Source organism: Rhinichthys klamathensis, unplaced genomic scaffold (assembly GCF_029890125.1).
Source record: "Rhinichthys klamathensis goyatoka isolate OS25496 unplaced genomic scaffold, OSU_Roscu_1.1 h1tg000591l_1, whole genome shotgun sequence".
Classification (NCBI taxonomy): Eukaryota; Metazoa; Chordata; class Actinopteri; order Cypriniformes; family Leuciscidae; genus Rhinichthys; species Rhinichthys klamathensis.
Window position 1 is genome coordinate 876,209 of NW_026607048.1, and position 72,089 is coordinate 948,297.

Sequence of the window (72,089 nt, forward strand, 5' to 3'; positions counted from 1 at the left end):
AGTTTACAGTGAAGAACAATAAACGCAACAAGTATTAAAAATTACAGAAATATAAAGAATAGTTAAAGAAAACACTTTAACACCATAGCTCACAACAAAAAACAACTAGACGGTAACTAAAAACAGGAGAATGAAAAGAAAGAAAGAGGGCATTACACTCTTTGAATTTCGGGAGAACGCTGCGTTACCAGATGTTACGTAAAGCACGATGTCGTTACTGATTGGTTGACATTTCTGTTCGTCGCATATTCTTCAATTTCATTGGATAATGTCGTTTGGCAGGATCTTTTGGGCGGGGTTACCATTTCAAAATTTCAGCGGGTGTGAACGAGTTGTTGACGGACGCTCCATGAAATTGAAATTTTATCGCTAAAGTTTAAACAGTTAAACAATTTAAGTACGTTTTTCAACAGGCTTTGGGCTTTCGACCATTCATATCGGTCATGTCTTTCTCAAGAGCTCCATTAAAGAGATTTAACGAGAATGTTGGTAAGTTTCATACGTCTGTTCCATTATTCTACGAATCGATGTGAATGAAGTTGAATGCAGTTAACTTATGTGCTTTAAACAGTTGAATTATTAATACATGTGATTTTAATGAAAGTACCTGATTAGTTCTCACTTTCATGCTCAGCTTTATAATTTAATACCGTTTTCTTTGTTAAGCGTCTGTTTTCTTGCGGCTGCGATCGATCTATTTTGCCAGACTATCAACACAAAGTTTATTTATCAATTGCACTACGGTAACTTTACGGTAACTTTTTGATCTTTGGTATTTTGTATCCTTAGGTTGTGCTCCTCCACCTGGTACATATGAGGTGAAGTCTGGTGAGCTGAAGGGAGCTGTTTCATTTCATAAAGCAGAGCGCTTCAGAACTGCTTCCAAAAGTGAGAGCAGTTTTTCTTGAACCATAACATTTTCCATTCTGAACCTTAAAGGGATAGTTCACCCAAAAAGGAAAATTCTGTCATCATTGACTCACCCTCATGTCGTTTCAAACCTGTAAGACTTTTGATCATCTTCGGAACACAAATGAAGATCTTTTTGATGAAATCTTTCTGTCCCTCCATAGACAACTAACTTAGGCCTATGCAACTACCACTTTGACGCTTCAAAAAGTTCATAAAGAGATCGTAAAACTAATCTATATGAATAGTCAAAAAAATTCTGAAGATACACGATCGCTTTATATGACTAACAGGTTGAATTTAGGCTTTTATCACATATAAACATTCATTAACTCACACATCAGTTGTGGTAAACGGAACCATGTTCAAGCATGTTCGCTTGACGTGCAAGAATCAATGAGGTTCATTCTCGTGTGTTACGCAGCACGCTTGAGCTTCCGCAAGAGGTTTGTTCTTGCTTGTCAAGCAGGTTCGGTTGAGATTCTTTTTGTTTGCTGATCAATGTTTGTAATAAAAGCCTAAATTGAATCTGTTCATCATATTATAAAGCGATCGAGTCTCTTCAGATAATTTGCACTAAACCGCTTAATTCATATGGATTAGTTTTACGATCTCTTTATGAACTTTTTGAAGCATCAAAAGTGGTAGTTGCAATGCTGTCAAAGGAGGGACAGAAATCTCTCATATTTCATCAAAGATGTTCATTTGTGTTCCAAAGATGATCGAAAGTGAAAATGAGTCTGAGTAATTAATGACAGAATTTTCGATTTTGGGTGAACTATCCCTTTAATAATAAGAAACATTGATAAATTTATTTAAACTTTTATTTTATTTTATGCTGATCAGCAGAGGCACCCCTGCCATCCCCTTCAAAAGAAGTACCCATGTCTCCAGTTCGGAGGACCATGTCTGTTGATGGTTTGGTAAGATCTGAATTTGTAATTATTTGCTAGTGGTCAACCATACTGAAGTATTACTTTAATAAAGATGTACACCTTCTATTCCATGCTCTTTTTTTATTTATATACAGAACAAAAAGGATTTTATCCATATAATGAAAGTCGCTAGTCCAAAACAACATGCACACACTTGACATTCATTGCATGGACAAATATACTGAGACATTTCTCAAAATATAATTTCTGTTTCACAGAAGAAAGTCATACAGGTTAAGAAAGAATACAGGTTGGAAACTAGTAAATGAAGACATCATTTTTTTTTTTTGTCTGAACTATCCTTTTTAAAATTACTGTATTGTAATGTAACTATTGTTCCTGTGTTTGACTTATTAGACTTATTGTTTTGTACTTTGGAAAATACTTCTTTTTTTTTCTTTGTGGAAACTTTTAGTATAACATGGAGGTAAAAAATGATTATGTATTTGCAGGATAATGTTGGTCATTATCGCAAAACAAACCCCTACTCATTTTAAACAAAACATTAAAAAAAAATTGACGTGTTTAGATTAGATAATTGATTTAATTAAAAAAAGTCACCCTCAAGTTGTTCCAAACCTGTATGAATTTCTTTCTTCTGCTGAACACAAAAGAAGATATTTTGAAGAATGTGGGTAACCAAACAATTGATGGGCCTCATTGACTTCCATGGTATTTTATTTTTTTCTCCATACTAAGGAAGTCAATGGGGCCCATCAACTGTCTGGTTATCCACATTCTTCAAAGTATCATCTTTTGTGTTCAGCAGAAGAAATAAATTCATACAGGGTTGGAACAACTTAAGGCTGACACATTATTTGAAGACTTTTTAAATATCTTAAAAATGTAAAACTTTGATTTGGGTGAGCTAATAGGGTCAGTTCCCTTTTTAGTTCCCACCAAAGTGTCTAAAAACAGACAATTTGTCATTCAATTGAATATCTACCTGTATATCAGTCAATAGTATTTGCTGTGCTGTTTTGCTATTTGCTTTTTTTTCTCATATAGGCATTAAGTTCCAAAAAGGACAAAAATAGTTTCACACTTGAGATGAAACATCAGAGACTTCTGGAGAAAGAGGTAGATTTCAAAATGTTTTGAACATTTCCTGGATGGCCATTTGTTGCTTTGAGGCCTGATCAATTTCTTTGGCCTTTTCTCCTAACCTTGACTGTCACTTCTAATGCTGGAGTATAGATCCGATCTTTGGTGCAGCAGAGAGGAGAGCAGGACCGCAGGCTGCTGACCCTGGAGGAAGAGCTGAAGAAGTTGGAGTCTAAATTGCTCGTGGCTGTCAGAGAGAAGACTGGCCTTGCTGCCAATGTGGCTTCTCTCGAGAGGCAGCTTGCAGAGTTAAAGAAAGTTAATGAGTTCCTGAAGACCAAGGTGACTAGTCTTTTTTTACCAGGGTGTTTTGCAATCTCCGTTTCTTAAGTGTTGTTTTGTAGACTGCTTCAAGTTTACTGAGGAATGTCTTGGCACTTTAATTTTCGCAGGTCTCTGCGGATACCACCAAGAAGAAGATCAATTCTCTTTCCATGGAGCTCATTGAGGCCAAAAATAAACTGGATGCCAAAGACAAGGTAAGTTCCCTCAAGTCACTTTATGGAGAGGAGTTTGTGTAACTTCAAGTTGCTCAGTGTAATTGTGGGCTTGTGCTTTTTGAACAGGAGCTGAGCTTCCTACAGATCAGCTCAGAGGGGAAAGTAAAGGTCTTGGAAACGGATCTGGAGACTGCCAGAACAACTTTTAGAGTTCTTCAGGAAAGGAACCAGGATCTTGGTGAGGATTAATAATGGATATTTGATAATGGATATTTTTAGATCAGTCGCATTTTATAGAATCTATCTGACAGATATTCAGTGCGTCTAAGCAGAAGTCATACCATGTTCAAAACAGAATACTAACATATCTACTATTTACAGCATCTACTATTCAAATAAAGTGAAACGATATTATTTCAGTGTTTCCAACAGTATTCTGCATGACCTCATCACATTGCTTTTTTAAATTAGCGAGTGGTGGTTAGTTATCGTAAAAATTAAAATCATGCAAAATAACTACTGGTAATTCCATGTAAAAATGTCAACATTAAAGAGTTGAAGATGGTAAAAGGTCGTAGTTAATATTTACTTTTCGTCAATCACACTTGCAGATGGAAGTGTTAGGGAATTTACAGTTAAAGACCAGGGACCAGATATGATTAATTAAAGCAGTGGTCACCAACCTTTTCAAGCCTAAGATCACATCCCAAGTCCAAATGTAAACCAAGATCTACCACTTGCAGAAAATTATGAAAAACAAGCCACAATGTAGTTCTACTTTGACATTCTTTGTTGCCTGTTAGTCACTAGCAAAATATTTATTTAACTATACAAATAGTATATAACTATACAAACTGTCAACTATAATTCAACATTTTCAACAGTAATATAACATTGTTAAGTATATATCCACAGGCTTATTACTCATATATAAACAAAATAATCATTCAATTACAGGCCTAAGCCAATAATGTACTGTTTCATTTTCCCTTTTAAAACATAGGCTATTTCAAATCAAAATGGTAAGTGCAACTAGCATACAAAATATTATGACAACAGTCATCCTTCAATTCTTCAAAAATATTTTCACACAAATTACAGACCTACTATTCATTACCTCAATAATCAATCAATTACAGGCCTAAAACAGTCATGTACAGCACTGATTCTCTTTCCCTTTTCCAACAACATAAAACACAGATCTCCTTTTAACAATAGCCAATACAGGTTTTTTCCTGGCTCAAAATGAGGCGGAGGTGGTAAAATCGTAACACTGGGGGTCCAGTGTTAAAAATGTGTACATTTTAAAGATAAATTCATTAATCTGGTGCACTTTGAGTCACTCGAATCTGTTGTTAAAAATAAAAAATAATCCACCCGCCAACCACCCATATTCTTTGATTTAGATATCTGCATCTGATCATCACATTACAATTATTCAATTAAGCATGATAATATGGTAACATATCACACAATTAACATTTATTTAAATTAAAAGTTCTTCTTTTGGCAAAATTACATTTCCTTTATAGCCTAAACAGAGGCTTTAGCCTACTACCTTTAAACTTAAATGGTCAATGTTTCATTTTTGAAAACACTCTTATCGGAATAATTTTTTGTACCTTTATAAAGGGCATTTTCCCCCTAATTTTATTTAATGTACTGGTATGCTCTAAATTTCATTTCAAATTCTTACATTTTATCAATACATTCAATTAAAATAATAAGACAAGGCTGTTACCAATCAAATTAAATAATTTACATTGAAAAATTATAACTGTGTTAAATGAGATTATGAGATTGTTTTGAATATTTTTTGAATATACAAATAAGGAATGTTGAAAAGAAATTAAAGAATGATACTTTGAAACTAAACCGCCAGTAGGAGGCGGCAGGCGGCCGTCTTAATGAGCGAGTCATTGAGTCATTCATTCAAACGATTCGTTCAAACGGCTGATTGATTCAGAATGAGGCGGTTTAATAATGGGTAACGTTAATTGAATCTTTGACTCGAGCGATTAGGTCAAAACGCTGAATCATTCAGTAATGAATCATGGATGAGTGTTGCTGTGAGATGCGCTGGTTCTGTTGTTTGGAACTATTTTCGCTGCTGAAACAGAACAAAAACAGTAATTGCGTCTAAAAATGTAAGTAACTTAATTTTAACTATTTGTTTATTGAACTGTTATGAAATCAATATCTTGGTTTCAATCGTGCTTGCATTCAGGAAAACAGCACTCTGGTCGTGTAGTCTATAACGTTATATTGTTTCTTAACTATAAATTTGACGGAGGCGACCGCCTCATAATTGTCTATGCAGGGAAACCCCTGCAGATTTCAAACTAGCAATAGCCTACTCCCTCACCGTTGTGCCATCGTTTCGTTAGCTTGCGTATCATTAGCTTGAAGAGCTTGATGTGAGCGTAGTGTGAAGTGGCTGAGCTGGTTAAAGCCTGAAGCCTTGTTTATACTCGACGCGTCCGCATGAGGCAAAAATGACGTCATTGTAACGGCGCGCGCGCCTCCGCATCCCCTAGACACCATTTACTACACACAGTAGGCTCACACATGGTGCATTTTTAATTAATAAATAATAATGAATACAAATATTGGTGTTTTTTCTCTGATTTTGAAAACTCTTCGCGATCGACTTAAAATGCTTCCAAGATCGACGGGTTGGTGACTCCTGAATTAAAGCAACACTAAGTAAGAATTTTTACCTTAAAATAATGTTTTCAAAATCGTTTCAGTGGTTCATCAAGTCGTGACATGGTGAAATGCACTTATGCCACCGCTTTGCGGTCCTTTATCTGATATATCCGTGCTATGTAAGATTGCCAGATCGGGTCGCGTTTCTGTAGACCTAAGAAAACTACAAATTTGACTTGCTTTACGGCAAGCATTACAATTGCCGATAGGTGGAGCGTACTCGACAGTAGACTACAACTACACTTTCATAAAATCATGCATCATACTCTACCTTGTCTGTGGCCATTGTTGATTCCAAAGCCGGTGCTGGATAAACAGAGCATGTGCGTGCGTGTGCGACAGGAGGATGCGGTAGGCTAAATTATTTATGACAGCGGTAATGGACAATTCCGCTTCCAACCTGTAGGGAAAAGTTGCTTGGTGTTGCTTTAAGACCTGGAGTAAGAAGTGCAGTCAATTGAAGATTTTTTTTTACTGAAGATAGTTTGCCATTTCATCAGGCAGATGTCAGCTTCAAGACTCACAAGGAGTTCGTTGGCCGCCCCGTTTACAGTTACAAAGATCACAGCAATTATACCCTTCACCAAGGTCTAAGCTACGTCCTTGCTTCAGGTTGAATGATTCTGATTGGCTAAGAAATGGATAAACATAGTAAATTTCCACATGGACTGATAGACTAAAGCATATCTCCATCGATTAGGCAGCTGACACTCGGACCCTGAAGTTAGGCACATGACCTTCCAGGTCGCAGATTTGGCTTGCTGGGCGCCAGCCTGTCCCGAACAACAAGTCAGTCAATCCTCAATAATGCCAGTTATTCCTTAACCTGTAACCAAGAAGACTAACACACACACCGACACACGCTTCTTCAAGGTTGGATTGGCCAGGCTCTAACTATAAACAGGAGAGTCTTCTCAAAACATCAAGATACCATGTTCTTTCTCTCAATGAGGACACTTTAATGTAAATGGAAAGTAAGGCTTTAACACATGTTGAAGACCTTTCTCAAACACAAAACAAGTCCATATTTAATTTCTGGAAGCTGGGCTAAATGAGCAAGCACTGCTACTGCATTCCTGACATGGGCCAGACCCTTCAGTCACCTCTCAAATATTTCATACATATGTTTAACTTAAAGAATGCATGAAAGAACATTTTCGATAATCACACTGGTAACTTCTATAACAAAGTAAAATCTCATAAGCCTACAGAAGTCATTCAACTTATGGGATATTTAGAAGGAAAAATATTGATTAATATCTTGATTATAATCATATATATATATATATATATATAAGTAGCAGTGGAACAGGAATGTATCAGTGTTTTGTTTTCACAAAAATATTAAGCACCACAACTGCAGCCTTAGACTTTTCAAAAACATTAAACATTTTACTGACCCCAAACTTTTTTACATTTGTGTTATTTTGTTTAGAAGTAAAATGGTACAGTGAGGCATGTAACCATACAGTGGCATTTTAGAAGCTTCTGACTTGTAAACCAGTAAAGTGGTTTAGAAACTATTTATTGGTTCAAATGACTCATTAAAGTTTAGTTTCAAATCAGATATCATAAGTGACTAGAAGCTAACATTTTTGCTTCTTACTAAACCTTGTGTTTTAGAGGATCTTCATCAGGAAACAAGAGCCCAGAATGAGCAGATTGAGAATGAAATGGATAAATTGCACAGTAAGTTTGCAAGCTAAGAAAAAACAGTTTGATTTATGATGTCTTTTGGGTTGGCTACATCTGACTTTTTAAGAAAAAAACAGTTTGATTTATGATGTCTTTTGGGTTGGCTACATCTGACTTTTTTTCTATCTTCTTCAAATGAAGACATAATCCAGGAGCTGAGGGAGGAGATAAAAGCCCTGCAGAGTTACTTGGATTCTGCAAATGAAGAGATTCAGGTATTGGTTTTGGTCAACAGAATTTGACTCTTAAGCCAGTTGACATTTACTCACCGCTTAGGTTGAATCATCAGTCTTTGAAGTGGTGCTTGGTTTGAGATAAGGTGTCTGTCTCAAAGGATTTGCGGATTAAGCTCCAGGACAAATCCACCATGGAGCGCCGTGTCTCTGATGCTCAAGACAACCTCAGGTTAGAACTCTGTGCATTTTCATTTTGTTGCTGTTGTTATGGTATCAGTGTTCACTTCTTCATTTGTCTCTACGCGGCCTGTGCAGTGAAGTGGAACAGAAGTTGGAGAAATGTACCGGTGAGCTGCAGGACTGTCAGGAGGTGCTGAAAGTTAAGGAAGAGGAGCTGCGGATTTCTCAGCAGGAGCTGCAGGACTCCCAGAAGGCTCTAGAAGAGAAGGAAAGTGAGCTGGAGCGCCACTTGCAGGATCTACAGGCCTCGCAGACCTCGCTGAAAGAGCTAGAGGAGCAGATGCAGCGAGGAGTTCAGGATCTTGAGGAGTCCCGGAGCGTGATTCGCCAGCAGGAGCAGGAACTGGCCCGAGTGAAGGAGATCTTGAGGAGGACAGAGGTAGAGCTGGATCAGCGTGTGGCGCTCATGGGCGAGAGATGCTTGGTGCTGGAGGATGAAAGAGGTGAATGAGCTTTAAAACTTAACTTGAGTATTTATGAAATGTGCATTATAAATAAGCACATTGTGGGATGAATTTGATCACCCCTCTTAGGATTATTTGTTTGTGATTGTGTGCAGCCAGGACACAGGAGGAGGGTCTGCGACGGGTTCAAGAGCTCAAGGCAGAGATCAATGCATTGGAGGAGAGCAGGCAGACTGAGACAGAGGCATATGAAAAGCTGAAGGAGGAGCATTCTGCACTTACCAAACAACTGGAGGAGGAGAAGGTAATTAAGAGAATGTGTAGGTGGTTTACACCAGTATTAGCTTTCGCTTTGGGTACCATTCATTTCAATGGCAGTTGCTCGATTGGCACAGGAAGTGCGTGATTTTAAAATCTTTGCTCATGGGTACTTGGTTCTGGACTCTGTTGTTTATGAGTCAATTCTCATTCTTGAGCTTTAAATGTCATGTGTCTAATCATTCTAAAAATGAAAGCTTCCAAAACTGAAAATTGTCATTTATTCATCCTCAAGTCAGTCAAACCCATAAGACTTTGATCAATGCACATGCATTAAAGGGTTAGTTCACCCAAAAATGAAAATTCTGTCAGTAATTACTCACCCTCATGTTGTTCCAACCCCGTAAGACCTTCGTTCATCATCGGAACACGAATTAAGATATTTTTGATTAAATCTGAGAGCTGAATCACTCCTCCATACTAGTCCATAGGCTTCTTCAGGGATTGAACTTGCCGGCCTCGAAAAGTTATTAAAGACATCATTAAAATAGTCCAAGTGACTACAGTGGCTCAATCTTAAGTTTATGAAGCGACGAGAATACTTTTTGTGCGCAAAAAAAAACAAAAATAACGACTTTATTTCAACTATTCATTTCCTTCTCTGTGGGCCTCGAGTTTTCGAGACCGGCAAGTTCAATCCCTGAAGAAGCCTATGGACTAGTATGGAGGAGTGATCCAGCTCTCAGATTTAATCAAAAATATCTTAATTCGTGTTCCGAAGATGAACAAAGGTCTTACGGGGTTGGAACAACATGAGGGTGAGTAAATACTGACAGAATTTTCATTTTTGGGTGAACTAACCCTTTAAGCCTTTATCAAATATGTGACCCGATATGGCGAAATGAGTCGGAAGTCGCAACGTTCTATTTTAAGATATGGGCCGATTATGTGGAAAAACAATGAAATAATAGATTATTTTTTTTGTTGCTAATTTCAAAGAACAGACATTCAAAAATAATCTCCCAAAGTTTCGTAGTCCAGATAATTGAGTAAAGGTATTTAAATTACTATTAAAGTTTACAAAGTTTTACTAAATTCGCTGGCAATGAACATTGCTTTTCTCAACTCCTCTCGTCACCTCTGAGCATTTCCCGGGTATCCCCTGAAACGTCACTATCTCTGCTCTTTAAATGGTGTTACACGTTGTATAGAACCAATCAAAAAGCTTAGAAATGTACACAAATGCTGATCATTTGTCGATGGGAAGCCGTTTCGACTGACCGGCACGCGATTGGTCCAGCCACCCTCCTGTCAGACTCTCAGCGAGCGCTCTGTGTAATAAACAAGCTAGCAGATCTCCTCAGAAAGATTAAATATTAATTTGAGAAATTTCGCTGTCAAAAGCGAGCAAAGTTGCCAAAGCGTCATCAAGCCCCCTGGCCAATTGCACACTGAGTCCGCGTTTTTTTAGTGTGTGTTTTTTCGTATTGATTCGGTGGCTCCGAATTGTCAAAACACCATTCAAACTGCTTGCTACGGATGCGAAAAACTTACGATTGTTTTTATATAACGGATGAAAGTTTCGTAGTGTGCAAGCGTGATTGACATAACGTGATTGACAAATGTGAATGAGTGTAGCTATTTATCTGCAAGGAGAATCCATTAATGTGTTTGATTAACCCAATATTTGTTGGTATCTCCGTTATGAATTTGTTACGCTGTTATTGTCAACTAGCCTACACTAAGATATTGCATAGACTAGCATTATTTGATCTCTGTTTCCTTGTCTCTCTGCCTCTCACTTTCTCTCACACACACACACACACACACACACACACACACACACACACACACACACACACACTCTCTCTCTCTCAAGCAAAAATGTAGCACCTCTGTTCTCTTTCTGATTTTAGTACATTTTTGTAAAAGGTAGGCCTACTGTTAAATTATTTATTCAAATAAAAACTTTAAAATAATTTGAGCTTCAGCCTGGTTTAATAGCATTTATATATTAATGTGTTTGGTCAAATTAAGCTGTAAAATAAATAGTTTATCCCTTTAAACGTAATGGATTTTGAAAGATATCAACAAAAAACGGGCAAAAAACTTTAAAAGCGATTTTCTCAAGTTTTCAATTGGAAAAAGAGGGCAGACGACCATAATTCAAATGTGTATATCTTTACAACCAAGGTATGACTTTGACTAGGATATCAATTGAAAGCTTATGGTCTCCTCTTTCCATTAATACCAAAATCTCAATTTTTAAATTTAGGTCACTGTGACTCATTTTGCTGGATCAGGTCACATATGGTAAACGGAGTGTGAGAACCAATGAGGTTAATTCTCACACATCAAGCGTGGTACAGTTGAGCTTCTGTTTACCACTTTTGATGAGCTTTGTGTTAGGTCTGCACGATATTGGAAAAAACTGACATTGCAATATTTTGTTTGTCTGTTTTATATATATATATATTATATTATATTATTATCAGTATTGCACGGTGCACCGATACGTCAAAAGTATCGCGTTTCTCGGAAATTAAAAACGTCACGATTCCTAAATTTATTAGTATCGATACTTCTAAGAATGACCGCGTTCCAGATTTGTAAGAGACGCATTTCATGTTGGTGTGTGCAACGCACGCTTCCAGTGCCTCCCTATGGACCTGTGTTTTTTAATCTAAATAAAGGGCTAGTAGGATTGTAAAATGTTTCGATGTGATTGATAATTAAATTTCAGGGCTCCAATTTCGGCGCGGGGATTGCGGGTATTGCGCATAATTCTAATAATTCCCACAGGTCTCCCATTTATAATGCAGGAAATTCCCGCAATCGTAATCCACACAGATTATAAAATCAAATCATTCTTTTAACAACTATCTGCCAGGCGCAATTTCACAAACAGCGTGAGTGTTCAGCGTGCCGCGTCTTCTATCTCTCCTCTCAAAATGTGTTGTGCAAGGCAAGCATCAAGCGCTGCGGCGATAATACACACTCGCGTTTAGGAGTCGGGACATGACGGAATATTCACTTGCACAATCGGGCCAGCAGTGCATCGTGACTGAAGTTTACCATTTGCACGTCTTTTTAAGTCTTACCAGTTTAAACATTCAAGCGATTTTAAACTAATCAGTGCTCGCACGCTCTCTGAGATGATTTTCTATGCGCACATTCATAGAAAATCCGCCTCAAAAACAGCTGGCCAGTAACAAAAGTTATTTTTCGCGGATTATATTGCTTTAACACGCAAAATTGTGTCAATTTCGGTCTTCGTGAGTATACTCTAGTCTAAACATAGTCGGTTTTGTCTTTTAATAAGCATAAAACGCATGCCAGTAGGCTATAATGAACACAGGATCCGTGCACTAGCTCATTAATTTAGTTGTCAAAACAACAAAATATAGCTTTAAGTTAAAGGAATCAGGATTAATAGCCTATATATATTTAATTTATTCAGGACTAAAATACTACCCAGTGTTATTTTCCATTTGATTACTTTATTCAGTTTCTGTAGGCCTATATGAAGTTAGACCCATTGAAAAACTTTTCTCTTTATTTGTCTTTATTTGTATCTTTATTCTATTGTATTTATTTGTGCTACTTTTTTCAATTTAATTAAACAGTTTAAATCAAGCTTCCTTGTGTTGTGTAAACTCTTAACAACAATATTACCCCATTGTAAAAATGCAATGAGCGCAAACATTTAGGCAAGATAAATGTAGGCCTAATTTTTGTTTGGAAAAAATGCCCCCCCCCCCCCGCCCTTCTCCCCCTCAAAAAAAAAATCCCCCCCATGAGAATCATCTAAGGGGGGATTTCCCCCCCATTTTCCAAAACGAAATTCAGGCCCTGAATTAAATTAAATATTTAATAATCAAATATAACGACTAATACAACGTGTCACCAATGCCGCCTCAGATGCGCTTGTCAGAATGTGTGACTTGTGGACACGTGCTCTTCCTGGAACAACGCACTTAAAACGGCAACTAAACCCAATGAATTCACACCGATTTAATAAAATAGTGTTCTCATGTTATGTAATATGACAGTCCCAAATTAATCCTCGTTATTAGTCGTGCATTCTGCTTGAGTGGCGCGCGCTGAATGAATAACTTAACCGTTGAGCACTTTGCTAGCACGTTATTTAACTCAAAGAAACGCATCCTATGAGATTAATCAGATATATACAAAATAAACATAATATTACAAATAATATCTGCACAAAATGACGTGAATGCACAATTGAACTTGAACTAAGTTACGTGCCATTCAGAATGACTCATGTTGTGGACGCGCTCTTCCTGGAACAACGCGACACGGCAACTAAACCCAAATAATTCACAATGTTTTATTACAATATTGTTCTCTTTATAATGTTATATAATATGACAGTCCCAATAGTCGTTATTAGTCGTGCATTGCCATTTGAGCTGCGCGCGCTAAAGATCACGCTGCGTCAATTCTTAACCAAATGCAATGACTAGGAAAACGGTTTACTAACATGCCATTTTGTGATTTATTGTGGTACTTCGAGAGGAAAAAATCAATCGTGAATAAAAGTGTGATGTGATTTATACCAGCATGAGTTGGACAATTAAGTGAAGAGTGCAACTTAATAGACTTGACTAGGTTGTACTGTGTCATCTCTCAATCAGGAAGTCAAAGTCTCCTTGATCGTCTTTGTGGATTAGGCTAATGTCTCTAAAGCTCCTCTAATGTGTGTTGCTGCAGACTCACAGCGGCTCCCTGGCTAGCATGCTTGAGCACCTGAGAAATGAGACTGAGGCAGAGAGGAGGCAGCTTGGCGAGGAGCTGGAGGATGCGCTCGAGGAGCTGTCAGAGCTGGAGAAGCAGGAGCAATGCAGTGAGAAGGCCATCCAGCATCTCACACAGAAGATCCAGACGCTGGAGCAGGAGCTGAAGAACAATTGTGCTGAGTTGGAAAAGTGAGAACTTCTTCTAATGGAGTTGAGATGAATCGCATCTCTGGTAAAAACTGACCAGTGTTGTTGTCTCCTTTGGCAGAAAGTGTGCTGAGATGCAGGCTTTAGAAGAGGGTCATGTGACTGCAATCAAAAAACTAGAAGAGGATCACAACACCTGTCTTGCCAAGCTGGGAGATGTTACTACTGACTTTGAGAGGTATTACTTTAAATACCTTTTCATTTATTTAAAGTCACCATGAAATCAAAATGAATTATTCTTATTTATTTTATTTAACATTTCTTATTATTGAAGGCAAAAATTTCATCTTTTAATATAATTTCATTATTCCATATGTATTTGTATTATTATTTTTTTATTAATATTCATAATCAGTTGTATTATCTTATGAATTATTATTTTTTTATTAATATTCATAATCAGTTGTATTATCTTATGAAGTTTAAAATGCATGAGTTAGACTATAGATTGCATGGACACATGTGTTTAAGGAACATATTTTAGACACAAGGAGGGTAGCTGGGAGGATTATGTATTCTGCTTAAAGGTATGTGTAAAATGTAATATTCACTTAGCAGAGATGTTCCAATGATGATTATACTTCAAATTCATACAGTTGGCATGCTCTTTGCAAGAAAAGGAATGTTTCAACTGATGCAAATGTACCATTTGTATACCACTAATGTATACACTGAGAAATTGTTTCTTGATGTGGAAAGTGGATTGTACCATGTGTAAGCATTAGGTATACATTCCATTTTAAAACATAAGCAATGTTTTTCTTACCTTACGAGGAAGTTGAAAGTCGCTCAGTTGTGTATTTAAGCTCAATCTTACTGTACTACAGCAGAGAAACATGGAAACGCATAGACCTGGCATGAATATAACATCTTCTCAGAGTTTCTCTCCTGACATATAAGAATAAAGATTTTTCTTGGCAAGATAACTGGTGTCCGGTCCCGTGAATCGAATAATAACGGGGAAAGGCTTAATTCCAAGTCTACAATTATAAATGATTTATTCCTTGCACATCATAACTTTTTTTATTATTATTATTTTTTTATTCATGTGCCCTTGTAATCCTTAATCTAAATAACTTCCCCTCTCTCTTGCAACAATGTCAACATCAATTATTTTCTCTGATGATGTGTTTAGCACATGAGATCGACCAATAGTAACCATCTAATCAATTCCCAAAGACAAAATCAAGTCCTGCTCTACTTTTTTTCTTTTGAGAGAAGCCGTTTCATCTCTCAATACAATAGGGAAGAACTATCACAACTTCTGTTTCATGCCAACTTTAAATACAACCATAAAGTGCTGTCTATGGAAGTTTATAATGACCCAGAAATTATTAATTGCCAATGCCCGTTAAACCATCATCAAGTGTCTTCATCAAATGTTGTTGTTTTTTGTGTGTAATTCCATAAGCACAAGACGGTCTCTGGGTGAGCAGAAGGCCAAGGCAGAGGCTCAAACCCATCAGCTGCAGGAAGAGATGAACCAACTGAAGCAACAGTTGCAGCAGGACCAGCAGAAACTCATAAGCTACCAGGAAATGCAGCGTAAAGAGCGAGAGGAGTATGCTAGGTCAGTATCCCGCCTCACAGATCTGCAGTAATTATCTGCTACACTTCCCATATACGTATGTGCAGCTCCCACATAATTGATAATGTGGTCCAAGAAATAACGTCATTATCCCAAAATAAATGAACAGGCTGATCAGGACCCCGACACAAAACAGAGGTCTTATATCATCCTGATAGGGATTCTGAAGGGGACATTTTGTGATTATGTCAGTCATTATTAATAAATGGCTAATTTACAAATCAATATTTCATGATTATTTCTTCAAATTAATTTAAATACTAAATAAAACATTATAAAATGTAAATAAATCAATTATATTAAATAGTGTTGTTATTATTTAACCCTTTGACACGTACGATCACACCGGTGTACAGTGCATCACGTGATCAACTGCTAAATTCAAATGTGCTTTCACGTGTTGCCTGGAGCTGAGCAAGAGACTTACCACGCTCAGCACTTGTCATGCATCACAAATTATTTTTATTATTATTTTTTGTTAAGCTAATATTGCTCTCCAATTACCAAACCATTTAATGGATCACTATTAAAAAAAATAGTGAACTTAAAAAAAAAATATTCCTTTATAGCTGTAGATTAAAGTGACAGAACACAATTTCAGTTTGAGCTGTCAATGTTTTTAACCCTTTGATGCATACAATCACACCGGTGTGATAAGAGCGTTTAGTGCATCACATGATCTACTGCTAAATTCAAATGTGCTTTCGCGCGTTGGCTAGAGCTGAGCCAGAGACAGACGCGCTCAGTGTTGTCATATATCATCACAACTATTCAGTGTTTTCAACCACATAATGTTTATTTTAGGTTTCAGACATTTAAATACACATGTACTAGCAAAACAACACATTTTTAGTTTGTTAAATACACACTGATGTATATAGAAGCGGCAATAATATATAATAATATAATATCCTGTATAGATATCTGTGAAGTATACTCTATTCTTTGCACATTTCACTCAGCTACTTACTTTCATGTATTTGGGGAGAAGTGGGTGAATTTACGTGTTGCAAATCTGACAGATCTGATTCTCTCAATTGCGATACAAACTAACAGTGCGGCTCGCCACGCATTACAGATCAACTAACATGATCAATTTTAAAGGTTTTTGAATGACAAAACACATTCACTTACACATATTTGTGAATCGAAATAACAAACTTGCAAATAACAAGTTTGTAAATATTTTGAGAAAAAAGGAAATAAAAGCGATACATCTGTCATACAGCACTATTGTGGCTGCGGTGTCACATTACAAGCATGTTGCGCTGGGGATCAGCTGCTGGAATATTTTAAGATTGCGTGTGAAACAATGCGTTTAACTCTCACATAACATGTGAGTTAAACAAAAAATGTAACCAATTGCTTATACAAGTTTATGCTGTTTCCACATTAATGTAGTATTTTTAAAAAATATTTGTATTAAAGGTGCACCATGTAACTTGGTAAATAAATAAAACTGCATGCGTCTTGCGGAAGAACATTTTACCTGGAGCTACTTCTCTTTATGTATATGACGAGTCACACAGGTCCCGCTCGGTCTAAAATAGTCTGAATATCAACGCTTGCTATAGGCGTTTTGTAGCTGTTCAGGATAAGACAAACAGTTTGGAAGATGGATTCATGATATACTCCCTCATTATATAAATTTTGCATTTTAATTAACTGCATTAATAATTTATAACGAGTTAAACGGCAAATATTAATCTATAACCTAACAGGTTATTTTTCCCATCACTAATAATGACACCAAGTTTAGGCTGTAAACACTGTTCTCACACCATCAAAGGTCTGTAAATATCATACTTTAGCTGTCATAGCTGTTGAAAAGTAAATGTAGACTACTGTGTTACAGGATGCTATTAGAAGTTCAGGCAAAGCTGGCTCAGAGAGAGAAAGAGTTGAAGCGAGCTGCAGAGACTCAGAGTGAGGAGCTGAGACTCCTGAAGGTGGAAGTGGAGCAGGAGAGAGAGCGGGCCCAGACTCAGCTGGAGAGAGAACAGAAGAGGAGGCAGTCAGTGGAGGGCCGTTCTGCAGAAGCCAGCAGGCTGCGGGGCCTCGTGGACGAGCTGGAAAACCAGGTTTCTGAGCTGCACGGGCAGGTGCAGGAGGAAAAAGACTCTTCTCAACGTCACGCTGTGGAGTGGCAGCAGGAGAGACGACAGCTATGCAGACAGATGGAGGAGGAAAGACAAGACTTTCACAAACAACTCGCAGAGGCTCAGCTGCAGAGGTGAGAAAGTTAGGATGCACTCAACAGGTCTCAAGTACAATATAGTGTCCTCATGTAGTCAGTCTCCGTGTGTATTGCATTGTTTTTGTTTAATCCCTGTATTGTCATTTGTTCACCTCAGCACGTGTGATTCTGAAACACAACACTGGAGAAACTTGTATGAAGAGCTCTATGCTAAAGTTAAACCATTTCAGGTAAGCAAAGAATTTTTTTCTCTTTTATTCATATATATATATATATATATATTTTAGAGGTGGAACAGTACATGTATTCGTATTGAACCGAAAGGTACGGGCGTCACCGTTCGGTGGATGCATTTACACGGAGAATACACGGTATAAAAATAAATAAAACTTGCGTGCAAATTAATTAATGTAATGCGGAACTACTGTTAGATAGGCGGGTTCTTTAGGGACACATAATCTGTAGCCCCGCCTAGGCGAGCTCCGCATATGCAGAGGACCCGCCGGCCTCTTTAAGATCGCAAGTTTGGGAAAACATCGGTTTCCCAGTCAGTTACAATTAATCAAACCAACAAGCTTCAATATTGGGTTACTCACTTGCGCGCGCGAAAGTGAGTATATACAGAAAAAAATTATTTATAATTCCGATGAGAATAAAGTTAGTGTTCATTTAAAATTAAGGAAAGCAAATATATTGATCTGAAATATAGCAAATTAAAGCTGCCGTCGGCAACATTTTTTTGATCATATTCAGTGAAATCGACACTATAATCTGACAGAACAACATAAATAAAGTGGTTTTAGAAAAAAACCCCAGCTTCTAACTCCACCTGGAGCGTGTTATTTGTTTTGCAAAAATCCACAGCTCCCGGTTCATCATGTCCAATCAGCGCAGGGGGGTGTGAGATCTGACTGTCAATCACAGATCGGGTACACGCCACCCTCGCGCCCGTTACAATCACACATGCACACGCCTGAAGTTCGCGGAAGTTCGCGCAGTAACGAAGAGTGATGGCGGAAAATCAAGTAAGCTCATTTAGAGTATAAATGACGTTAGCAATTGCAATCTATCGGTAGATTAGCCAGGACAGCATACCTCCAAATACTCCATGGTGTTGATGGATGCTGATGAGACGGGCGCGTTCACTGAAAATCTGGTGCACACGCAGTGACGAGGATGAACTCGGTGGGAGGGTATCCGTTGATAGTCGGGGAGGGGCATGAGAGTTGTAAACATTAAAAAATTTCCTAAATCCTCTCAATCTGCCAGACTTGCCGACTGCAGCTTTAACATTATGAATTAATAACATGTATAATAACAATAACATTATTATAATTACATTAATTACATGAATTACTCAAATATACTAATACACTAGGTGGTACAGCCTGAGACATGCACAATAAATAAATAAAAATTGCCTTCTGTATTTTTGTTTTGCTTTTCCCTCCATTGTACCGAACTCATACCGAACCGTGACTTCTGTGTACCGTTGCACCCCTAAAATATATATATATATACATATACACACTACTCTTTATTTTAAGGTGATGTAGTTTCATTGTAATTACTCAAATAAGTACAGAGTAATATTATTTGACACCATTTACTTACTATAGAGTTACGGTTAGGGTTTGGTTTATGGTTAGTTACTTGTAATTATGCTTAATCTTCTGTTGTTACTATTGTAACTATGTTACCTTAAAATAAAGTGTTGCCTTAGTTTTTATTTCATGTAACAGGCCATTTTTTTTTGGGCTGCTGTGCTTTCTAAGATGACTTTGCATGGGAAATGGGTAACAGCACTTTGCAATATTCACAAATGTGCTGTTAAGGTCACAGAAATGATTAGTGTCATTAATAAATATAAATTTCACCAACTTTTTCCAGACATGAATTCTCTCATTTGTCCTCTTTTTCTGGTCATCAGGAACAGCTGGACCGTTTTGCAGCGGAGAGGAACGCTTTGTTGAATGAGAAAGGATCCACGCAGGCGGAGTTGAACAAGTTAGCCGATGCCTATGCTAATCTGATGGGCCATCAAAACCAGCGACAGAAGATTAAACACATGGTCAAACTCAAAGAGGAGAACTTGGAGCTCAAACAAGTAAGGCATTATTCATAAGGCCGTTGTCATTGTTTGATTTGAAGGTTTTGGTGCGTAGCTGACCGTGTCCATGTGTTCTGTAGGAAGTGTCCAAGTTAAGGGCACAAGTGGGGAAACAGAAGCAAGAGCTGGATCGACTCAAGTCCAGCCAGGTGCCACAGAGGTTCGACCCCAGCAAGGCTTTCAAACATGAGCTCAAAGAAAACCAGCAGCCCAGCTCAGCTCTTACACAAGGTGAATTATGAAAAAGACCTGGATAGGGTTTGACCAGTTATTCGTAATTTCTTAAAGTCCCCATGAATTCAAAATTGACCATACTTACTTTGTTTGCCTAAATTGATCGTTTTGTGGTGAACAATTCATCATCCATGCAAGTCAATCCACACAAAAAAAAATTTGGCTTCGTAAGCTTTAATCAAAATCTGAAATTTCCCCTCCCCTCTGCATTGGAGGACCTTCCCTGATGACGTAGGTTTGACGGTTTGGGTGTCTTCTTAACATCCGTAATCACGCCCCTCCAACTGACAGTAGACAGGCTGAATGAAAACACCTACTTTTCTAGATCCAATCAGGTGCTAGTTGAGAAAAAAGCCACGCCCACCATTTTGCCTCATTTAGTATTCCGTTTCTCTCGGAAATACGTCACAACACTGGAGAAAAGTCGTTTGCAACTTCCGGTTCACGGGGACTTTAAATTGGAACATAAAGTCCATACTAGCAACTAGGGGTGGGTGATATGAGCGCAAATTCATATCACAATATTTTTCACTGTCCGGACGATATCGATATTATATTGCGATATGAGGGGGGGGGGGGGGGGGAGGATTGGAATTACATTTTAGTACACCTTAGTTTAATTACAGGCAAAATATGTATTTTAACCATATCTGGACGATATCGATATTATATTGCGATATGAGGGGGGAAAATTGGAATTACATTTTAGTACACCTTAGTTTAATTACAGGCAAAATATGTATTTTAACCATATATAACTAAAAAAAAGGTGAGGGATTTCATTGGACTTAGACCTGAAAAATCTTTTTTTTTTATTGTGCCATTGTTTTTCTCAAAAAGTGCAAACGTGCAATATGAGGTAGGCCTGAATGCACTTGTTATGTCTTTCCACTTTTTGCTCATCTTGTCATAACGAGTACCGGCAGCGAATTAAGACTTTATTCATTTCTGAGTGGGAGCCGTCTTTGGGCATGCTCCGTCTCCGGTAATATCTGTTGCACGCATTTGGGTGCATTCCTCATATTTGCGGACATGCATGGTTTACAAATGATTAAAGAGATTGCTGGTGTTTCCACCTTTGGCTGCAACAACACAGCGACACAACTTGCACAGTATTGTTCGTTGGTCGATGTCGGAGGTTTTGAACCCAAACCAGTTCCATACGACAGAGGAGCCCCCCTTCTTTTTAACCAATTCTTCCTCGTTCTCTTCAACATGACTTTCTGTGTGTTCTTTTCACAGTAGTCAACATTTGAAGTGAGAATAGGTAGCCTGGGAAAACCCAGACATCTTCCGGCAAATTTAGATTTGCTCTGAAAGTTAGTCTGGCAAAGAGCTCATTCAAGCCCATTTCCAATCCGTCGAAATCGAGGCACCAATCAGAAATGTTGGGGCGGCCTTTACACGATGACGACAGCGCTGGGATTTTGAAGCAGATTTTGTAGCCTACATTACAAAGATGGATGCCGCCGTCGAACATCACTCGTTCTAATCAGCTATCGCGTCCATTTTAAGCGATTTGAACGTTTCCTTTTTGTTAAAAACCTAGCAAAGAACAACACACAGAGATGTTTCTCCCCCCGCTCTGCATACGTCATCTCCTTCATCGCTCTGATTGGTTTTAGGTCTATCCGCGACGTCCGTTGGTGACGCCCCTCTGGAAATGATTTGTCTATGACACTTTGCCAGACCATAACTCAGTTACAACTGAGAATGGTCTGGTTTTAACCAGGCTAGACAATAAGCCAAGTTCAGATGACCTAAGAGACCGGATGGGCAGGTATGGGTGGAGTAGGTCTGATAGATATAGAGGTGCAAGACCCAGCCCTGAAGGTTAGCAGGACTACCATAAAATGAATACGTGATGTAACAGGTAACCAGTAAAGATCATGGAGGAGGGGAGTTGTGAGCACTACGTCTAGTCCAGGGCTGCGTTTCCCAAAAGCATCGTAAGCCTAAATTGATCGTAGAACAATTGCCACCAATGGTCTCTACGATCAACTTAGGCTTACGATGATTTTGGGAAGCGCAGCCCAGGTAAGCACTCTCGCAGCTGTATTTTTACATGCTATAGCCTTGTAGTGTGTGTGTGTGTGTGTGTGTGTTTTTTTTGTTTTGTTTGTTTAAGACAATTAACAAGGCGTTGCAGTAGTCCAAACGAGAAGTTAGTAGTGCATAAATGAGGGTTTATACATCAGCCAGATTGTGGAGACGTGCGATATAATGCAGGTGATAAAAATGTTTTTTAACAACTGAAGCAATATGAGAAACAAAGGAAAGAAAGAATCAAATAAAACCTCAAGACGTAGGTACAGGGGAGGAGTGTTTAACAAAAACCCCATGTATGTCAAAAGACAGGTCCATTCTATTTACAGGTACAGTGGAGCTGATCAGCATTATTTCATTTTTGCTGTCATTTAGTTTAAGAAAATTCAGAGACATCCAGTGTTTGATTTCTCTAATACATGCAGTGAGATAGTGAAAACGAAGTCCATACTTGCGGGTCACCAAGTGGCTGCATGTAGATGATAAAAAGTAACGGACCAAGAACTGAGCCCTGTGTCAGTGGAATTGTGCTGGACTTCTACTATGCATGGTGATATAGTACTTTCTATCAGTGAGATAAGAAATAAACCAGGAAAGAGCAGAACCACTGTTTCTGATATCAGAAAGACTGGAAATATGAATATCAAGACAATAGGCTAACTTGTATGTTCTTCTTATTACACATTTAAAATCTAATTCTGCTCTTTCCAGGCAACATCAAATTTCGTTAAACTATCACTAATGGACTTTTGTGGAATATCCCTTGCCTATGGATGACTGCTCAACATGGACACTGTGAACGAGGATATTTCAGCACCCAAACATCCTGACTGCCTCTTCGGAGTCTGACAATGTAGATTTTATTTATGTACGTTTTATTTTTGTTTGTGTGTGAATTTAATACAGTGGCATTAACATCGTTACTGTCACTCAATATCTATATATAATTGACAACCCCCTTTTTTAGATGTTGCTCTTGACTAATTTGACTACAATGGTGAAAATGTAGATATGGACTTACTCACTTAGGATTTTCTGTTATCTGATTTTGTTCATCACTGGGTGTGCTATTATCTTTAAAAAGTTCAATGTTTGCCCACTCTTTAAGTGTCCAACGAATCTTGTTCAGTTGATTTGTTCTTTTTTTTTTTAAGTAAATTTTAGTTCTTACAATATTATTTTATCATTTTAATAATTAGTTTTTTCTGCCACTAAGCTTAATGTCAAAACTATAGATGTCTTAGCTCTTTTAAAATAAAAACATTAAAATGTAATGTTTATACTTAATAAAATACTTGCTTTTCTCTCTCTTTGCTCTGTCATTGTGATATGTATGCCATAATTTTAACACTAGAAGGACATTGTATTACAATATCGTGCATTTCTCATCAGTTCGAGAGCTTAAAATCATGGATGTTCCAGTAGAGGGCGCTAGAACACAAGGCAAACCAGAACATGTTTCTCTCATTTAATGCTGCTTTTTGGAAGAACCTTTGTCATTTCTTCTACAAGCTTCCATTTAAAATGACAAGCAATCAAGCATGTTGTTCTTGTATGATCATTTATTAACCTCTTCAATCTTGACATGTTCAGCTGCAGTAGTCTTCAAGGTGGTAGATGGTGCAGGGCCTGTGGCAGCACCGTTCCACAATTCCTCTCTTCCTCTTCATCGCCTTCTCTTTTAATGGAGCAACCTCATAATCTGCCAAATTTGAGAGCAAGACTGGGAGAAGAAGTGGATGCTATTAATTCTTCAACTACATTTTTACACAAAAGCATAATAGGTCTTCTTTAATGAGTGTTGCTGTTTGAGCATGAAAAAGGTCTGAAAAGCTACAAAGCACGACATTCTCTGTATCAGTACTGTTTCTGAACTTCCTTGATTGTAGTCTTTGAGTTTTCTTACGGGAACATACACGTCACAATATTAATCATTTATTTAAAATTAATTGAATGGGCAAAAAAGGGGCGAGAGCTAGTGTGTAGAAACTAGAGGTTGGTAAAGGGGCCATATTTGAAACGCCTCTCGGGCATGGAAGTGATGCTCCTGAATGATCTTTTTGAATGGGGAAACAACATTTTCCAAAACTTTTCGCCAAGCTTACGATTAAATTTCATATTTGAAATCACTAATGAAATCTGACAACAACTGTCTCTTACATTTTGGTTCTTAACGCTCGAATCATGACAGAAAACGACATTTTTTTCAGGCTGGATCAAGCTAATGCGCATGCGCTGTGGAAGCGCGCGTATACGCACAACCGGCACATCCGGGAACTTAACTGTCAATTTCGTCCCCGCCCCTTTTTGGGCGAAAACAAACTAGACTTTCCATAGACTTCAATACAAAATAACGGCAAAAAACAACGTCCGTACACAGCCGGCAGGCGTAAATAACTTAAGAAATCAATTATATAAAACATATCAAGTAATTATATGTCCACCCTGTCTGCCATAGAGCTTGAAAGATACATACACAAACTTAATTTAAAACATGTCCCTTTATTCTCCCAGCGTCAAATTGGTGTAACAACCCCACCCAAAGGGGTTATATATTATAATGTATATTATAAGACATAATATATACATTTAAAGATGCTTACATTCAAAAACGAAGTAAAATCATTCACTGGCTTACCATGGTTACTCGATGAGGTACGACTACGAGTAAATGTCCGGGAAAGACACCTCTGGCCACTGGGTGGGGTTGTTACCATAGATAGACAGTAAAATAATTAATTATTAAAATAAATAATTTGAGGCTGGGAGAATGAAGGGACATGTTTTTAAATTGACCAAATTAAGTTTGTTGATGTATCGTTCACGCTCTATGGCAGACAGGGTGGACATATAATTACTTGACATGTTTAATCTTAGTGATTTCTTAAGTTATTCACGCCTGTCTGCTGTGTACGGACGTTGTTTTGTGACGCTATTTTGTATTGAAGTCTATGGGAAGGCTAGTTTATTTCCCACAAAAGTGGGCGTGAACCTTTTCAGAGACATTCTATGACGCAGCGCCGGTTGTGCGTATGACCAGAGAATGTATGACTGACTCCCGGAGCTTCAAATGCCGTGCACACCACACTGTGATTCGACGACTTTCCCATTCAAAAAAATGCCTGTGCAAAACAGTGCCTGTGGCTGCGTGTAGCGCGCGTACCCTGACGTGCACCTCTCCAAAAATGTAACAACGCGTCAATTTTACGCGTACCGCAAGCGCTGTGATTGGTCTGCTAGAACCGCTCCCCGGGTTTCACATGCTCCCTCTGCATGTGTAATAGGCTATATGCACGCATAAGTTCCGCATTTGACGCAAGGCTGCTCTTCAGTTTCCGGTTGGGGAGATTTAAAGCGGAAGAAAACCGAGGAAAACGGGATTATGGCAGAGTCTTCAAAATGTACTGTCCTCTCGTCTTTGAAACGAAACTTTAATACGTTTAGATGTAATTTTATATATAGTTATGTTTATTTAATATAATAAACAAAGAAGCATAAACAAGATGAGGGGTGTCTGTTTTGTTTGTTTTTGTGACTAACGTTACTTTAGTATAGCAATAGAGGATAAAAACCAATATACGATCGGCGGAAGTAATCCAGCATCCTTAATGCTGATTTATACTTCTGCTTGTCTTTGTTCATAGTGACCGGAACTAAACAGATCGTTAGTGACAATGTAAAATGTGTAAAAAAAGAAAAAGGTATTCTAGTAGACCCCAAAAACTAAATCATAATTGGTAAAAAACAAATATATAATAGGTCCTCTTTAAAACTAGTTTCATACTCTAGTCTATATATGTACATTACAGAGAGTCCTCCTCACCCAGCAAGTTATCCAGGTCCCTCCTGCCTCTGTTGGAGTAAAAGAATCCTTTAGGTCCACACACAAGGTAAAGCGCATCCACCAGGTTGGAGCCACACAGATGCTGTGATGGAGTAGAGAGTGATCCAGGCAGGGAGGCCAACAGCAGGATTATTGTTGCGGCCTGTAGCAACACCATGATGGGCAGAAGCTGGATATGTGCTGCCTGGAATGAATGTGTATATGAACGAAGAGCAGCCTGCTTTCTATTTTAATTTTAATAGTTAACACCTAAAAACTTCAAAATACATTTGGTTTCCCACTTACCTTTCCTGAGTGAGCACAGTCAATCAAGAGTGGTCAGAACTGGGATGGAAATGTGCTCCTTAAATAGCTTCCCATTGCCAGGCCCTCGCTCTTGATGGCATCAGCGGAAAAACAAAAGTTCCCATGTAATAACATGACTCCTTATGTCACCTTGCTAATAAGTATTACTGTAATGGGCTTTATTACGATCGGATTAAAATGTACAGGTATGGAGTGTGTACAGGTCAGGGCAGGAGTGTATTTCAGTGTATTTCATATATTTTCTTTGTTTTTCTTGCTGGATTGTTTAACTAAACAATCCAACAGGATGCAGGTCATTGTGGACAAATGAGAGCAGGAAATAGTTCTCAGAAGTGTTGTGAGTGTCAGGGATAAAAGTGGGAATTTTAAAAGCATGTGGAATCGGATTCCAGAGGTGTCTGAAGGGGCACAAGGCCCACTGAAAAAAAAAGTGTGAAGCTGCAGTTGAAGAGCATCAGCATCTTCACCTTTTAAGTTTCTTCAAATGTTAACACCAAGGGACCCACATGACCGGTCTAATGGGACCCCCTGAGGTAATTCAATGCCGTCTTTCACTTCTCCCTTCAACTGTGTGTTATGAGGCCATTATCATGGGGCGGTGAATAGAGCTTTAATCAGACTTTTAATGAATTACCATATTAACAGCAGGAAAGCAGGTCACCTTGAAGAGGAATATTTTAGAAATCACTTCGTATTTCTGCAGATTCATGTCAATTGTTCTTATTATATTATTATAATTAGCCTATATTATATTTTTATACTATGGTGAATAATACAAAATAAATATTCTAAAACCCCAAGTGAAAGGCACCTACTGTTAATAAGGATTGTTATTATTATTATCTACAAATGTAATATTTAATAATGATATTATACAATTAATAAAAATAAAATAATAGTAAATAATAAGTATAAGTATATAACCCTAATATTTGTATATATTATACAGTATTATTTTAGATATTATTTTGTTATGTTCAATATTATAAAATATATGCTGCAAATGAAAGAGAATGACTGTTCAAGATAAAATGAAAGACAACGGCTGTCTAATAATTTATTATTAAATAATAATGTTATAAACTAGTAAAATAATATAATATATGGATATAATATATAAATTCATGTAATGTATAGTAGGCCTAATAATAAATAAATAATTTATGTAATGGCCAATATACAGGTCCTTTTCAAAAAATTAGCATATTGTGATAAAGTTCATTATTTTCCATAATCTAATGATAAAAATTAAACTTTCATATATTTTAGATTCATTGCACACCAACTGAAATATTTCAGGTCTTTTATTGTTTTAAAGTCGGCATGAAATCAAATTTGACAAATCTTCTTTTTATATGTAATATTGTAGTGTTTATTATAAATGATTTATCTGTGCACTTCATTATTTTTTTATGTACCGTTATAATCTTTAATCAAATACATTACCCTTCCCTCCCCCCTCGAAACGACCTCTCTTCACTTTCGGTCACGTGCAATGGCGAAAGGGTGCGGCCAGAGCCGATGAGGGTGCGGCTATCGGTGCAACGCCTTTCAGAGAAGATACATTCAAATCTGCCTTCATTTTGTTTGCAACGCCCAACCTCCAACGATCCAATCAATTCCCGAAGGACGAAATCAAGCCCCGCCCTACATTTTTTTCTAATTTCAGAAGCCGTTTCACTCGGATATACGTCACAACAAGGAAAAAATGACAATCTCAACTTCCGTTTCATGCCGACTTTAATACTGATGATTTTGGCATACAGCTCATGAAAACCCCAAATTCCTGTCTCAAAAAATTAGCATATCATGAAAAGGGTCTCTAAACAAGCTATTAACCTAATCATCTGAATCAACTAATTAACTCTAAACACCTGCAAAAGATTCCTGAGGCTTTTAAAAACTCCCAGCCTGTTTCATTACTCAAAACCACAATCATGGGTAAGACTGCCGACCTGACTGCTGTCCAGAAGGCCATCATTGACACCCTCAAGCAAGAGGGTAAGACAGAAAGAAATTTCTGAACAAATAGGCTGTTCCCAGAGTGCTGTATCAAGGCACCTCAGTGGGAAGTCTGTGGGAAGGAAAAAGTGTGGCAAAAAAACGATGCACAACGAGAAGAGGTGACCGGACCCTGAGGAAGATTGTGGAGAAGGACCGATTCCAGACCTTGGGGGACCTGCGGAAGCAGTGGACTGAGTCTGGAGTAGAAACATCCAGAGCCACCGTGCACAGGCGTGTGCAGGAAATGGGCTACAGGTGCCGCATTCCCCAGGTCAAGCCACTTTTGAACCAGAAACAGCGGCAGAAGCGCCTGACCTGGGCTACAGAGAAGCAGCACTGGACTGTTGCTCAGTTTTGCATGTCATTCGGAAATCAAGGTGCCAGAGTCTGAGGAAGACTGGGGAGAAGGAAATGCCAAAATGCCTGAAGTCCAGTGTCAAGTACCCACAGTCAGTGATGGTCTGGGGTGCCATGTCAGCTGCTGGTGTTGGTGCACTGTGTTTTATCAAGGGCAGGGTCAATGCAGCTAGCTATCAGGAGATTTTGGAGCACTTCATGCTTCCATCTGCTGAAAAGCTTTATGGAGATGAAGATTTCATTTTTCAGCACGACCTGGCACCTGCTCACAGTGCCAAAACCACTGGTAAATGGTTTACTGACCATGGTATTACTGTGCTCAATTGGCCTGCCAACTCTCCTGACCTGAACCCCATAGAGAATCGGTGGGATATTGTGAAGAGAAAGTTGAGAGACGCAAGACCCAACACTCTGGATGAGCTTAAGGCCGCTATCGAAGCATCCTGGGCCATCATAACACCTCAGCAGTGTCACAGGCTGATTGCCTCCATGCCACGCCGCATTGAAGCAGTCATTTCTGCAAAAGGATTCCCGACCAAGTATTGACTATTGAGTGCATAACTGAACATAATTATTTGAAGGTTGACTCTTTTTTTTGTATTAAAAACACTTCTTTTATTGGTCGGATGAAATACGCTAATTTTTTGAGACAGGAATTTTGGGTTTTCATGAGCTGTATGCCAAAATCATCAGTATTAAAACAATAAAAGACCTGAAATATTTCAGTTGGTGTGCAATGAATCTAAAATATATGAAATTTTAATTTTCATCATTACATTACGGAAAATAATGAACTTTATCACAATATGCTAATTTTTTGTGAAGGACCTGTACTGCATGCGATGGTGCAAATGAAAGGTAGAATTTTCCAAATAAACATTTATTAATAATGAATATATATTTTATTATTCATATTTCATAATATTATCAAAATCCAATAATTGTTATGTCATTACTGATAACTATATATTTTTCTTTTTACATTTAACCGGCCTCATCAGACCATTTTAATGAATCAATTCAAACTTAGCATAGAAAGCATGCATAATGTTCACATTGGTAGAAACAAACAGCACTGACATGATGGCCTGAATCCTGTCCCTGTCTCACAGAGGAAGAGGAAGTAGTCGAAATATGCTCTCACTAAACCATAACAAGTGCATTTTATTTAAAACTGTCTCATTTCTTACGCACTGACAGGAGGAAAGCCAAAGTCCGATTCTGTTTTATAGAAAGAACATTTTGCCGTCCAGTCTGACTGCGGCGTGTTCTTCGTCGGGACACTGAGTCTGTCAGCCTGAAGCAATGACAGGCTCCCCTGACGTCTGCGCTCCCTGTCCAAGCAGTGACAGTCCGTAATTCAGCACTAACCTCTGCCGTGACCTACCCCTCGCCCTGCTATTCCACTCCCACTCTAAAACATGCCAGACTGGCGTTTGCACTTTCACTGTCCTTTTTTTTGTTGCAGATTTACGGTGGAATACTAAATTCAAGGAGGTGAGAGATCTACTGTGAAGCTGAAATCCGCACCAAAATAGCCTATCAAATTGAGTGTTTTTTTCTTCTTCTTTCTTTCAGGCCGCACACACATACTGTCCTGCTTATATCGGGAGATGATGAATGTTGCCACAGAATGATGGAGCTGAGTGAGAAGATGAGTTGACAGTTGAGAAAATGGCTAAATGTCTCAGATATGACAAATCCCCAAAGAATAAAACAACAAGCCCGAGGTACGTCTCTCTTTATCTCTTTGTAAAGAAAGAGGCATTTCTGAAGTGCTAGGTAATTGCCCTTTTAGTCCTCAGCTGCAAGGGAGAAAAATGGAATATGAACTGTTGGAATTGAGTTTTGTCTCATTTTCTTACTGCTGTGTCATCTTCAATGTGATCGATGCCGGTGTTAGTGGGCATATTTTCTCCCTGGAGATTGCTTTCAACATTCCTCCTATAAGCTATTCAACTATGATTCTTTTCTGCCATTAAGGAATATTTTCAGGAGCATTCTCTGCCAAACATACCCAGCAGTGAGCTTTATTCTGAGCATGATAACCTATTTGCAGTCTTTTCACCACTGGCCCTCTATGAACCCTTACCAGGAGATGTGTTTTGCGGTGCGGGTCAGAATTGAAAAGTTTTGTCAGGCCTCTTCAGAATGAAGATGTGCTGGAGTCTGCATGGTGAGATATGCAGTGTATCGATCAACCTGTGCTGGAAAGATGGGGTAATTTTCTGGGTTCAGCGTTGAGGAGTGGGGCAGACAGCAGGATTTTGGTATTATCGCAGTGCAAATGGAGAGTAGAACGAGAGGGGGGTTGGGGGGTGTTGCGTTTGGCAATGCAGGGAAGCAGACTGTAAAATGACAGTAGAGGTTAACCGTCTCCTCTGCATCCACCACACGGGTTAATCGATACACTCGGGTCGGGCTCCGGGGGTCTGCCGTACGGACGGTACTCGTGCTCTCAGAGATTAAACACGCTCAGAACTGCATATTAACAGTTTAACAGGCCAGCAAGTTCATAAACACATGCTTGATGGATGTTGATTCAGAGTTTGCGTCATCTGAAGTCCTCGCAGGAGTTGGTGCCGTCTCTTCACAGGTTAACCCGGGTTAACGGGTTAATAGCCTAAACTTTATGTATGTTGCATTCAGCCTTTTTGTGGTTTTGTAAGTCTATTGTAAAATGTTATGTTTGGACTGCGTGTTAATTGTTGCACATTGTATGTTGTCTTTATCTATAGTTCCCAAGTTAAAAAAAAATATTGTACTTTACACTGTACCCATCACAAATTGCTCCGAGACAAGAAGCTTGAGGATCCAAATGCAGTATTTGTTGAACAGGGTAATCCAAAGTAGCCTACAGGCAAGGTCAAACACTGGCTGTCAGTCCATACAAACAAACACAACAAGGGAGGGAAGACGGGCAAAAGAGTAATCCATGGAACAGGCAAGAAATCCAAAAACCAAGCGACATGAAACAAGGGAGAATGCTTGGAATTGCAGTGTGACACTAAACAAGACTTTGCAGATAATGAATGAGAAAACCAGGCTTATATGGGGTGAGCTAAACAAGATAATGAGACACAGGTGAATGTGATAATGGATGAAGAGTCCGGGCAGTGAGTTATAGGAGATGTATTTTCTGAGGGAATGACAATAGTCTGATGTGGAGTGCCCTCTGGTGGCTCTCAAGGATACTCCAGCTGGTGACCGTTACAGTATATGACAATAAAAAACAAAACTGTGACTTGTTGACTAAAAAAAATATATATTTTATTATTTAGTTAGTGATACATCATTCATTTTGGCAGAAACTTGGCAGTTTGACTTCTTTTGAATGATCAAAATGTATAAGATAATTAATTTGTTTATTATTATATTTAAATTTAACATGCCTCGCAAAACATTAAATACTAATAAAATAGTTTTTTATTGTAATCAATGATTAATTTTGGCAGAAGACATGCCGATTCTTTTTACTACATGCAGATTGAATTGATTTGAATGATCAGAATTTAACACTAAGACATGAGTTAATTTTTGCAGAAATCTTGCTGTCACAGCTTGGTTCACACAAGTGTAGAGGATCTAATCTATAAGGGCGGGCAACTCTGGCCCTCCAGACCAAGGGTGCATCTCAATCAGCTCCCAATTTCAGTAGTCAGGGCACTCGGCCATTTTAAAGGGATGTCTCAAGCGCAAAATCCTACCAGTGCTCTGAAACTTTCGTTCCCTAAAAAGTCCCACAATGCACTGTGATAACCAGGCAGCATCGATGCTCACTACTATGTTTCCTCATTGGAATTTCTGAAGCGCAAAACAAATCTAGCAAGCCAACTCACAACATATAATGACATGCGATAGATGTTTTTTTTTTTTTTTTTAAATCATTATTTAATTATTTAATCATATTTCAACATAAACACACTGGTAATAAACAATCTACATTTATAATAGATTTACGACTGAAATGTTGCAGGGATCATCATAATGTGCTTTTAAATAACAAACAAAAAAATGTCAGAAAGATATCTGTGCTGTTGTTGTTCATAAAGGACGTTTCCATGATGTCGCCTGAAATAGAGTCATCAGAGTCCCAATGTGAAGTGAGTCAGGGTCCTTAACAGTGCCTGAATTTATGTGCACAATGACCTCGGGAGAGCTTGCAGAGTTGAGCTCAAACCCTAATCAAACACACCTGATCAAGCTAGGTCTTCAGGATTAGAAAGCTACAGGCAGGTGCGTTTTGTCAGGGTTGGATCTAAACTCTGCAGGAAAGTGGATCTTGAGGGCCAGAGTTGCCCGGCCCTAATCTAATCACAGCAGTATTATTTATTTATAGAGCAAAACACACAGGAACAGTAATAACACACTGGAGAACAGAAAACCGAACTAACACCACAAGAACAGACCAAGAACTGAACCAAATAAGGGAATATAAATAAGCTAATAAGGGGTAAAACAAGGCCTAGGAGGGACTGATGATCAATCAACTAATTGAAACCGTGTATAGCAACCAAGGACATATGGACTAAAGTTAAACGCAGGTAAAGAAAATAAACTCAAAGAACCAACTTTAACTTTTATAACTTGCATGCAGTTTAACTTAATTTGAATTATTCTGAAAATGTAACATGTTGCTATTCTTACAATTTGGAACTGTAACAGAGGTCTAATTAATATAAATATATGGGTGATAAGAATAATTCGAATTAAGTCAAAGTGAAGAAAGTGAAAAAAAAAAAAACACTCGTTGACAGCCCTTGCCTAAATATGATTTGCTTGAAAAATTAAAACAATAACGAATCGCTCCCAAGTCAGAAAATTCCATGGAGCGGTTATTTCCTGGTCTTATTCATAATTGTTTTTCCATTTATTTTTCCCATATTGATTAAAACAAATCTTTTTTTTTAAACGTGTTTAAAGGAAACCAAACCCACAAGCTATGAGGTCAATCCCAAGTTACATGGCAAACTTTGGTTTGAAGTAGATTTGAAAATGGAACAAAAACAAAGGTACAAAACTGTGTAACAATATATTAATATTAATGAGGGAATTAGCTACAATCCCCTGAAGCATTACAAACAACATAATCGAATTACAATGATGGAGGAATATAAAACTATTCATTTAAAGTTGTTTTTCACATGTAGGCATAGTGTTGCACAATACCGGCACTATAACATGCAAATCAATTCTCTGATTGGTGTAATTGTCTGTACAGCATAGTATTGTAATGTAGTTTTCCACCATGAATTCAGCTGTTAAACATGATTATTATAAAAGTAAGTAGAAACAATGCTGATCTGACTGCTTCAACAAAAGCTACTATCCATTAAAGGGTTAGTTCCCCAAAAAATGAAAATTATGTCATTAATGACGCACCCTCACGTCGTTCCAAGCCCGTAAGACCTCCGTTCATCTTCGGAACACAGTTTAAGATATTTTAGATTTAGTCCGAGAGCTTTCTGTCCCTCCATTGAAAATCTATGTACGGTATACTGTCCTTGTCCAGAAAGGAAATAAAGACATCAAAGTAGTCCATGTGCCATCAGTGGGTTAGTTAGAATGTTTTGAAGCATCGAAAATACATTTTGGTCCAAAAATAACAAAAACTACGACTTTATTCATCATTGTATTCTCTCGCGGTTCTGTTGGAACGACATGAGGGTGAGTCATTAATGACATAATTTTTGGGTGAACTAACCCTTTAACAACCTCGTGGCTCACAGTCTTTAGCCTATTGTTTAGTCTTTAGGTTAAAAAGTTATCGTTAAAAAATCAATTCCCTATGGAGAAAATGAATGGACTTTTTACTCCTAGAACTCAAATGTTGCACTGTATAGAACGGTGCATAAAACATGTAAATAACGTAAATAATAAATCAGCTCCATAGTGAATTCCAAGTGATCACGGGTTTAGGGTGCTTTATCATGGCACATGGCCGCCAGTAATGGGCATTTGTGCAACGTAAGCAATTAAGAGGGAAGTTATAAGGGCATAAAAAAGAAAAGTGAAACGGCAGATTTACGTCACATATCTCACCTGGCTTTAGTGAAGGAGCATACATGAGCCTCATGGAAGAGGTTAGAGAATGTTGACGGAAAAATCTAAAAAGCGAAACAGAGAAAGTGATTGTGCAAGGGGCCTGGGTAAGATTTAGGCCCTTTCACACCAAGAAAGATAACTATAAAGACAACTATAACGAGAACTATATTAGCGTCCATCCACATCAACAAACGATAACGGTCTTTTTATTCTAACATGCGTGCTGCGTTTTCAAAATAGCGAAAATGGATGATATACTGCCAGGCATCTCGAATGTTGATTCACTTCTTCCTAGCACTATCCCCTATAAATAAACACACACACACACACACACACACACACACACACACACACACACACACACACACACACACACACACTCACACAACAAAGCAATTTGACTGCTTTGTGTTGTTACAAATTTGGAACACAAAATGAGAAAAAAGTAGGCTACTAAAATAATAACTTTAATGATATTGACTGATGTTATAGATTACATTTTAGGCTTTTACAATTGTTGTGTATGTGGTGGTTACAAAAGTAGATAAGTATTTGTAAATAAATAAGTATATAAATAGTAGTAAATAAATATATGATATGTAAGATGTGACGACAAGAGAATGTATTTCTAAAACATGTTTTTTTTGTGATTATTTCTTTGACGATTAATCTTCCCTGCTCAATCGTTCGATTATTTGATTGCTTTTACCTTTTGGGAGTGTTCGCCTGCTTGAGGGAGGGGGCTCACGCGCGCTGCTCAAACAATACAGACTCTGATAAGTGAAGCAGCAGCAGCTCCGTGTCCTGTATTAATTTATACATCTCCCCTCATCAGGTATGAATTACATAAAAGCAATGAGAGTATGCTTTTTTGACATGTAAGAGTTTAAGAAATGTTAATTACATTGTTTAAAGTGTTTAAGTTTACTGTTATTACGAACTGTAAAAGTTCGCTGCAAGTCACGTCTGTGTGCGTCACGCGTGCTAGTTATAAATTTCATGCTGTCTCAGAGAGAAGGCGCAATATATGAGTAAGTCCACAAATAAGATGTGTCTTGGTGAAATAATGCAATGAGTAAGTTGTAAGTGCCAAATGACTTTGAAAATGAGTGTCTGTACTAAAAATGTATCAGGAAGAATAATTCTGGCAAACATGAACACATTTTTAGGATTTATTCACGTGTAAAATGTTATATATGTTATCAGTGAATATTTCATAGTACCTATGCTTAATCTGTGGACACAGTAGTAAAAGAGAAATACCGGTACTGTATATGTAATTCTGTTATATATTGTGATTAGCCTACTCTTGAAGTGATGCACTGTCATTGATTGCCATAAGAGTGATTGAACTGTTTTACATTGTATAAAAAACAATACAGACTCTGATAAGTGAAGCAGCAGCAGCTCCGTGTCCTGTATTAATTTATACATATATCTCCCCTCATCAGGCGGTGAGGGTACTACATTTTGGAGGCCCCGCTGGGATGAAATGCAGTGAAGGTCGGCGTCCATAGATGATGGTCTACCTCCAGTGTCATTCATTCTGACTTGCGGCTGAGGAGAACAGAGTGAGAACGGCTGGCGTCCACGTTGAGTTCGGAAGAATAGTGCGTGCTATCTGAGGTTGATCGTTGATACCCGGAACATTGCCATTTTCCGACCAGCTAAGACTGCTTTTCTGCATCACACACTGCACACACCCACAGCCCAAGTGAACCATGGATCAGTTAGAGGACTTAAGACTTGAAGTGATAGGAGTATTGTATTCACTATCAAGAGAAAACCTTGTGAAATTGTGTGATTTCTTGAATATTGAAGGGAGTGAACATGTTATCGACAAAAGCCGCTCATTTGTCATTTCTGCACTAGTGAGACATCTTGAAAGGGAGGGGTTAGATGAACTGGAAGATAATGGCATGTCAGAACTTTTGTGTGTAAGAGACAAAATTTGTGAACTTCAACAGGGGAGTGAAAATACCTCTGAGCAACAGACAGCACAGGTGGTTCAGAGAGTGACTGTAGACTCAGTAGTCCAGGTCACAGAGCAAGAAAAGCTACAAAAAGATATTGATACGTTGCAGTTAGCTTTGCAAAAACTAATTGAACAAAAACATAACATCGTTACAAGCACACAGCAGAATGTTAGTGCCCCACACCACACAAACATGCGGCTAAGCTGTGACACACAGCAAAGCTTAGACACACAAAATTTCAACCTAAATGGTCACTCAGCGTCAACACGACCAGTTATGTCAACATGGAGCAGGGAGTTCAAAATATCTGGCCAGATAGGTGAACCTGGGCAAAAAGACAAACTCTCCTTCTCAAGTCTAGCTCACCAAATTGAACATGGACGGAGCAGAGGTTTCTCTGAGCTTGAAATTGTTGATGCTGTAATCCGATCAATTGCACCAGGCATGCAGCTTCGTAGCTACTTAGAGGGAAAGACAAACCTTACACTGCCCACATTAAGACGGATTCTCAGGGCTCATTTCCAAGAAAAGGGTGCCACTGAGCTGTATAAACAACTTACCTCAGAGGTACAGAGCAGCAGAGAGACCCCGCAGAGCTTCCTTGTCCGCTGTCTGGATTTAAGACAAAAGATTCTGTTTGCATCACAGGAGGCCGAATCAAGTTTGAAGTATGACCCAAAGCTAGTCCAAAGTATGTTTCTCCACACTATCCTGACGGGACTACAGAATGACAGCATTAGAGGTGATCTGCGACCCTATTTGACACAAACTGATGTAAGTGACGAACTACTCTTTGATAAAGTTAATCTGGCGTGCGCCCACGAAGCTGAGCGCCAAAGTAAAAAGAAATTCATCCAGCCATGCGCCGCTAAAGTACACACAGTTCAATCCAGTGATACCACTCTGGAGAAAAAGGGAAAAACACCACCTCAGCACAATCCAGAGAAGACCGAACTTCAGATCTTAAGTGAGCTGAGAGAAATGCGTTCAGGCATGGCACTGTTGAAAGACCTCAGTGCGGAGGTATCTCAAATTAAAGAGTCAATCAAACAACCTCAGGTCATGTCCACTCAGTGCCCCCCGCTAACTAGCGCATCCCCACCACAGACTCCATACCCTGCACAGACTCAATATCCACCTCAATATTACCGGCAGCCTTACGACCGGAGGAGAGAGACAGTTCCACGACCACAGTGGCTCCCAGCACAACGCTATCACCCTCCTGCGACTCGAGTAAGGAAATGCTTTGCATGTCAACAAAGTGGATTGGATGTCTACTGTAGTCACTGTTACAAGTGTGGTGGTAGCGACCATTTCTCAGCTGGCTGTCGAGCACGGATGCCCATGACACACAGAGATGGTTCTTTAAACGAGGACAGGTCACGACCGCGGGACAGGCAGTGACCAGTGCGATGGAAGAGTCCCGTCAAAGCTGTTCATTTGGTGGTACCCTCCACCCTGACCTCATATTGAGACACTGTGAGACTGGTAAACAAACATTGTACCGCTCTAAAGCATGTCAATCTAATCACGGGACAGAAAATAAGAAACGACGCAATCAGTCCTCCAATGTCATTATAAATTCTGCTTTGCCAAAAAGGAAATCGAAAGAGAAAATGTCTATGGGTACTGCTTTTGTAGGGAAGCAATGTGTTGTACAGTGTTACATCCAAGGCCAGCTTGTTGATGTATTATGGGATACAGGATCTCAAGTGTGTATAGTGGATGAACTGTGGAAAAACAAACACTTGCCAAATATCAGACTGAGAAATGTTGCAGAGGTAATTGATGCGCCTGAAGGACTCTGCCTTGTGGCGGCGAACGGGCAGGGCATACCTTATGCAGGGTGGATGGAAGTGACTTTTGGGTTGGCATCAAATGAAGTGAAAACAAAAGAACTGGTCATACCTGTGTTGGTAATGAAGGGCAGAGAGCTTCGTCATCCTATCATTGGATACAACGTGATTGAGCAAATAGTGAACAACAAGGAATTAACTCAGCCAATCACCAATGAATCGGTGGAGAGAGAAAAAGTTCAAGCTTTCATTGAGCAAGTTCATGCAGAAACGTCATGTGAATATTTAGTCAAAACAAAAAAAGAAAATGTTCATGTGCCCAAACACACATCAGTACAAATTGAATGCAGAGTGCAGTCACACCGACCAAAAGTAAATACATTGCTAATTTTTGAGCCTGACGTTAACCCACAGTGGGCGGAGGGGTTGGAGTTCTGTGAGACGATTGTAACCCTGCGAAAACATACATCTCCCCACATAATTGTCAGTGTACAGAACCCTACGGATCATGACCTACTGTTAGCAGGCAAAATGGTCATAGGCACAGTGCAACCTGTACAGGCAGTGTATCCAACTGCTACTTGTGAGGGACCTGACTTAACTTCTGTGAGGGTCAATCAAATAACAGATGAAACCGGCCATACCTCTGACATCGCATGGGAACCACCGCTGGACTTAAGCCATCTCAGTGAGTCTAGAAGACACATTGTAAGACAGATGCTGAGAGAGGAAGCAGCTTCCTTTTCGAAATCCGATGATGACATTGGCTGCATAGATGGGCTGCAGTTGACCATCTCGCTAACAGACACTATCCCAGTCGCACGCACTTACCAGTCAGTACCTCGTCCCCTGTACAAAGAGATGAAGGATTACCTACACGATCTTATTGCCCAAGGATGGGTTAAACAGTCAAACTCGCCGTATTCCTCACCAGTGGTCTGCGTCCGGAAAAAGGATGGTAGTTTGCGGTTGTGTATTGACTACAGAGAATTAAATCGCAAAACAAACCCCGACCGACAGCCCATTCCACGTGTTCAGGATATCATGGACAGTCTTGGAGGAAACAGCTGGTTCTCACTACTTGACCAAGGAAAAGCATACCATCAGGGTTTCATGGCCAAAGAGAGTAGACCCATGACAGCTTTTGTAACGCCATGGGGGTTGTATGAATGGATTCGTATCCCTTTTGGTCTGATGAACGCTCCCGCGGCTTTCCAACGCTGCATGGAAGAGTGCCTGAAGGATCTCAGAGACGATTGCTGTGTCCCCTACCTTGATGACACGCTAGTGTTCAGCAAATCCTTTGAAGACCATGTCAATGATGTGAAAAGAGTCCTGCAGCATTTAAGGCGATATGGGATCAAACTCAAGCCTAGTAAATGTGAGGTGTTCAAGCGGGAAGTTCGTTACCTGGGGAGAATTGTGTCCGCGGAAGGAAGTAAAATTGACCCTGCTGACACTGAGGCTGTGAGAGCCCTGAGAGAGAAAAGACCCAGCACGGTGGGACAGTTGAGAGCCGTACTTGGCCTGTTAAGTTACTATAGGCAGTACATCAAAGATTTCTCCAAGATCGCTGGGCCGCTCTATGACTTGCTGAAAGGAGAAGTGGAGACAAAGGGCGAAGGATACAATGGAACCACCACCAAGTGTACAAAAAACAAAAAGAAAGGAGTGCCTTCCCAGAAGCCCATTTTATGGACAGAAAAACATCAGCAGAGATTGGAGACACTAATAGACTGCTTGGCGGAACCTCCGGTCCTTGGATTTCCTGATTTCTCGCAGCCGTTTATACTCCATACCGATGCCTCAAACCAGGGACTTGGTGCTGTTCTGTACCAAAGGCAAGGGGGGAAACTTAGAGTCATTGCTTATGGATCCCGTACACTGACAGCCTCTGAAAGAAATTATCATCTTCACTCAGGGAAATTGGAGTTTTTAGCCTTGAAGTGGTCCATCACAGAGAAGTTCCGTGATTATCTGTACTACGCACCTACCTTCACAGTATACAGCGACAACAATCCGCTTACTTATGTACTGACCAGTGCCAAGCTCAATGCGACTGGATCCAGGTGGGTTGCGGAGCTCGCGGATTTCCATTTCACCATAAAATACCGCCCTGGCAAAGAAAACATTGATGCAGACAGCTTATCCAGGATGCCGCTGGAAGTTGGAACCATGATGGAGCAATGTACAGAGGAACTCCCATCCGATTGCGTCGAAGCAACCATACAGGCTGTAGAAGTTCAAGATCTTGCCATGTCGTGGACAGCCAGGAGTTCGCTTTATGACCCGACGGAGTGTGCGGAGTCAGGCCAGTCTTTTTCCACCGATGAGGTACGACAAGCGCAGAGAAGTGATACCCACATTGGACCTGTAGTACAATGTAAGAGGGCTGGCGAAAAACCCTCCAGACACTTATTAAGGACATTCAGTGCACAGGGTAGAAGTTTGCTGCGTCAATGGGACAAACTGTGCATTGGAGAGGATGGAATACTCCGCCGGAAGACAGCTACCCGATCTCAGCTTGTGCTGCCTGAAATATATAAACAGCGTGTTCTGCAGGAGTTACATAGTAAAATGGGGCATCAAGGAGTGGAGAGGACGACGTCATTGATTGGAGACAGATTCTTCTGGCCCAAAATGCAGGGTGAAATTGAACATTTCGTGACCAAGAGTTGTAACTGTCTGAAACAAAAGAAACCAAGTAGAGAAACCAGAGCACCACTAATGAATATTGTCACCACTCACCCATTTGAACTCGTCTCCATTGACTTTCTGCACCTGGACAGGAGTAAAGGAGGATATGAATATATCCTGGTGATAGTTGATCACTTCACAAGGTTTGCACAGGTTTACGCCACCACATCAAAATCTGCAAAAACTGTCGCGGATCGAATATTCAATGACTATGCACTGAAATTTGGATTTCCCCAAAGGATTCACCATGACCAGGGAGCAGAATTCGAGAATCAGTTGCTTTATCAGTTAAAAAAGAATTGTGGAATTGCAGGATCGCGAACAACCCCATACCACGCGCAAGGGAACGGACAGGTTGAACGTTTTAACCGGACGTTGCTCCAGATGTTAAAGACTTTGTCAGAAACACAGAAGTCCAACTGGAAGGAGTCATTGAACAAACTTACTTTTGCCTACAACAGTACGCGATGTGAGGTTACTGGATTTTCACCATTCTATCTCTTGTTTGGGAGATCACCGAGACTACCCGTTGACTTGCTCTTTGGATTAACGGCAGCGGAAGGGACTAACAACCATAAGGAATATGTAAAGAGATGGAGGCAAGGAATGCAGGAAGCGTTTGAGATTGCCAAAGAGAACAGCAAGAAGACAGAAGAAAGAAACAGAAGGAACCATGAGGGTAAAGTAAGGAGCTCAGTGCTGCATTCAGGAGATCGTGTTCTGGTGCGAAATCTCACACCCAGAGGAGGTACAGGAAAGCTTCGCAATCACTGGGAAGATGATATACACACAGTTATTCGTCGAATGGGAGAAGAAAGCCCTGTTTATGAAGTCAAGCCGGAACGAGGAAAGGGAAGATCGAGGGTTCTACATCGAAATCTCTTGTTACCGTGTGATTACCTGCCAATGGAAATGGAGCTCAGAACACAGCCAAAAACAAAGAAAAAAGTGGATAAACCTACCTCTGTAGGAAGGGATGATTCTAGCTCAGAGGAAGACGATGAAGGATGTAGTCAGTGGTACTTACCTGCGGTCCAGTCTCAGCAACCTGTGGAAGGAAACAGTGAGTTAGAAAGCAGAAACTTACCAGTTATCTGGCCCCGTGAACCTGAAAAGGAAAGGGAAGAAATTGGTCAAGAGGTAGTGAAGGATCATGAAACAGAAGTTCGTATGGAAAATGAGGAGATACCTCAACAGAAAGTTGATGTGATGGAGGAGGAACAACCTGGAGGAAAATCTGACAATACAGCAGATGGACATCTAGCCCTGTGGGAAAGTAACAGTGAAGAAGAACAGGAGTGTAGATTGCCTAAGAGAGAGAGGAGACCACCAAAGACATTCACCTATGATTACCTGGGTACCCCTGCATGCTATAATGTAGAGCAGATGAACACAATAGCGTTTCAACCCACGCCATATGAAATGCACAGCATGACTCCATGGACTTACCCAGCATCACAGTACCAGCCAGTATACTTTTACACATACAAAGACTTATATGCACACTGAAAAGAATGGATTAGAAAAAAAAAGCAGTATTAGGAGGACAAGAGACTATGCAGTTCCCTACACATACCTTTATTGATGAACTGAACATACAGTTAACTCGCAGTGCATACATAAATTAGAACATTTGCATATAAAACAGCACCACCTAAAGAAAGAAAGTGAAAACAAAGTAATGTCGGGACGACATGTATTTTCGAGGGGGAGAGTGTGGTGGTTACAAAAGTAGATAAGTATTTGTAAATAAATAAGTATATAAATAGTAGTAAATAAATATATGATATGTAAGATGTGACGACAAGAGAATGTATTTCTAATACATGTTTTTTTTGTGATTATTTCTTTGACGATTAATCTTCCCTGCTCAATCGTTCAATTATTTGATTGCTTTTACCTTTTGGGAGTGTTCGCCTGCTTGAGGGAGGGGGCTCATGCGCGCTGCTCAAACAATACAGACTCTGATAAGTGAAGCAGCAGCAGCTCCGTGTCCTGTATTAATTTATACATCTCCCCTCATCAGGTATGAATTACATAAAAGCAATGAGAGTATGCTTTTTTGACATGTAAGAGTTTAAGAAATGTTAATTACATTGTTTAAAGTGTTTAAGTTTACTGTTATTACGAACATGTAAAAGTTCGCTGCAAGTCACGTCTGTGTGCGTCACGCGTGCTAGTTATAAATTTCATGCTAGTGATGGAGACCATGCGGTCTCAGAGAGAAGGCGCAATATTAGAGTAAGTCCACAAATAAGATTTGTCTTGGTGAAATAATGCAATGAGTAAGTTGTAAGTGCCAAATGACTTTGAAAATGAGTGTCTGTACTAAAAATGTATCAGGAAGAATAATTCTGGCAAACATGAACACATTTTTAGGATTTATTCACGTGTAAAATGTTATATATGTTATCAGTGAATATTTCATAGTACCTATGCTTAATCTGTGGACACAGTAGTAAAAGAGAAATACCGGTACTGTATATGTAATTCTGTTATATATTGTGATTAGCCTACTCTTGAAGTGATGCACTGTCATTGATTGACATAAGAGTGATTGAACTGTTTTACATTGTATAAAAAACAATACAGACTCTGATAAGTGAAGCAGCAGCAGCTCCGTGTCCTGTATTAATTTATACATATATCTCCCCTCATCAGGCGGTGAGGGTACTACATGTACAACATGTCATTGAACATGTTGTTGCTGTTCTTGTTGCATTTACACGGTTTTTACCAGCAGATGTCCTCAGCATGCTACGTTCCGAGCGCATCTAAACAGTAGCCTAATCTAGCTAGTCTAATCGTCAATAAAAAAGTCAATAGTGGAATAAAAAATGTCAACACCTTTATATACACAAAGCCCTTTTCACTGCAACTTCAAAGGAAGCAATACAATGTTGTCGAAACTATAGCGCTGCCTGTGGTAATTTTGTTACACTATTTGCTACCCTGCATAATGATCTCATCGTTAATATTTCTCACCATTTATTCCAAGGGTACGACTAATTGCTTTCCTTATACATATTTTTAACATAGCCTATCCTTGAAAAGGGATTTTGACTTGTCAATGGTAGATTGTTCTGTACCTCGGCGACTAACTTCTCCACAATGTCGTCTGCCATTTTAAATGCGCGAGCCCTTTAAATTCGAGTGGATTCTGATTGGCTGTCAGTGTTTTATCGTTCGAAAGCTGGACAAAAAAAAAACGTTCTGAAAGTGATCCCAACGATATCGTTCCTTATCCTTATCGTTATAGTTGTGGTGTGAACTCTGCTATTCTTTAATATGGAGAAAGATTTTTAGAACTATATCTTTATCGTTATCTAGTTATCTTCATAGGTGTGAACGGGCCTACAAATCTTGGTTTTGGCTTTTACTCGTTGGCGAGAGCTTCATAAAATTAAAGGCTTAGACTGGCTTAGACTTAAAGGCTTAAGGTTAGACAAGACAGACTGACTGGCCCTCCTGCTGCTGGACTAGTAAGTAGTGTTAACTTAATTACTATGTAACTTAGCTTTTGCGTGTAATGTTGGCTGGGTTCTTGTCCTATGAGAAGACTCATGCATGCTTAAATTACTTTTGAGTATTTTGTAATTTGTATTTACCTCAACAAAAATAAATGAAATGTAATTTGTAATTAAATACTTTGAGGGACTGTAATTTGTATTTAAAATACTTTAAATTATTTAAATATATAATTTTATTTTGCATGTTAACTTTCATCACCAGGCTTAAAGTCCCTGTAAAGTCAAAATTAAGTATGTGTTTTGAGTTTGTCACACCACAGAAAAATGTGTTATTAGTCACCCAGCCAAATTTGAATGATAAAAAAAGCCAGCAAGTACATAAAATAAGCTATCAAAATCTTGAAAAAATGAGCAGTAATAGGCATAGACAGTAAAAGAAATGGACAGAGCCATCTCATTGGAACTCAGTTGAGACAGTTGAAGCCCATTTTTAGCGATTTTTGAGCACTTCCGTTCCTGACGCGCAGACTCAAACCGACTCAAACTAAGCTTGATGACGTGAGCAACCTGTCTGACAGACGTGAATCTTCTAGTAGCTGTGCCAAGAGGAATCTGAATCATTCCCTTCCGAAACTTGCAGAGCCGGAGATCGTGAGTATTAGCTGTCCATGAGCTCGCAGCAGGAGCAGCTTTACAACTCTCTATGGGCTTCTCCCTTGACTTTATGCCTCGACGTCCCCCCGATTGCGCGCGAGTTTCTACTTCTGTCTATACGGTCATTTCTGTACAGCGCGACAGAGAGTCGAGTGGTTATGACGCAATCGTTAGCCTATTTTTACTAAATCTGTTTCTACGGGGCCATAACGTAACATAGAAGGTAATGGAGCCTTTTATACATTGTCGTGTTTCTTTAGAAATAAATAATGGACAAATGGAGTCTTTAAACGCCTCAGATGTAAAGTTATTCGCTGTCAAAGTGACGCCAAAATGAATGGGAGTCAATGGAAATGCTAACGCAAGTGAAGTTCTGCTACAAGATGGCGGCACCCGGCCGACTTCAACTTCCGGTCGATGGATTACCCCCTTGGTAATAGGCCTATTTCACAAAAATGGCCGCCGAGACCGGAAGTAGGGTAAACTCTTTTCCGGTGAAAGCGCTAGCAGTTACAGTCGGAGGACAAATGCGGAGACTAAAAGTGGTTGCTTACCTTTTTATGTTTCAACCCAAAGAAGAAACAACCCTATTGATCACTTCACAGCTTTTCGTGTTTTGCGGGTTTTCATGGAACAACCGGGGAGAAGTTAAATCACGCCAGGCGCGTGTGAAGGAGGAAGCAGATGTTGAAATGGAGTGTTGATGCCGGTTCGGGACTGATGCCCTGACAAAACATGTTTATATTGCACTTGATTGTTACCCGATTTGCACGTCATGCACTTTTATTTATTATTATTACCTGTTGGCAAATTAAAATTGTTTGTAGAAGTTGTTTTCTGTAACTTTCTTTCCTTTTTACCTGGGTGCGCTATGCCAGGCCTGCTGTTTACTTGTGCAAGCAAGGGCAGCTGGGACATTTATTAAACGTGTAAAATACTTTCCAAACCGTTACATATAGTCTTATAAATTCAGACGTTTGTGGTTTAAAAAAATAAACATATTGGAATCATTTTTAAAGTTGTTTGAACACGGAGCAGTTTTTCCCGTGAGTGGGACTGGAAAACCCGGAGTGGATCAGGAGCGGAGTGAAAATAGAACGCTTCTGTGCAGAGAGGAACGGGCTTTTGCTCCAGTCCAGGCTTTGATCACATCTCCCTAAGCGGGTGAACACCTCGTCCTTCCGACCCATTCGAACTAAAATTAAGACATTTATTACACTATTTGAGAAATATAAGCATATTTACGGCCTTAAAATAATGAAAAGGGTGATTTAAGACATAAGGACAGGGGGAAACCTGATATTAACGGAAGTCCGTCGTAGCGACGGATAACTTTAATCCCTGTATATATTTTTTAGTGTATTACTGAATATAAAATTACATTATATATTAGTAAATATATTCTCACATTTTTAAATATATGAAAATGACTTGTTTCTATGCAAAAAGTGACTTGAATGACATGTTTCATTCAATATATTGTAATATATTATCACCATATATTATTCTGTATGTTTTCAAATATACTGTTAAACCATTTCATATATTGATCATTCATATAGGGAATATTTTCTTTTCATAAGGGGACCCCAGACAGTTAAATATTATTTTGTAACATGATTTTTTTTAAACATGTAAAATCAATCACTTCATTTATGTTTTTAGTCTAAATATTTTTTTATTTGCCTTAATTTCATTATTAGACATACTAGCAACGTTAGGTCAAATTCACTGTAAAGATGTACAATTCTTAGTTTCATTCATGGTAACATGAAAAAGGAGCCATAATCTAGTAGTGGAAGATTGCTGCAATCTCCTGGACTAACACTTAATAACATGATTTTTTTTAACAAAAGCCACTAGATTTAACTCATAGCCTACAATCAGACATCATTTCAATTTATTTATTTATTGTTTTTCGATATATTAACGTTAAATGTGAGCTTAGTCATCAAGTGTCATGCCAAAAATGAATGGAACTTTTTTTATGTAAGCACTAAGCAAACGTCAAGAATTTGTCCAATTTCGATCTTTTCACAACTCCCTGAAAACTATCAACAAAACGGACAACATCTGATATTCTTACTTTTGTCAGATAACGTTATATGAATGACTGGGAGAGAAAACAAGCTGTTCAAAGTCCATTTTGAAAATGAATAGCGATTCGGGCGGGCGGCGCGACCAGAAGTCTTTCTGCCGTCTGTGTCTGGCGTGATTTAACGTCTCCCCAGTTGTTCCATGAAAACCCGTAAGACACGGAAAGCTGTGAAGTGATAAATAGGGTTGTTTCTTCTTTGGGTTGACATAAACACCATAAAAAAAGGTAAGCAACAGGACTAAACATCTTATAGTTTCCGCATTTGTCCTCCGACTGTAACTGCTAGCGCTTTCACTGGAAAAGAGTTTACCCTACTTCCGGTCTCGGGGGCCATCTTGTGAAATAGGCCTATCTCTGCTCTCAAACGCTGGGGGCGTGTCCACTGGCTGCGCTGAAACCACGCCCACTCGCGGGAAAGCTGCCATCGACTATTCGCCAGTCGACTCGCCACACTCAACTCTACAGCCGGAATGGATGCTCGCACGATGGGCACGCACTGCCGATGATGGCACCAATTGTCGGCGCGACAGGAGGATGAAGGCTGAGGCGGGAGTCGGTTCGGCCCCATTCACCAGTAACAGCGGATTATCAGTGAATCCCAGTTGTCTCCGACGAAAGTTTATAAAACTATCCCTTGTAAAATGATCACTTACAGAGGCGGGTTTTGGCGGTGATCCTCAGCTCTCCATCAAGGTGGCTCTTCACAAAATTAATCCACTTCTTCTTGATGTAATCGTTTTTCGGAAATTTAAATAAGGACACCGATCTGTTTTGTACGTGATCCGGTGATCGCATCCAGGTAGTAGGCCTACGCATTTCCGTTCCGTGACGAAGACATAGCTAGCTAGCAATCTGTAGGCTGTGTTACTAATAATAGTACTGACAGTAACTCGCGATTGAGCGGCAAACTGATGTGAATGTGCTCTATAATATTGTTAGGAGCGGCAAGCCTCAGCGGCTCCAGTGCGTCATCAAGTAGGGGCGTGTCCAGGAGCTCAAGGGCTCCAGTGCGTCATCGAGCCCTGTTTTAGCCCCGCCCAGAAAATCCGGAAAATAGCAATGGTGAAAAACTGTTTAACTGTCTAACTCCACAATTCAGTTCTTCACAGTTCACAGTCTTTGTAATATGTTTTAGCAATTATTTCTAACATTTATAATGTGTTTAGATTTTTTTTTTGAAATTGCCTTTACAGGGACTTTAAGAGAGCATAGGCATTTAAAAAAATGGAATAGGACTAACGTTACCAAATTGCCTATGAGTTTTTGGCTAGATGCAAGAAAATCACATGACGTGACGCATCATATTGTTCACATTTCTGGGTTTCTCAAGCAGTGAATGAGAGAGTATTAAATATATTTTTTGTTTTTTCATTTGCTCAAATAGCAAAATAAAACCGCCACAGCAGCGTTTTCACAACTTTATAAAAGAGTTAAAAAATAAAGAGATTGATAATGCCAGTCAGAAGAGAGAAATATGTCAACTTTACGGTCACAGCGGCTAGAAACACCCTCAGAGCAGCGTTAACTAGTTTTTTTTTAAATATAATACAAATATAGTGTAAAATGTACATTTAGAAAAAAACTTTGCAGGATTTACGATGCTGATGACTGTTAAAACGCGTCATTGCAGTCCTTGAAAAAGGTCCAGCTCGCTCATTGTGAACAACGTCAGACGCAATTAAGAAGCTGCCTATGCTCATTCAAACTGCTTTAAAGTAAAGTATCTAGTCAAATATAATATCAGATATTGTTAAATGAATGTCATTATAGGACAGAATATTGGTGCAAATATCTAGAACTTGTGAATTGATTTGCTAGCTAAAGAGTGACATTTGCTGTCTTGTGAAGCGGGGATCGCAGTATTTCCGTGGGTGGTCAAGTAATAAAAATTAACATTCTGATTAAAATGCGTGAGGGTATATGATATAAATGATGGTAGCCTAATATTAAAACAATGTGTAGACCTGAGTGTTGCTGAAATCTGAGTGGTTGACGAACTGCTGATTGGAGGGTAACTGCCAGTGCCAGATACACACAAAACTATGTCAAAATGTCGGCCTTGGAAAATATTTACGTAAACACAGTCGGTCGTGTCTTAAATTAACGTAAAGCCGCTGTGGTGAAGAGTTGGGTCTATAGACAGTAAAAGAAATGGACACAGCGACCCCATAGATTTCAACGGAGAAAAGTGAAGCCAATTAGAAGCACTCACTCCCTTATTGCCAAGCGCGCTGCGCAGGCTTCACACTGAGCTTGACGACGTAGATGTGACGTGAGCAACCTGTCTGACAGTTATAAGTCTTCCTGTAGCTGTGGCAAGAGAAATCTGAATCATTCCCTTCCGAATCTTGCAGAGACGGAGAGCGTGAGTAGGAGCTGTCCATGAGCTAGCAGCAGGATCAACTTTGACTCTCTATGGGCTTCTCCCTTGACTTTATGCCTCCACGTCCCCCCGATTGCCCACGAGTTTCTCCTCATGTCTATACGGTAACTTCTCTACTGTGCGACAGAGAGTCGCGTGGTTATGATGCAATCGTTAGCCTATTTTTACAAAAACGGCTTCTACGGGGCCATAACGTAAGATACAAAGTAATGGAGCCTTTTATACATTGTCGTGTTTCTTTAGAAATAAATAATGGACAGATGGAGTCTTTGGACGCCTCAGATGTATTATTTGCTGTCAAAGTGACGCCAAAATGAATGGGAGTCAATGGAATGCTAACAGCAGGTGATGGTCTGCTACAATGGCGGCCCCCAAGGGAAGCTTCAGTTTCCGGCTGATGGATTATCTTTTTGGTTGGGTCCCACTGAAGTGTTGAGTCCAAGCGTGCCACACAAGCCCTGAAAAGTGAAGCCAAAACGTCTCGATCGCCCCCCGGTGGCTGGTCCTAGTATAGGTCATAAATCCCGCCTCCCCATGTTATTCAGCATGAGACCAACTAAACAATTAAATTACACTTCAAATATATTTTTTCCAAAGATGGTTTCTGTAGTTTTTATCATGCTGATGTAAGTTCAAGTGTTTGTTTTTAAAGGGGTCATATAATGGTACATGCACTTTTTCAAGTTGGTTGTACTGAAATGTGTGTTGGCAGTGCCTGTACACAACCATCATATATTGATAAAAATCCATCCAGTGTTTTTGTTTTAATCTCCTTTTATGTTTTCCCCTGCCTCAAATCGAGCCGTTCGACCGTGTGACGTCACACGGTCGGACGCCCCTCCCGCGATTGTTGATTGACAGCCGGCTTTCAACACAGAACCGCCCTCGCTCGTGAGAGCTGTCAATCATAGTATGTGCGGACCGGCGCGGTCATTGTTGATATGCTGGAGCACTGTCTATGAGCAGAATGGCGTCTAAGTGATTGTGGTGTTCTGTTCTTGGGTGTAATAACGAACACAGCAGTCATTTTAATGTTCCCAAATCCGAACCGCTGAAGACGCAGTGGCTGAGTTTGTTTTCGAAGGGAATATTCCCCACCAGCAACGTCAATGCTCTCATGTTTGCGCGAATCATTTCTCACCAGACTGCTTTATAAACGAGGATCAGTATAAAGCTGGATTTGCTAAGAAGCTTCCTGAATAAAGGATCGGTACCAGCTATTCGTGTTCCTGCTGAACCTCTAGAACAACTGAAGTGAGTGTAACGTTTTATTATCCTTTATATTAATATTTATATCTTTGCAAATCGCTTGCACGCTTCACGATGAATGAGTCTAAGGTTTACACTCAGGGTACATTACGGCATGTTTTCTATGTACGACGTTCTCAATATAATTCATAATCCCACGTTTATAATGAACAACGCGTTATGGTTATTGTGTTACAAACGTGTACGCACAGAACAGAGGGGCGGAGTGAGCAAAGCTCATGATCATTTAAAGTCATATGCACTGAAACGGCGTGCTGAAAACAGAGCTGTTTTTGACCAGGTAAAATAACTGTTTTCTTACAATACTAATGAGAATTTTTAATTAAAGTATATTACAAACTTTTAATTTAGACCCTAAAGAATCATATTAGCTTGTACAAAAATGGCATTATATGACCCCTTTAAAATAAGTTTGTTTTTAGTTAGTTATTTGATGCGGTGGTGTGACGTCATGATTGACAGCTGTGATTCACAGGTTCTCTGAGCAAAGTAGTCGCTGAAGCACCAACAGACTTTTTTTCGGGATCTTCGGAGGACTGAGGAGATTGGAGCTTTACATTTAATATCTAAATTTCTAAAAGTGCAGTTGAGCGTGTGCTTGCGATTGCGATTGATTCTGCGAGAGTGAGGGCAGGGCCTTGATTTCGCGGCTTTATTTCCTGCTCAGTACTGCGCCATATCGGGACACTCGCGGCTTCACTTCTGGCCAATGGAAGAGAGCGAAGGGGCGTCGTCCATCTTTTTTTAAAGTCTATGGTTGAGTCTCAACTTAGGACCCCATTAGTATGCCTGATCTAAATCTGTTCTCGCAGTAACTTGTAGCTAACGTGAGCTGTTTTAGCGTTATGTGGTAGCTTTATGTAGGCCTAGAATGCTAAATCCTGCTGATATGAAGGTCTACAGCTAAATCCCGCTGCTATCTGCAAGATAAGATAAAAATATAAGATAAAAGCAGTTTGTTGCCATCAAGTAATACGTTTATTTGTATAGCGCTTTTCATAGTAGGTTGCGTCAATAGCAGAGGAGAAAGGCAGCGAAATTTAAAAATATGAATGGGGTCCTATAGCCTGGATGCCAGCCGAATTTAGCCCCGCCCACAACATTTGAGGATGGGAAGTTCGGTCTGGACTTGATCTGTTGTGAAGCAAGAATGCCCGAACCAAAGCTGTTCGATCCAATCAAATTGTCAGTGCGGGCTTTATATGATGATGAACAGATGATCAACCGTAACGTAATCATCCACGTAACCAAAGAGTGCTTGGGATGAATTCGTTTACAACAAAGAATGGCTGCCGCTGGAGAATTTAGATGTGTAGATTCAGCCATCGCGTCTATTATAGAAGATGTAGACAGCGCATTCATTTTAAAAGAGGAACAGAGAACCATGATCAAGGCATTTGTCGATCCTATTGAGTGCAGAGGCATTAGGCTTGTTTGAGATGAGCAAAATCTGCGCAGATTAACGGTGATCAGCGCGAGATGCATGCCGGTGTTCTGACATTCCATCCTACCCGTCAGATTGTCCTACCCAGAGCCATATAGAGTGAGAGTTGCGACAACTCCATTGACTTCAATGGAACGGTTTTTTACAGCAATGGCGGCTCGCGGAGCCTCTCAATAGTTCCCGGAAGTAGCAGCAGCGCGGTAGAGTTAGAGCAGAACAGACCGTTTGTGATGCACTTTTAAAAGGTAAGACGTTTAAAGAATAAGATTGTATATTATCAGTACATCTGAATCCAATTAACTTGTAAGTTTAACTGTATTAAAACATGCTAGTTGATTATTGCTCTCTAAATTAGTAGTTTTAGGGGACGTTATCAGGTAAAATAAAGGTCATTGGATAAAGTTAGTACCGCATAACAAACCACGAACAGCATATTAATGTTTAAACCCGTTCTATTAATGCATGTTTATCCTTTGTTGTGTAATAAGAGGGAAATACTTCTAAACAGAGGTTAAATATAACATTGGGGAGTGTGATAGTTGTAATTGATAAAATGAGAATATCGGTTTCAATCCATATTAAATGTGCAATAACGGGGAAAAATCCTTATTTTAGATTTCATATTTGAGTAAGGAAAAACGTATGGTTGGCGTTTTTTATTCATTGTGTTTCTGTTGACTATTACCTGTCTATATTATGATTTAGCTCAGCTGATTTGTATTGATAGGAAAGGGAGATGGAAGTTTATAAGTAAGATTAAAAACATGCTTAAAACGGCAGCAAGCCGTGTTCTAGATCAAATCACACTAGGCTAAATGGGGTATTATAAATACCATAACTGTATTATATACTAACTCCTATATATAATTGATCCCGTTTTTGTTTCCTTTATCTCTTTCAACACAAGAAGCACAAAGAGGATTCGGTGGATCCTGAAGACTCCTGCACTGACGCTGTACCCTCATCAGTCTCAGCTCCTTGGATTTTGCAAGACTTTACTTGCTCCCTATTTTTAATAAACATTAAACTTCCCAGTGTTGGTCTTTGTGGAAAAAGTGCAGATACACCTAAGTATGATTAGCACACAAGTTCTATTTAGATTGCTCCTGACTTGAGCATATTTTCTGTGTCTGACAACATAGAGGAAAGGCCAGACAACATGCTTGACGTGCAGTTTATTAGACATTTATAAATCCCATTGTGCTAATTCAGTGCAAAAGTGTATATATAGGTCATTGACAAATAAACAAAGTCTAAAATCTTTTCAAAACTGATGTAATGTATATTTTTGTGTCATGAACAATGTATTTGAACAAGTTTCAGTTGTGAACATTTCTAAGTGTTTAAATTCACCTGAAAGTGTACCAACCTACCCATAACTTTAAAGCAATTACCAGTATTTGATAGAGATCTAAAAGGATCATTATGGCTCCTCTGGACAATGCATTATCATGCACACTGCAATTACCATAATAAGAGAGCCATGTTTGCAGTTGTGCCCCCCCCCCACCCCCCCCCCCCCCCCGACATACAAATTGCTAGACAAAAGGTTTTCAATTATCAGCTATAAATCTACTGAAATGTATAAAATTTGTTTATATGAAAGGTTAAAATGATGCCATAGAATTTCATTTTTATTTTTTTTATGATTAAAACACCATTTAAATTAGTATTTTAGTCTGTTAATTTGTGCGGACAGTTACACAACCTGACATTTTGGGGGGTTTAAGATAACAAAACATAAAATATGTATTATCTAAATGTACTAAAAATTAATTTAAACTAAATAGGTTTTATAGATTTAAGTGATGTATGTCATGAATTTATCAAATTATGTTAAGGAAATAATGTACTTGGACACTTAGAAAATAATGTATGTGTGTATAATCATGTTTTGTTTTAAAATGAAATATGTATTCATTTATATAGTAATAAGTGCATAAGCATTGTAAACATTACGATGAATGCAATTTTACTTGTTTGCAATGGCATTTTAAGACAATCACCTGTTTCCTGCAAGTCTCCTGTCCTTGTGAAACCATAGTGAACATTACATGATAACCCTTAAATAACATACAAGTTTAAGAACACAAAAATACTTCAAAACAACTGCAAAACGGTCTTTAACCAAGGTAAAGTTAGCCAGAAAATATGTTAACAAAGGCAGGCAACACTGGTTGACCACAATAAACATTAAATATCAGCAGATTTTTATCTTTTAAAAACAATATTGCTGTAACTACATACACATACTACATCCAAATGTCAATGTATTATATACATATTGTAAACCAACGCATTTATTGACTACAAACTACCAAAAATCACAGTTCAGCTCTCTACCTCCATCGATTTGAATTGGCGCCGAAGCACTTCCTGGAACTATCTGAGGTCTACGCGAATCACGTGACAACCAAGCATTTAGAACTTCCGTTGTCGCAACTCTCTCTCTAAATGGCTCTGGTCCTACCAAGGCTTACTGCGCATGCGCACATCAATATCGCGTCATTTTTGTCGCGCTGAACGACACGCCCATAATTTTTTACTACTTGCGTGAGAACTTCTTCATCTGAGGTAAGTTTTTCACTGTTTATGTTAATTTTGTTAATTAATTATTATATAAAGATACATAGCAGTAATGAGAACTGTTTACGGTCACATTCATACAAAGCCAGCTAGCACCATTAATCATATTAGAATTTTTCATGAAAGCATTAGGCTAGATAATAGGCGGGGTTTAAGATTTGATTGTTTGGTGTAAAATATAAACACACACAATTATGTCAAAATGTCCGTTTTGTCGAGTGTCCTCATAAGATCAGTTTTAAATTAATTAAAAATAGTATAAAATGATCGTAAAGAGTGTGAGGCGTGTGAGATCCGAGTCTCTCTCAGCAGCGCAGGTCTTAAAGTGACAGCAGTTTTCATTCATAAAAATACTCCATTAAACAAATATTTTAAATATATACCGGTACTCTATATTGTTTTTGCATTAATTTGGAGATCAACTGTGAAATTGTTGCATTATAAAATATAATACATGTATATATATTTTTTTGTAATTACAATTAATCACATATAAAATTGATTAATCTAGTAAATCCCCCCCCCCCCCCCCCCCATTGATTTACAGCACTATATATATATATATATATATATATTTGTGATTTTCTTTTTCTTTCTTGCATTTTTGACAGCTATGGAAGATAAGTGGGAAGCACTGTATAATTTTCTGTCAGTGGGATCGTACCCATCAGGGTATGATAAGTCCAAAAGGCAGAACATTCGAAGATATGCCCTTAAATTCAACCTAAAGGGTAGTTATTTTAACTTTACATTTCAATTATGTTTATTTTATTATTCATTTGTTGCCATCTTGATTTTCTTTTCCAACAATGCCAAATTTCCTTTTACTTCTGTCATAGTCATGTTTTCTCTTTATTGTAGATGGAGAGCTTTTTTACGGAAGTAAAAGAGTGATAAAAACGACAGAGGAAGCCAGGGTACTCTTTGAAGAATTCCATTCCTCGCCCATTGGTGGACACACAGGGATTGGTAAAACACGTGCTGCCATCTGTGCCAGATTTTACTGGCATGGCATGTCAGTTGACATTGAAAATTGGGTATGTGTTATTTATTTTATATAGTTATTTTAGTTTATATATACCAACTCACAAATATTTAATATATATATTTATTTATATATATATATATATACAACAATTTCTGAAAGGTATTGGAATGTGATCAGTGCCAAAAAGTTGGAAAGCCTTTGACTGCTGTGCAGAGCTTACAGTGCATCAAGGTAAATAAGTGCAGTAACATACAGTATACATATATTAAACCTACTTTATGCACACTAAACTTACTTTACATTTTATTGAGTTGATAGGTTTCTGCTGTTTGGGAGCTTGTTGGCATTGATTTAACTGGACCATTACCTGAAACTGCAGATGGCTTTAAATACATCCTCACAGCCACAGACTACTTCTCTAAGTGGGTTGAGGCTTTTCCTTTAAGAACCAAGACAGCAGCTGAAGTTGGAAGACATCTCTGTTCCATCATTTATAGGCATGGTTGTCCCCAGAGAATTCTCTCAGATCAGGGAAGGGAATTTGTAAATGATGTAAGTGTATTTAAAATGATCAGTATTAAAGTGATTAAATCATAAAAATACAATTTTAAGTTTAGCCTCAATGTCTTTGTTTTTAGATTTTAAAGAGTTGTTATATTTTTTGTTATATTTTTTGCACGGATACAGTACATGTATTCAACTACTGTATGTTTTAAGGAGCTTTTCACCCATTTATTCACAGTGATTTTTCCCCTTTATTTTTTAAGCTTAACCACAGGCTTTGTGAAATGTTGTGCATCAAAAGAAGTGTGACAGCAGCATATCATCCTCAAACGAATGGGCTGGATGAAAAGACCAACGACAACATTAAACGGTAAGTTGTATTATTGTATGTACCTAGGTCAGGAAAAGTTAACTCACCCCCGCCCCCCATGGCATTTTGACCCATCTTCCGCTTATAAGCCTTCTAAAAAACAAAAAACTTCCAAAAAACTTCCCCCCTTATGTTTCATGTTAGAGCCCTCAAGAAATTGGTTAACGACCAACAGAATGACTGGGATCTCTATCTGGATGCCACCTTGTTTTCTTTACGATCAAAGGTCCACACCACCACAAAACACTCCCCTTTTCTTTTAATGTATGGGAGAGAGGCAGTGTTCCCTGCAGAGATTCCTGTTGAAATGCCGGTGAGTGTGCTTATGGAGTCATTTCAGCAATGTTGTCATACTAGCCTATGTAAGAAGAATTGTTCTTAAAGTAAATTTAGCCTTGAAATCATTTCCAATGGGTACTGTAGTAGATGATGCAAAACTTATTTTCTTTTTTTTTTACAAAACTAAGCATACAGTAAATATCGTTTTTATTATTGGTACCCTGAATTGATTAAATGTATTCAATTTTAACATCTGTTATAAAACCTTTGATCTTAAACCTGTAATGATCATATTTTTTGGACTTTGTTCCACAACAGACTATAAGGGTCACTAATATTCCTAACAGTTTGTTATGAATAGTAAACCATGTTTTTAGTAAAGGACCTCTTCTCATGCTACCATGGGATTTTCATTATATAGCCTACATGCACATGTGAAAATTTAAATAGTTCAAAAATGAATTTATATTGCTTCAATTATATTGCCTTTTTTTAGCTTTCCACCATCAGTCTCCCTGTGGAATCAAGTTTTAGTGATTATGTAGTTTCCGATAAAAAAAAGAGAGATGAGGCCAAAAAACAGGCAGAAGAAAACATTGGTAAATCACAGGAGAAACAGAAGGAAGCATATGCTAAAAAGGTCCAGAAGAAGTACAAAGACTTGATTTACAATGTTGGTGATGAGGTTCTTCTGATGAATATGAGGAAGCGTGGAAGAAAAGGAGGAAGGATTGAACCTGACTTCTCAGGACCCTACATCATTGAGAGACTCAGTGGCAAACTTGTCACATTAAACAAACCTGGAGGGATTACTTTAAAAACTAAATATAGCATTGGTCACATTAAACCATACAGAAGAAGCCAAACTGGAAAAGTGCCTGATGACTGTTCTGTTATCTCAGTCAGTGGGTCTACAGAGAGTAACAGTTCTTGCAAGATGCCTCCTTGCACTGTTGCACCTACACTCAGCACTCAGCATTCTGTGACCAAGGTAAATGATTCTGAGAAGCTCCAAGATTCAGCGTTACAAAGACCTTCTGTTATTCAAGTTGCTCCTAAAATGCTTGACCAAACAAATGGGTACATCAAGGAGGTAAAACTAACCCCAACAGATGAAGAGCCAGCAATAAAGTTCCCATCAGATGTAAACCAAATCTCAGAGGAACAAGGTTTTATATTTAAAGAGAGTTCACCCTTAGTTGCCAGTTTGGCCTAACTGACCAGTTTGGTCTTGTTGTTGCTTGCTTGCAGTGTTTAAATCATGGTGGCCATTTTGACCTGTTGGTCACAGGTCACCGTTATTTACAGGAAGTGGACATAAAAACCAATAAATCATAAAAAAGCATGGTAAATGGACTGCATTTATATAGCGCTTTCAACAGACCAATGGCCACCAAATCACTTTACATATTTGCCTCACATTTCAAATATGAAACCTTTCGGTTTGTAGACAACCTACATGAACCACTTAGCCATGCATGAACTAAGACCAACAGTACTTGTAAATCAAAGCTCACTGAAAAACCTTCACAACTGCGGCCACCAAAATATTACATTTTTCTTATTTAATATAGATATCATGAATTGTTTTTGAGTTATATCCACTTCCTCTAGCTGTCCTGTACACTTTTGATATGATGACTGTTTGCAAGGGCGTAGGTTTGCATACATTTTAGGAGGACAGAATTGTCCTTCCTAATAGGCTACTTCAGCGAACTCAATCACATTATTTTTCATATAATATACTACCAATGTGGGGGTAGGGGGTGGATTGTTGTTTCTTCCAACGTAAAGACCAAACCTACGGCCTTGAATGTTTGGCACGTTCATTTTGCCAAGTTCTTTTTATGTTGGCTCGTTGGCCCTGTAAAGTTGATTAATTAGAAAATTATTGACAACACTAACTTTGTCTTTCTTTTTCAGTAATGAAGGTCTGGGCTGCAAATGTCACTGGTCAGGTTGAAGCAGTTGTTGGGCCATATAAGCTCTATGACTCTTCTTTTCACTCACTGCAAGGGGTCGAGTGGCTTTCTGATGAAGTAAGTTATTCATTCTTATGCTATGGGTGGCCTTTCTTTCCAATCGGCCGGTTGTCTAAATGACTTATAAACCCAAATTACTTATTATTTTCTCACAAAAACAAAGTTTAGTTTGTTTATATTCATGTTTATTTTTCTTAATTTAGGTTATTGATGCATACCTTCACCTGGTCGTTGAAAAACAACAGGTATGTATAGAATGTCTACTTATTTAGGAACACATATTATTATAGTATATATTAATTGTATATAGGCCTACTTACAAATTTTTTTTTTTTTTTTTCAGAACCACGTACACCAGCTTTGTGCAGTTGTTGCACGTTCGTTGTTTGCTGGACAGTTCAGATGCCTAGGAAAGGTAATTTAGCTTTCCAGAAAGTAATAAAGTAGATCATATTTACGTGTTTTGGAACCATCACAAACTTGTTATTAAACACTTTTCACAGATGAAGTTTCCCATTGAGGACATTTGGCTGTGCCCTGTGAACGTTGGAGCACATTGGATTCTTGTGGTGCGTGTGTATTTTTCAAAGTACATTGCAAGTGAGATTATAGAAAATGTTTTTTTCTTCTTCTTCTTCTTCTTTAGTGATCTTGGGGTATTGTCAAATAAAACACTGGTGGGAGCTAACTAGGAAACAATTTAAGTTGTTTTGTTTTGTTCATGTTCGTGATATTTGTCATGTTATGTTTAAATAAGTTTCATAGGTAAGAAATGTGTTAGGTAATGCAGGGTCAAAGATGACACACTGCAAGTTTTAAACTTGTGAGCAGAGAAGTAGGCTACACACACAAAAATAGGCTATATATTTCACTGACGAAGGCAAAGAGCCTTTGTTATCTTTATCTCCTGTCTATAATTTTTTTTTTTTTTAGAGTGGGAACATTCCCACGTGAAGTCAATGAGGAAATTACATTGTCTTTCATCGCTCCCTTCACCAAGTGCGTTCCAAACGGCTACATAATGTCACGCAATTGGCCTGCTCACTCCAAAGTCCCCACTTCAAGGGCTCTGCTCTTCGAAGGGAGTAGGGCATAGGAATTTTCCCTCAGTATATTGCTACCATTCGCTTATATTCTTATATGTGTTACTGTATATTCACCTGCAAATAACTAAATCACTGTGTTGACACTTTCTCCATAATCTGCAGACATTCTTTAATGCTTTAGGTCAATAATTGAAAGGTTTATTTAAGCAGCTTCCTGTAGTTGTTAGTAGTGATCTAAAAATATTTCAAAACCTTATTTATGATTACATGACATTATATTCCAGATTATCAACATGCCTGAAAAAACACTTCTTGTGATTGACCCAATGGGAAATGAACGTTCTTATGAACGTAAAATTCTGCGGAACTGGAGGTAACCTTGTTAGAATGGTTTCATCTTTTTTTTATTATTTTTTTTTAATGTTATTCGATTCTAAACAGTACAAATGTCTCAACGACATCTAGGAATTTTTTAAAACTGAGGTGTGATGATGAGCAAACAGCCCAGTGGCAATTACGGACCCTGAAGCACGACCTGCAGATGGATTCCAGCAGTTGTGGAGTATTGGTATTGAATGTATGTGTTCATATATTTGCAAGAGTGGCTTCAGGTTTGGAAGTGTTATAATGAATTTAATTAAATCATCTGTCAATTAATGTTTCAGTTTGCTGAACAATACCTGCTGACAGGAACGATCAGCAATGTTCAGACTACGCCTGAAGCGGTCAGCTCAGCACGCATGAAAGTAGCCTGCACACTTCTTGGATGTCGAGGTGAGTGCTGTTTTAATTCTGTAATACCATAGTAATGTATGTATTGTAGTGTACAGTGTGTCATGTTGTACACCTTTGCAGATGCTATCTTCACTCTGAAAAATTTATTTAATCAAGTAAGAATATCCAAATATACAGAGGGGATAGAGAAGAAAATTATAGAGTAGAAAATAACTTGAAGGATGCAAAAAGTAATGCAAGAATGATTTGATTTAATTTAATTTCAGAACAGGTCTGAGATAGTATTTTTCATGGCGTTTATGTTGACATTTAGTACATTATGATATGATTGTCCAATGAATTCATATCTATCTTTTTTTAATGTTAACAAATGTATAGGTAATGCAGAGGAGTACTGTGTGCTTTGCAGCATGCTGGAAGACGACCCCAACGAAAGCATGATTGAAATGGTATACAACTTATAATACACACACCCAAAAAGCAATAGTTTAACTTTATGTGCCATGTTTTTGGGTGTTTTTTTTTTGTAGAATTTTGTTATTTAAATGAAAAGGTAATTTTTCTTTTCATATTTTCAGATTCTATATTGTTTTAAATGTACTAATTTACATATATATATTCATCTCTTTTATTTTCAGGTACAGTGTGAGAGCTGCAATAGATGGGCACATTTTAAATGTTGCAACTTCAGTAGCCTAAATGTGTTTATGTGCAAAAAATGTGTAGTATAGTTGTATGAGTGTATACAGTAGAGTGTATGTCCCTTTATCATTTGCATTGATAACAGTCTGCAGCACAGTGTTGTCTTAAGTTCATATTATTAATAAATTATTGTTTTGTATTGTGCCTCTGTGTTGCATGATTTTGAATTTTATAATGAATTTGATTAATAATCTCTTTTCTATATTGATATGCTTGATTATAAATTATCTCAATAACTAATCTTATTTCAATTTACATAATCAATTTACATTATCATCTGTTTTAGGGTAAATTTGTAACATCTGTCCAGGGACTACAGATTGAAAACGTAGACTGTCAAATCATCCTATCTGTTAATTTTTCTACTGGTAGGACAATCTGATGAGGTAATTTGCACTGTAAAATCATCCTACCCGTTTTATTTCATACTGGTAGGACAATCTGATGAGGTAATTTGCACTGTAAAATCATTATACCAGTTTATTTCATACTGGTAGGACAATCTGATGAGGTAATTTGCACTGTAAAATCATTATACCAGTTTATTTCATACTGGTAGGACAATCTGATGAGGTAATTTGCACTGTAAAATCATCCTACCCGTTTATTTCATACTGGTAGGACAATCTGATGAGGTAATTTGCACTGTAAAATCATCCTACCCGTTTATTTCATACTGGTAGGACAATCTGATTAGGTAATTTGCACTGTAAAATCATCCTACCCGTTTATTTCATACTGGTAGGACAATCTGATGAGGTAATTTGCACTGTAAAATCATCCTACCCGTTTATTTCATACTGGTAGGACAATCTGATGAGGTAATTTGCACTGTAAAATCATCCTACCTGGTCAAATAAGAATCTTCGGCAAAGTTACACGGAATTATTTTATGTAGTCACAGACGCGAAGCAGAAACGCGCAGTAGGATTTTACGATGTGGTAGGATGAACCGATAGATATGGCTACAATGTTGCGCTACGGTAGGAAAATCTGACAAGGTAGGACGGATCGACAGAACACCGGTTAGAAATGTGTCCGAGTGCGGTCCGCCTTGCTCTGATGTCATGCTTACGTGTGTCAAAAAACTCTCGCGACCGCAAGGCGCACGTGTCGGATTCTGCAGTCGCGCGCAGTTGCTCTCCACCGACTGCGCTGATCAAAAGCATGATGGGAAACGACTTGCTTACGGCACAGCCTAATGCTCATTGGTTTAAACAACCGTGATGTATTGTTCTCTTTTAAAATGTTTGATTTTAAAACTCTGATATCATGTTTTATGTGTATAAATTATGTGTGGATATCCCCAAACTCTCTGACAGTGCGATCTATGTGATGTAAAAAAAAAAAAAAAAAAAAAAAAAAAAAAAAACATATCTGTATTAAAGAAAAAAATATTCATAAACATAGGCCTATTTAAAATGGAATTAAATAAGTACTTTGGGTGTCTTTTGTTCATTATATTTATTTTCATATTCAAGCAACAAAACTATCCAGTTTATTAGCAACACCGTGCACGAGTGTGAATCCCGTCAATCCCGCGATATCCGCCTTTGATCTCACAGTGTCAGATCCACTGCGAGAAGAGCGATCTGTCCGGCTTGCCTGCGCTTTTTTCACTCCTCCTCTCACTGCAGCCGCCTACTCTCGACTACATTTCAGGCGAGGCAAGGCGCATCTCAAACAATTTTCTTTCCTGGTTCGGTTGAAACACGCCGCATAATCACAGCCCAATGGAGCATCAGACTCACATTCTGACTAGAATCTGAGTATGACTACGTCTGGCGAGGGGTCCTAAGCTGGGACTCAACACTTCAGTCACAACACCGCCTTTCAACTGCACACGACATTCGGGCTCTCGGAATTCGCCACCAAGTGGCAGGCGTACCCTAATGATCTTTTATTATGGCAGTATGCGGCAACATAGTTAAAATCGCATCTTCTACACTAAACGATGATATTCCAATATTCTATACTCTTACGTGTATCTAACAGTTACTCTGCACTTCAAATTATTGTAAATTTTGTTCGTATTTTTGTATTTTCAAATTACAAATTACTTGTATTTTAATTAAATATTTTTTTTTTTACCAGCAGTATTTTGTATTGTAATTAAATAAATTTGATGAGTAAGTATTTGTAATTTGTAATTAAATACTTTTTAATGTATTTGTGCCCATCTCTGCGAGGAGCGATTGTGTTTTGTCGTTTAGAAACCTTGCTTATAACTTACCCTATAATGCGAGATGGGCGCCGCAGTTCAGGCTAATTTTCCTATCCTATTATGTATTAAATTATTATTAATAATAATGTTGTTATTATTAATTATCAGGCAGGCTTGCTGCACTAACTAACCGTTGAAATCGGCTTCATACTGGTAAACGGGTCTGAGCCGACCGAGCGCCCAGAGTTTACAGCCGTCGACCGCTGTCAATGGTGGTAAATATTTGAAATAGGCAATAAAATGAAGTGACTTTGCCTAATTGCGGTTGCCACTACTCAGCCAATGCCGCGACTGCGATCACCATGACTGCTGTGCGAGTGATGTCACCTAGCGCGCATGCATGTTTAAAATACATAAAGTAAAGAATGATCTTCATGACAACTAAATATTTTTGCTATGGTTATAAATATTAAAGAATGCTCTGTGTAAAACGACACTATTATTATTATTATTATTACTGCAAAAAATATTAATATTTTGTTTTGGACAAGCATCAGATACGGTCAGGAATTTACGTCAATTTTAAAATAATTTTTATGTTAATTATTGCTTCATTAAAACCATCATTGATTTAATCTGAGTCATTTCCAGAAGTGGTCCAGATCATACAGGCAGAGCCGGGTTACCAGTTATGGTGAACATGAATCGGCCCAGTGCTTTACAGCCGTAACAAAAATGCATGTGCCAGAGCGAGCTGCGGGCCACACTCGGCCCGGTTAACACACGCCGATGCCGAGTCTGAGCCGCAGGCGCCGCGGGGCAGCCGAGCTCGGGCCGATTATACATGCTATCTGGGGAGTGACTCCTCAAAGAAAATATTTTTTAAAATTGGCTACAAAAGTACATCACATCAAAATTGAATCGCAAGGTGATCTACACAAATTGTCAAGAGTGCTTAAAAATGACGCATCATTCTTATACAGTTGTTGTTTGAGCCAAGCATTTTGTTTCGTTTTCATAGCACATTAACAAAACATTTTAATGACACACTAACACTAATTACAATACAATTACAAATTTATATTATTATTAATAATATTAATAGGCTTTTCATGTTAAAAATACCTGTTTTTCTATCCTATATATCCTTAAAAAACTGCCTGATGGGCTGAATGAGCCCTTCTCTGCGCACTGAGATTGCCTCTATAATCCTGTACAGTAAAATATATAAGAGGGATTCGGGCTCGAATTTGAGACTGGGCGTGACGTCATGCGCGTTCACGCTCACCAGGCTATGTCTCGCAGGTTTGTGTATTCGCCGGCGCCGCCATTCTCCGCATCAGGGAAGACAACTCGTGCGTCAAAGGTAGAAGATGGATTCAAAGAGACCGGCTTGTAGTCCATTCCAAACCCCAACGCAAACTCCACGTAAAGTAAAGAAAAGAATTTTTTTGTCTAGTGCCACCAAAAGGTCCAAATTGGAGTCAGACAGGCGTCGGAGTAAGACGAGAGTCAACCTCGGGAAGGCATTCAACAAATGGAGAGATCTCCGGTCTGCTCTTGGTCTCAAACGGGATCCTCAGTTGGCTTTTTTTCTTGATAAAACGGTAAGATATAGCCCAGTCTCTAATGTCTGATACGGCAAATCTATGACAACAAATGACGATGCGTAAAATGTGTAATGCTTTAGCGTAAGCTAGATACATGTACAATCAGATTTGGTTTTACTACCATTGTCAGTGAACAGTTTCATAAACTTGGAATTGTCTTCGGAAGAATAGTACAACATAAAACATATCCCATAAAAGATGCTAAAGTTACCTATGTTTTTGTGTATGACCTACCGGTAGCCTTGTGTACTTTGCTAACATGATAAGGTGCTCATGTCCTTGACCAACAAGGGAGAACGCCGTTGCATTGGCTATATTTTCTTTTTCGTAAAAAATAGTAAATTGTTCCCGGGAATGTGAATTCGGCGGATTAGTCTGTTTGGCTTTTACAGTAACGTCATAGTGCCATTTGATTGTTTATGCTTTCATATTCTCTTTTAATGTAATATATATATATATATATATATATATATATATATAGGCTATATATATAATACAGATGTCTTGAAATTGCTTTACAATAAAAATAAAAGCAAACATTTTTAAATGAAAGAGTTTTAAGCTCATTTTTTAAAAATTAATGATATTTTAAATTGTTAAATGTTATAATTCTAGATGTTTATTTAAATGCTGCGTGCCTTTGACGTATTCTATGGTTTCAATGGGCGTACGTGCGCGTAAACATTGAGTCGCAATCTCTATGGTCGCAATCAAAGCTATCGGATTCAAAGACAGGAGCGCGCGCGAGCAGATTGGAAACCATGGAAACGAGGAAAACTTCATCAACTGACAAACAGCAAAACTAGCGTCTCTCACTGTTGTTTTCACTGCTTTCAGGTAAGTTTAGTTACCAAAATCACTCAAATAATACAAACGTTCCTGACATCTTTCTTACGTGTAATTGATACACTGTTGAATATTTACTTTATAGAAATGGTTTTGTGTCTTCGAAAAAGTCCGTTAGCATCTCAACCGTTTTCAGAAGAGCTAACGTTAGCTGCTAACGTTAAGTTAAGTTTACGTTACAATTGAGCTCTTGTTTTACATAAGTTTGGGTTTTTAATCACATTTTTGTGTTGATAACAGTTTTTGATAGTTTTGTTTTGCTGGTAATTTGTCAATGGGTGATTGGAAGTTAGCTGTTAATCAGTGACATCACTTACAAAGATTGATAATAAAAGTGATTTCAGGAGGGACAGAAAAAACCTCCACAACAAAGGGGGAATTATTGTTTAATCATGAAAATAATTTCATATGCATTTATTGCACAATATATTACCTTAAGATGTTTTATATATATTCTTGATCTTTTCTGCATTTCATCTCTGCTCTAGCTTGCTTCCTTGTAATAAACCTGTTGTTCTATTGTAAATTCTATGTAACATTGTTGGCTCTGTGACACATTGCATGTTATTTTCTAGAAGATCATCATGCTGATGGCCTGCTGCACCCCGTCCAAGACAATCTCCACGGCTATGAACTCGACTAGTAAACAAAACCTCAAACATACTGTTCAATAGTTGTGGGTCTGTAGGATTTATGCTTTTGAATGAAGTCTCACACTTTAAATTCATTAACCCCAGTTTTTTTCAGTGACATTGTCCTTGAGAAGCCTGTAGGCTAAATAATCAGCTAAATAATAGGCGGCAAATATAATGGTCATAGTTATAATAATTCATTTAACTATTATGATAACAGGATATCATGGTCATTGGTATATATATATATATATATTTTTTCTCTAGGTGTGTTTTTAATTATGTTGGCCAATGAGACAGACACCATACTGTCCAACTCAAAGGTATTTTTGCTGTATTTTTTACTGATAAATACTGAAATTATTTTTACTTTCAAATGCTGAATTCAGGAGGTCGACAGCTTTAGGCACGCAAGTTATTTTTCACAGATATCTGTCCAGTTTACTCATGGCTCATACTCTTAGCCTTTAAAATGTTTGAATGTATATCTGCAATACAATATCAGGGGGTAAAGATATCATTAGAGTTTTTAATGAGTTTTTATCATTAGAGTATGCTCTTGTTACCAGATGAGATATAATCATTTGACCCTGTGATTCTTCAGGACAAGATCTTGATGCCATCCACACTCAGTACATGACAAAGGTGAGTTTCCCAATAGCTGCCACTATCACAAATCAAGAGACAGAACACAACAGGCCTTCATCCATATGAACTCACCCATATGTAGGGATAGGTTCCAAAACCCGGTATTAAACCTTAAACGGGCCCTGGGGCCAAATTAAGGAAGACCGCAGTATCGATAAGCTCAGATGTTATCGGTTCTGCTGACGGTACTGAAGAAATTACACACACTATTTATTATAGACATTGTCTTGCAAATTCTGTGAGGATTAGGAGGGGTGTTTTAAACAGTCTTCATACAACATGTGTTTTTCAGGCTGGTTGTTTGTAATTTTGTAAGAGTAGGGAGAGGCTGTACCTCAGTGAAGACTTATTTTACATTCAATAATTCAATTTCCGTACCTGATAAGTTAGATTTTCCTAAAAAACATCATGCACTGCTTATTTCAATTGTATTTTTCTTCTATTGAATTTATCCATGCTTGTAATTTGTTTATAATTTTCAATGCAGATTCACTCCTCTAAATAAATAATCTCTTGAAATTTGTTTTTATATCGCAATATATATAGCAGCAGATAAACAAAATATTTTATTTAAGGTTTTCAATATTGGGCAGCCCTAATATTGAGCATTTAACCTAACCCTAATTTTAAATTGAACCTGGAATGATAATTTGTGATACCAGATGAGATGTATGTATGATAGATTTTGAACTGTACTATGTTTGTATTGCAGGTTTTCTGGGATCCACAGCGGAAGGCATCAAGGCGTGAGATGTTGGCCAGGACAGATGTACCTGTACACCGACCTCTGCTTTTGCATGGATGGCTGATTACTACCATGTTCTGTATAGGTTTTATTAGCAAAACTGAGCACCTGTGACAGTGGAATCTGTAGGTGTAAAGTAGTCAGACATCAGTACATTTAAAGTCACAGAGAAAAAGTTTATTTTTTATTTTTTTATGATTAATTAGAAGTTTAAAACTTTTTTCTCTTTCACAAAAAACACTGCAGTTACAGCTTTTCAAATTCTTCATTGGAGGTGCACAAATACTTTTCTTTTTTCAAATCTAGGGATGGCCCGATACGGATACTGGCATCGGGGATCGGGCCGATACTGTCCTAATATACTCGTACTCGTACTCATAAAAATTCGCCGATACCACGCACCGATACCACGTACATTTTGCAAAACGAAACTGGCCGCCGCGAGTGCTTTGTCGAGGTGAACTGAGGCATAGGAAAGTATAATGTCGGCGGTTTGGGCTCATTTCAAGATAAGGGGTGATGACAACAGCAAGGCAGACTGTGAGTTATGTTCAGCTAAGGTGTCGAGAGGAGGGAAAGAAAGTACATCGTTTAACACCAGCAATCTAATTAAACATCTGAAGACGCATCATAGATCTGATGGCCGAGCGCGCGCGCGGGCGATAATGCACTCACTCTGTGTGTGCGGGTTGCGGGAGAATAAAACGATTCGCGGGACTCCCGCAAACTAGAAATATCTATGAATAAAACATAAAAACTAAAAGATTTTTATTCATCTCTTGCAGAAAAGCAACAAGAACAACTACAACAAAATAGAAACGATTTACAGGCCAGAGTTTCTATTCATAACATGGTTACAGCGTTGAGCGATGTAGCCAATCACAGACATATGTGTTGATTTCTTGAACGCAATGGCCAATCAGAAGCATTTAAGATAGACTCCCCTTACCGCTCAAAACGGACTTTTTTGTTCAGTGCTGAATTCTGTATGCTGGCAAATCCTCTAATTATAACAAACAAAGTGTGGATATTATGAAAGATTGATTGTGCAGTCAGCTTCATTGATAATAACAGAGATGTTTGAGATCGCGATGAACTGTCAGCTTTTAGGATTTATTAAGGGAGCGCACTTTGCGCGCATTCAGTCATGCCAGACCATGCACGCAGTAGCCTGCTTGCTTTTATGTTAAATTAACAGTGGTTTGTGTGTTAATACATTTATTATTTTACTAATTTTTAGACTTGTTAAAACAAGCAGAGAAGAAAATAAAAACAGTCTTCTAACCTGTGTTCTAAAATAGTCGTCTTCTTTTCTGGGAGCCTATTACTTTTGCGGTAGAAATATCGGTATCGGTACTCGGTATCGGCAAGTACACAAATGTAAATACTCGTACTCGTATCGGTTTGAAAAAAAATGGTATCGGGCCATCCCTATTCAAATCACAAAGTAAGAAATGTATGCTGAGCATATGTGACTGTAAATAAAAAGTGAAGTGTGACCACATGAGAATAGCCAAACAGTATAGATGATTCACAAAAGTATACACCAAAAAATGTGCATAATTGGCCAAAATGTTACTGTTTATCAACACAAATATGACCCTATGAGTTTGGTAATTTGTAGAATAGGATTTGTGCACCTGCAATGAAGAATTAAAAAAGGTGTAACTGATGTGTTGTGTTTGTGAGAGAGAAAGGAAAGAAAAAGAGGTTTGCAACTCATAAAACATTTTCTCGAAGACTTAAAATCTACAAATTGCACTGTTATAGGGACTCTGTTTTGCTTCAATAATACTAGATATAATATAGTGTCAATCTTATTAACTACTAGTCTATTTATTTTGTATAAAATCATACAGTACCGGTCAAAAGTTTGGAAACATTACTATTTCTTATATTTTTTGGAAGAAGTCTAATCTGCTCATCAAGCTGGCATTTATGTGACAAAAAAAACAGTAATATTGTGAAATATTATCATAATGTAAAACAGCTGTTTTCTATGTTTCTCTTTTCTATGTGAATATATAGTAGTGTAATTTATTCCTGTGTATAATATTATATCATGTAACACTGAAGACTGGATTAATGATGCTGAAAATTCAGCTTTGCATCACAGGATTAAATTATATTTTAAAGAATATTCAAATAGAAAACCATTATTTTACATTTTAATTATATTAATATAAAACCTTCTTCATTTAAATGTTTATAAACCTGTTTGCACACTGTTTTTGCTGTTGTTTGTGCTTTGTTCTATAGTAAATGAACTGAATTAACCAAATACTGAGTCTGTATCTTTCGTATGTCATTGAAAATTCTCCAAAATAGTTTTGGGCAAATGGGGACAATTTAAATTAGACCACTGCTTGTCCGCCCATATTATATTAATTAAAAAATAAAATGACCAACTGGTTACCAACACACGACTGTTGATCCACGACGTTGCCACAACGTCGCAGTTACTTACTGACAACGCTACAAAGTTACGTCGTGACAACGAATCCAGGAATTTCACTTTTCCGGTTGCCACGACGTAACTAGTTACGTTGCCACGACGAAAGTTTGGTCACCAGATTACGTTGCCGTTACGTAACAGTCACGTATTTTTGTTAGCTGGGTATTACCGTGAGACATTTGAGTGTACTTTGTTGACCAACTGTGTATGGTATGATTATTATTTTGAGCTTTTACAAAGTAATAACTTATATTGTTCATGAACGTGTTTCCATAATAATACACTCATAAGTGGATACAGTAAACACATAAAACAGTTCAACATACATGGAGATAGATGGAAACAAAAACCGAACTTTTCTACTACCCCTGTTTTCCCCTCACACATAAGTGTGTAATTTACTCAAATGCCTTTCCTTTCATATATTTAAAATGACTTGCAGATTTATAACTTTATTACCTCTGAAGACATTATGACAGTCAACAAAAGATTTGTGCGGCTGATGCTCTTTTGGTTATGAACAGCTGGTGCAAGCGTGCGTGTGATCCATGAGCGTGCACATCTCTGGTTGCAGTTTCGCTTGGCGCCAGAGGGGGCATAGTTCTGCAAAAACTCAGAAACCTGCGCTATGCACCTTTAAGTATTTTTGTCAATTTCTATTTCATGGTAGGCTAACTTTAAGAGTAGAAGACTGGTTTGTATAAGGTTTTTGTTAGATTTGTATTTTAATTTTTTACAGGCCCACAGTAGTGCAAATCAGGATGATATGCGGCAAACAAATTTCCCTTAATAACCTTCTCTCCCTGTTTCTGCTTTGTTGTTTCCCACTCTTTACTATAGCTATAGTTGAGGCCGGGTCAGGTGTGCAGTAGTTGTGCTCACCACAAATGAAACCATTTACCATATACCATACCTTATACACCTGTTACCAGTCTTATTAGGAGGTAGAAGCTGTGGCTTGATTTATTTCTCAGGCATTAAAATGGATACGTGTAGGAATTGATTTGACCAGTGTGGGAAATGAGACTCAATAATGCTATCCTGACGTTCTTATTTTACATGCACAGGCTACAGTGAGAGTATTGACATGGAGCCAAGACAGCACATTTCTGAAACATCAAAGCAGATTGTTCTGTATGGATCAGTCAGAGAAACTCAAAAGCAAGTGAGCTTCAAACACCATGTTACATGCGGTCAGGTATGTTTATTTAATATTTTTTGTACATTTCAACACAATTGAAATATTATAGATAAAAAAGATGACACTGCTTGTGTAGCATTTACAAAAGAGAAAAATACATATTTGATGTCATTATGTGTATATTTTCTTACTGAGATGCCGCGGTTTGAGTGTTTATTCTACAAATATGTGATTACAATTAGTTTAAAACCTAAAAAATGCAATGTTCAGGTTGTCAAGAGAGTGTCCCATATGTTATTTT

General features: G+C 38.4%; 2 protein-coding genes and 1 long non-coding RNA gene across 3 annotated transcripts; 2 read left to right on the forward strand and 1 right to left on the reverse strand.

Annotated features, from left to right (window-relative positions):
• Positions 1-332: 332 nt before the first annotated feature.
• Positions 333-23,178, forward strand: hmmr (hyaluronan-mediated motility receptor (RHAMM)). The gene is made up of 20 exons (XM_056240315.1): positions 333-489; positions 790-888; positions 1,756-1,832; positions 2,853-2,924; positions 3,042-3,230; positions 3,341-3,427; positions 3,515-3,626; positions 7,721-7,786; positions 7,934-8,007; positions 8,127-8,197; positions 8,284-8,651; positions 8,768-8,916; positions 13,605-13,819; positions 13,899-14,015; positions 15,249-15,407; positions 17,281-17,658; positions 17,780-17,852; positions 19,553-19,729; positions 19,813-19,963; positions 22,724-23,178. Exons 1-20 carry the CDS (start codon positions 444-446, stop codon positions 22,741-22,743), a joined length of 2,700 nt encoding a protein of 899 aa, XP_056096290.1. The 5' UTR covers positions 333-443; the 3' UTR covers positions 22,744-23,178.
• Positions 23,179-23,601: 423 nt separating this feature from the next.
• On the reverse strand, positions 23,602-26,029 carry insb (preproinsulin b). The gene is made up of 2 exons (XM_056240316.1): positions 25,836-26,029; positions 23,602-23,735 (listed from the first exon to the last, which is right to left on the reverse strand). Exons 1-2 carry the CDS (start codon positions 26,011-26,013, stop codon positions 23,602-23,604), a joined length of 312 nt encoding a protein of 103 aa, XP_056096291.1. The 5' UTR covers positions 26,014-26,029.
• A 30,355-nt stretch (positions 26,030-56,384) lies between these two features.
• Positions 56,385-59,124, forward strand: LOC130075602 (uncharacterized). The gene is made up of 3 exons (XR_008805550.1): positions 56,385-56,481; positions 56,697-56,803; positions 59,006-59,124. It is a non-coding gene; the product is annotated as an uncharacterized LOC130075602 (long non-coding RNA).
• Positions 59,125-72,089: the final 12,965 nt, after the last annotated feature.

Coding starts and splice junctions, on each gene's coding strand:
- hmmr (XM_056240315.1), top strand. CDS start 444: ATGTCTTTCTCAAGAGCTCCATTAAAGAGATTTAACGAGAATGTTG. Junction 1,833..2,852: donor CCATGTCTGTTGATGGTTTG/GTAAGATCTGAA, acceptor TTTCTCATATAG/GCATTAAGTTCCAAAAAGGA. Junction 8,652..8,767: donor GGTGCTGGAGGATGAAAGAG/GTGAATGAGCTT, acceptor GATTGTGTGCAG/CCAGGACACAGGAGGAGGGT.
- insb (XM_056240316.1), bottom strand. CDS start 26,013: ATGGTGTTGCTACAGGCCGCAACAATAATCCTGCTGTTGGCCTCCCTG. Junction 23,736..25,835: donor GGACCTGGATAACTTGCTGG/GTGAGGAGGACT, acceptor TTCTTCTCCCAG/TCTTGCTCTCAAATTTGGCA.